Below are 52,571 nucleotides of genomic sequence, written 5' to 3'. Positions count from 1 at the left end.
TGGCTTTCCTAGCTATTGTTCCAGGCTTTTGTCAGAGCTAACCCTACACTGCTGCATTAATTCATCACTTTGGAGGAGGGGCCGTTTTACAAACAGAAGAGGGCTTTAAAGATTATTTTAATTTTTTTTTTTTCTTTAGACTGTGAAACCCCAGGTGGCAGTGTAGGAGAGGAGCCAAGCTGCAGCTGCCCTGAGTCAGAGGCAATCCCTACCGGAGCTCAACTTTTCCTGGGAGAATAGCTGTAAGAGCACCCACTGATCATTTTTTAGAGAGCTTATGGTTTTCAGAGTCTTTCATGAGGGTGTGTTTCAGCATCTTGACCATGAGACAATCTCAATTCTTTTCTCACTAGGAATATCCTGGGCTGAATTTACTGAATTTACTCACCTTTTATCCCTTAAGCAGTAAGCTAAAATGTTATTTCATGTTTTTACAATTAACATTGAAAAGGTGGAAAAATGAACCAAAGTAAAAATAAAGTGAACCCAAAACTGCAGCAAACATTTAAGCCTTTGCTTAAAAATCATCCAGTAAAAACAAAAGAGCAGGAAATTCTGATCTGCAAGAGGACTGATTTTTGCCACTTATTGAAATCCCAGAAAATTCAGTTACAAGCTCTTTCATTATTTCCTGTAAAAAAAACCCCACCACTGGGTATAAATTTAACTTTTCCCTCCTCTTGTTTTCAGAATTATTGGTTTAATGAAGTGCAGTAAGGTAATAACATTTCCAAATATTACTGGCGCTGCAGCCTTGCCAGCGGATGCTCAGCACAGCCCTTGCCAAGCAAGGAGCAGCGATGCAGAGGTGTTCCGCACGGAGGCAGCTCCAGCTAAGGAGAGAGGGATCCTCAGCAATCCCTGTGGTTCTGCAAGCGCCCAGATTAGTGCAAACTTTAGACCTGCGAATAGTTCCACATGGGCACTGGCGTGGGAAGCCAGACTGGCTCAGTCTGTCTCTCTGCTTTCTACCTTTTCATCTTTCTACCAAGATCTGAAAGCGGGAGGGAACCCAACAATTCTGCTGTCATCAGTTGTGCACCCCTCAAATTAAAGCAAATCTGAAAGCTGCACCCTTATCTCAGGTCGCAAAAGGCATCTGTCTTTTTTTTAACCACAGATTGTGCTGCCGCTGGCCCAGGAGAGTTGCAGTTTTGCCCCTGTAGCTGGCTGGCTGTGTGGCAGCTGCCTTTCAGTGGCTACGACTTCAGATAACGGAGGAGTCCCATAACCCCCACAGTGGGGAAGGAGCCAATCTGTTTCTCACTAATGAACTGCATAAACCATATATGAGTAAAATCACTCCTCAAGTGAGGCAGGAGACCATCACAGATAGTCTTCTCAGAGGAACACAGAATAGGAGCCAAAATAGCAGAGTCCTGCTGCTTACAACTATTTGCCCACTCAGGGTGAAAAGCTGTGGGCAGAGCAGCGGAAGGAGGGGTGGAGATGGCTTGAGGGAGGCTGGGAGAAGATGAAGGGGAACCTGAGTTTGCATAGAGAACAGGGGTATCCTAGCTTCCAAAGTTCTTCTTAGGGCTCTGCTTTTAGTTTGGCTGAAAAACAGCCATTTCCAGGCTAGAAGAAAACAACTGTTGTGCATGGTGCCCTTGGGACAATTTGACTTGGGACCAAAAAGTGCAATGAGAGTTTAAAAATCCCAGTAGTGGCAGCAAGGACTGGCCTCCCAAAGTCTCACTTAGAAGATGTCCAGGGAGTAAATCTTCACCAAGCTTTATGCAGCAACCTTGCAAGACTGCGGGAGTGGGACATTTGGTGGTGGAGCCTTTTGCAGCTGAATATTGTAGCATCTCCCAGACCACAATCACCTGGCTGTTTCCCTTGCTCATCTTAGGGAACAGCTTGAAGACTTCAGTGGCTGACCCAGCTGGGAAATGTTGGGGCAGTGCAAAATCCAACCCTGATACACAGGTGTGCAGCAGGAGAGTATCACAAAAAGCGTATCAACTGTGATAGCAAAGCTGGCTCCAGCTCTTTGAGGCAGCCATCTCACTGTGTGGGCACTGCCATCCCTGCTCCTCTGCCCAGCAGCTCTCACCTGAGGGATGCAGATACACTGTGATCAAATAGGTAACACACCAGGCTGGGCACCAAGAAACCTGGATGCTTGTCCTTGAGATGTGTACCAACCTGCTGCAGGACTGAAGGTGAATTGTGTCACCTCTTCGTGTCCACTTTCCATCTTCCAACAGGCTCACTCTGTCCTGGCTGCTTCAGACCAGAATTGTGTCTCACTCCTCACAGGCACAGCACCTACTGTGGGGAAGGACTCAAATCAATTCTAGATCACCAATATTACTGTTACACTGCAAAGTATTTTGAGATCGTCAGGGTAGGAGGTTCCCTTTGCCCATACACACAGCGTGCACATGGTCATGCCTGTGTGTGCATGTGCAAGCTGTGCATGGACCTTTCTTAAAACTCTGTTAAAAACTGCATCTTCCACTGGGAGAGGAAAACAAACAGGCTACAAGAATTCAAAGCCATCTCTACACTCAGGGCCTGCAAACAGAAGCCATAGCAAACCAAATGTAATTATAAGCTGGAACAACATGTGCTAATGTTAATATAAGCTCATTTGGGTATTAAATAATTAGAAGAGCTCCACAGATAGGGGATGATCAGCACAAAGACCTCCCTCAAGGGGGACTGTTCCTTGAGCAGCAGAAAGAGATGTGGCAATGGTGATGCTTCCTCCTCCATGACGGAGGGCTTGCAGCACTACCAGGGTGGTGACTGCTGGGGCAGCCAGCACAGCCAGGGCACCTCTCCTCCTGTGAGGAGGGAGCATTGTGCCACACGTGCTCTTTCAGGGAGGCTCCAGCTACCTGAGTCAGCTCTCCAGCCACCCACATGCTATAAGCATTTTGGCATTGTCCAGGCTGGCACGCCACGTCCCTCCACCCCAACACAGAGGTGGCACATCTGGTCCTTGGGGTTTCTCGCAATCACGTTACCAATTTTTCCATTGCTCCTCGCTGTGAGAACCCACGGCAGAAGCGGGATAATCTCTCTCTTTCATCATCTGTACTTTGAATGCTATTATTGAAAAGTATTTTTGCAATCCTCTTTACACAGAAAATTGGGCAAGCTGAGTACATCCTCCGTCCTTACCAGCTGCTTTCACAGAAAAGTGGTTCCAGCCAACAAGGGCGGAGGTCAAGTGTACAGAGAAAACATGGGAAAAATCACATGCAAACCTATTCCTTATCAAGTTTTATTAAAACAGTTTTTAAAAAAAAATTACTTTGCATAGCATTTCCCCACCAGAGATAGTAAAAATAAACAAATAAAATCAGGCTCATGGCAGCTTGCCACAGTTCTCACAGAATGGAGGGAAAATTGGTTTACTAATGTATAGAAACTTGCCTGACCTGTCACCAGAGCTGTACCTCTTCTCCTCACTTATTTACTCTGGAAAAAGGCACCAAGTACTTTGTGTGCAGCTGAAGTGAGAACAGAGCCCAAAGGTCTGGCAGGAGACAGAGACACATTTCAGACTCCAGTGCTGTAACTCTGCCGCTGGTTAGAACACGTACCTTGGTTAAAGGAGAAAAAAACCTGGGAAGTGGCTAACTAATATTAAGAGCCTACCCACAGTTTTGTAAACTTGTTCATAGTTTCCAGGGCTTATGTTGATCTTGAAGAGAAAGCAGTGGGTTCCTAAATGCACTGTGCACAGGAGCAGAGCCCAGCAATGCCAGTGTTGAGGGTCAGTTTTACTGCGTGTGATGTTTCACTGGCATAGCTCTACTGAAAGAGTATTTCCAATCTGTGCTGCAAGATGAGCCAGCATAAGCTGGCCTCACCTCAGACATCTCTATTTCTATCGCAAGTTGAAGACAAGCCCTCAGAGAGGAGCACAAGATCTGTTATATGGATCAAGCTAAAATTCAGACAGCTGGCTGTCTGAGGATTTCCTGAGTTAGCAATTGCACCCGGGCCATCGTGTTCTGCATCCTCCGATGGCCATGCCCTCTGTGATTTCATTTAATCTTTTCTTGTACCAGCTAAGACTTTTGGTCTCTGTAGCATCCTATGGCAGTGCCTCCTGCAGCTTATATATGTGAAAGGGCCCGTCCTTTCAATTGCATTTGCTGCCTGATAAGTTTACTAGGAATCCGTTGATTCTGGCGTTGTTACAAAACAGACTCAGAACTTTCTGTTCTCCTTCATAATTTTATGTTTATTCTCCCAGTACCAGTGGCTGGTCTTCCAAACTGAAGTGTCTTGGTCTCAGTAGGCACCTGGCTGCTCTACAAAGTTTTTCCTGGATGTCTCACAAACGACGGTCCTTCCACCATCACAACTGCCTGCCACACCTGGGGCAAGCACTCCACCAGCCAATGAAGCGATATTCCCTGTCTCCTTTTTGTGAGATCCTCCCACACAGACATTCTACTTTTCCTTTCCTTTCTATCCTTTTCCCAGTGCCTGTTTGCCCTCTCCATTTGGTGCCTTGTCCAGACCCCACACTGTCTTCCCTTACCAAAGCAGAAGAGAGAGGAAACATTATGAATGTCGATGGGGTGTAGAGGTTTATGATTACCAACGTCAACCCATAGGTTGTATAAACAGTTTGTGGCCTTCTTCTTACTCAAGGTACTTTTAGTCTTAAAAAAATAAACCCTCAAATTTAGTAATGAATGATATGACCATGTACATGCTATTGTGTCTGAGTTAGCCATACATGAATTCATAATCTGTGTAGGTCAGACATGCCAGCTCAACCTAGGAAGAGCCCATGTGAAGGTCTGTGATCTGAGGCTGTGAGCAGAGTAATATATTAGCCCTCCTCCATGACTCCCACCATAACCTTGCAGGAGACAAGAATATCATCACAGGGGTACCTCTGGCCCCTTTGAGTTCAAATCTCAGAGCAAAATTTGAGAAAGCTAGAAAACAAACTGAACAAAACAGAATAAAATATTTACTATTGTCTCTGCATAAAGTGCTGAATTTTGTACAGCTTTTCTCAGAATGATCTGGATCAATTAAACACTTTTCGACAGAGTGGAAACGTGATATTCTTCAGCAGAAGAATAGGCTCCTGGCTGATCAATTGAAATTCTAGCCAGAACAAAATCATTTTCCCATTCAGTACCTAATTGCACACTTCTGGCTGTAGGGTTAGTGTTCCTCTCCTAGGGCTAAAATTTCTGAATCCTATTTGACTGCTTTTAGATGAAGAAGTGCTAGAAGCACCATCACGAAGAAATTTTTGTGGGGCAGGGGAGTGCTTCCAAGAGCGAGGCTGACCAGGAGAGCTGATCCCTTTGAGCGTGGCTGTGAGGGAACCCATAACCGCAGCACCAGTGTTTTTCCACCCCTCTTTGCTCCCTCTCAGCAGCGACCATGAATAACAAGCAGGAAAAACATTTGAAGAGAAATGAGGGCAGTGGAGGGGGAGGAGGGAGGCAGGGCCCCGCTTATGCAAGAGTGCATATAAAAAGGGGAGACAAATGTCCCTCCAAAATCGGGAAGAGTGGGGCAAAAGGAGAGCGCGAACCTCTTCACTGAAGGACGGGTTTGAGAGGTCTGTGTTTCTTTGTACCTTTACTGCAGCTGTTGCAGGGACAGATTTGCTGGGAAACACGCGTGGGCCCTGGGCTTTTTTTGCACAGGGGATGCCTGTAGGAACAGCCTTGCTTTCATCTTCTTTGGTTCCTAGTTGCCAGAAAGCTTTTAGTTGAAGTCTGGCCCAATGCCGCTTTTCTGGCACAGCTCTCTTCAGGGAGCCAAATCCTTGGACACTGGAGCCGAAGGACAGGATAGAGACTCTCTTCTTTCCGAAGCTGAAGCTCTATCTTTAAGCACGTGCACGTTCCTAAAACCATGGCAACCCAACGCAAAAAAAAAGCCTGGCAACAGGGTCCAGATATAGTAATTGGAATAATGCTCGTGCATTCCTGCTTAAAAATGCTCAGAAGTAAAATGAAAAACTAACTGTAATTAAGTCCTACTAGGATCAAATATGTTCCAGGTGTAGCAGTCTATATTCTTCATAGTCTGAAAGCTTCTCCTTTAGTAGAAACTGTGAGAAGATGAAAGACAAAGATCTAAGAAGTGTGCTAAGCGTGTGATGCATCTTAATAGGGCAATATTAATTGAGTGAGCGTAAGTGAGCGGCAAATTAGCAGGAGAGTTGTGTCTGAGCTTTGTGTTGGGGCGTGAACGTAAGGTGAAATCAAAGGGTCCCCCTCATTACTGAGGCCCGCCAAACTCCCCATTGTCTGGAGCAGGAGGAGCACTGTGGTGAAAGTGGGTCATTGAACAATTTCTGGTGAAACTTTTTTGCTGGAGAAAGATGCGTATTTTAATTTCATGACTTTATTGATTAGGGTGGGAGGGGGGGAGAAGGAAGAAAGACTCCTGTGGTCCTTAAAGACATTGACAAATTTTTGTTGACAGAAAACAATAGAACTGAGTGCACAAACACCAGAAGAGCCCCAAGCATTGACTTGGCTGAAAACCCTGAGAACTTTTAACTAAAAACTGAACTTTCTTTATGTGATAGAGACACCAGAGCATCACGTTGGAGTTATCATTCCGGTTCCTCCTGCTCCCCCACTCCTGTGGGGCAGCATCCCCTGCAGCCAGGGATGCCTGACTTGGGGTTCTTACCCATAGCAAAAGCAGACCACCAGCTGCAGCACGACTTGGTCATGGCCCACAGGGGAGCTGAAGGCAGGAGATATCCAAACAACAATGCCCTCCAGGTGCTACAGCACAGAGGGGTAAATGAAAAAAAAACACAAAAAAAAACCGTGGCACAAGATACACTGTGCCCTTCCAGTGTATATTGTGCACAGCAAACACCTAAGACTGGCAGCTATAGTATAGGTTACTAGCATCACTTGTAGCTTGTTAGCCAAAGTCAGTAACCCTTGTTAATAAGGATACTTTTCAGAGTTTTGCAGAACACAAGGTGCCCTTCACTGAAACAGTCTTGTTTCTGTGTCCTCGCTACTGAGAGTATCAGGCTGGGTTTGCTTCTTCCTCCACATTCAAGCCTCACCTAGGAGGATGTAGCAGACCAGCTATAGCTCACAGGCTCGGCGTGGTCTGGCCACCCGTGGAGATTGCTGGTGCATAGTTCGTCATGCGGACCAGCATGGGTAGAGGTGCAAGAGACAGATTTGGGTTGTGCTGTCACACGTCCCACCTGCACCTCCACTGGCCTCTGAGGGACCAGCTTTCTCCCCCAGCCTGCCTGCAGGAAGGATTCTCCAGGGAGAGGGGAAACAAGGGGGACTGCAACCCAAAACCTAGCTCTTTCTCTTACCATTTAGCTGAACAAAATGCATTTTTAATGCAGGAACTACTTCTCCCATTGCCTGGATCTGTGGCTGGGCTGCATGCATTTTATAGCTGTCTGGAGATGGTACAAACGCTCAGGGACTGTTCTGTTGCCAGATGCTTCCTCAACTGAGATGCTCAGGCAGCAAGAGGACAAAACTCCTTAAATATTTCAAGCTGTTTGTTTAAGCCTTTTGTGCATGACAGCATGTCACATAGGCCTGTGCTTAGAACCGCTTTCAGACCTCATTAGTGCTAAGGTAATCAGATTGTTTAAATGCAAAGCAGGGCTGCAGAAACAGAAATTCACTGTTTATTTGCAAAACTGGAGGACCTTTTAAAAAGCAGCAGAAAGATCTCCAAATCCCGCCCCTTTTGCGAAACAGGAATTGGGAAGCTGAGACTGGGAGGAATGAAGTCTCTGTTATCTGGCTCTGGCAACCGAATGCATCTAGCTTTCATCCTCTCCTTTTCAACACATTTTGTTTTGAAGAGTAAAAAGAACAAACTTTTGATCTTCTGGATAGGTCAAGATGGAAAGAAAGGGTAAGAACTGATAGCTTAATCATTTTACTCTGCAGTAGTGTACATGTCCCACTCAGTTATGGGTACCGAGGCTGCAAGGTAGAGATTAAAGGTAATTTATCTGAGAAGAAAAAAAAAATCTGCTCCAAATATACAACAAATACAGGTACAAAGAAATCTGCACTCCTTCCAGTCTGGCACAAAATGAGCTGGGTTATTTTCAGCTCCTATAATCGTTCCGTCTGCATAGTAAAAGATTGTCTGTCTTAGTAAATGTGTAACTGCAGGCTATGCAGACATGCTGGGACCAGTTAAAGGTTGTGTATCCATCCCTGGAACTTTCTACGCAGCCAGCGTTAAGCCGTGTTCAGGTTTCATCCAGTCCTCTCTGGCCGGAGCTAACTTTTTTTGACCCCCCAGCCTATGATGTCAAGTAGCTTTGCGCAACGCCACTGCCGACACGTAGAAAGGGCCCCCCCTCCCACCCTGGGAAAGGGCATAAATCCAGTTGCAATCATGCTGCCCCGCTCCAGGGGAAAGAGGTGTCGTGAGGAGCCTGCCCGAGCTGGGACGGCGTTGGAGGGGTGGGACACACCAGGACGGCAGCGAGTAAGCACACTTACTGGATTTCCTTTGAATGCCAATTTTTCAACTCAAGTTTTCATGCTTTTCTGAAAATCTCAGGGCTGACTTCTGTAGGGAAATAAACCGTGCTTGCTTTCCATAGATCAGGCTTAGTTTAAGTGCCGGCAGTGAGAACTGCCCCTCTTGCTCCTGCTCATGAGAAAAGAGTTGACACAGTTGCTCTGGCAGCGGCAGAGAAGTAACCACCAGGCACCAGCGGTGCCTACTGGTGCAGTCTGACTGGGTGGCACAGAGTCATCCTCCCTGCTGCTACAGGAAGGATGAAGGAAAGCTTCAAAAGAACTGTATGATGGAGAGAACAGGGTGGGAAGGGCGGCACCTCCAATTGGTGGCTTTTGGGTTTGTTTTCCTGAGCTGTCCCAATCTGGAAAACACAGGGAGTAGACTGGAAATGTACTAGCACAGAGGCTGGGTTAACTGTGAAGATGAAATTGGGAAGATCTCTCCCAAGATAAGTTTTAACTGGTCCTAAGCAACAAAGAAGCCCTGCAGGGCTGCATGTCACTCGCTGAGGCTGGAGCTGAGGAGGTGAAGACAGGGCAGGGAGCAGAGGGGACAGCAGTGCCGACTGCGGCTGCCTACACGCTAATTTAGAGGATGAGGTGGGAGTTAATGGGGAAGAGTAATCCTTGGATGAAAGCACGGGGCTGGAGATCTACAGCAGATCCTCCCCTGCATGCCTCTGAGGTGCCAATAGTTTCAGGCTTGAGTGGTAGGCACCGACTAGGAAGACGCTTGAACATCCCAAGGGAGCATCGCAAGGGCAGAAACAATTTGCAAACCAAGCTGTTCAATAGGAGCCTCTAGCCTGGGAATGCAGATGTGCAGCTTAGCAGGCATATGTACTTAGCAAGGTATGTCTATTTACCAGGCACCTGCGCATCTCAGGTTTTGTATCAGCAAGAGAGTGGTGGTGATGCTGCAAACCAGAGTATGATTAGGCATCAAACACTCGGGGAATCCCTCAGTGACAAGAATACGGTTATACGTCGTAAATCAGGCTGGGAAGGTGCCAGGTCTTGCATGGCTGAATTTAAACCCTGACACTTCCACTCTGTGTAAATTAAAGCGTTGGTGAGACAGACATCGCACTGTGTCCTCTCAAAAGGCTCAGGCTAGTAGAATTACAATACCTGTCAGGCTAGTGTGGTTCGAAAAATCTTGGAGAAAGGAGGAGAGCAGAGCTTGGTTACTGACAAGGCTGTTAGCGTTTTGCCCATCCAATGAGCTGTGCGGAGCTTGGAAAGAGCAAGAGAGGGTGAACAAAGCTACAATAAACCAGTAATGACAAGTAGAACAAAAATACAGCTCTGAATAACAGCATTTGGCCAATGATAAGTGCTATAGATGCTTAATTTCCAATGCATTCAGATTTCAAATACACAAATTCAAAGTTGTATACTAGAAATCCAGGAAAGGTACAGTACAGCTATTAGTTATCAAAAGATCAGAGCTAGGAAAAGTGAAAATTATAAAAATGCAAAATTTGTCAGTGTGGCAATGTACATATGCGTGTGTGTGTATGTGTGCCCATGACTTTCTCATTCCAAATACGCATCAGATCCTTTGTGCCAGAACTCCAGTGACACCCATATTCAGAAAGATTCCCTACTTCTCATTAGGAAAAACAAGAGCAGCAGGTGGTCTTTTACCACAGGAGAAGATTGCCTGTACAGCAGAGTAAAGCTCAGCTTACCCCTTCTACCTCTGTATTCGGATAAAGAAGGTGCTATGAAAGTGGTTTCAGCGTTACCACATTTGTTTAAGGAAGCCTTGAGCATGTTTGCCTAGAAGCTAGAATGAATGTTTGCACTGGGCTATGAAAACACAAAATGCTCTGCTAGTGCCAAGCATTATGCTGACTAGACACATGCGGCGGGATCGTTCAGTGGTCGGACCTTAAGAGACCTGGTCTCCAAACCCAGTTCCTGCGTAACAGCAGGCGAATTGCTTAGCCCGTCCGTGTGTCAGCAGGATTCAGTGCAGCAGTTTGCAGAGATAGCTCTGAGCAGGTCCCAGAAGCAATATACTTGCGTTATTATAATGTTTTGCCAGAACCAGCACGCTCTGGTTTGCAAGGCTAACTAGTTGGCATGTACAACCATATTGCTTCCCATGCTAAACTGTTAGGGTACAGCAGTGAGTGATGGAGTCAAATCTGTGCTTGGGATTTCCACACCTGCTGCCATGGAAACTGGTGGCCATCTCACCCTAGGCTTTTCAGGGGGCAGAGTCAGACCAAGCAGCAGTAAATACTGAAATTCCTGCCTTTGTAACTCCAACACAGCTCTAGCACCTCACCCTGTGAGTAAGAGAAAATGTATTTACCACAGGCTGATCAGGCTTCTTTCCTCCCCACTCTTTCTCTCAGCAGACACCGTGGATGCGATTTTTTCGACATGAACTTGGCAGCAGATCTTCTCTGTTTGTTGGCATGCCTCACCACAGTGGCTTGTGACCGGGTCTACGTCCACCCTTTCAATTTATTTGCTTTCAACAAGAGTACCTGTGAGGAGCTAGAAAGCCTGGTCCAGGAGGGAATGAAAACTTTTGTCCCCATCTCAATTGAGTCTCAAGCCACACCTGCCTATGAAGATGACCTGAAGGAGAAGGACAAGCTGGAAGCCCCGAGCCTGAGCGTCTTGGCGAGGCAGAAACTGAGCAAACTGAAGGACTCTGTGTATGTCCTGGGCATGCGGTTTTACAGCAAGCTGCAGGAGGCACGATTGGGCCAAAATATGCTCCTGTTCCCAACCAGTCTTTTCGGCTCTCTGATGTCTTTCTACCTGGGTGCCTCAAACCAGACAGCAGCTGATCTGCAGCATTTGCTGGGATTTGTTCCCCCCTCTGGAGACCGTAAATGCACCTCCAGGGTGGACGGACGCAAAGTCCTTTCCAGCCTGAGGATGATTGAAACCCTCATCAAGAGCAGGGACGAGGAGCTGCTCTTCTCCAAGGTGCTCTACCTGTTCTCTGCCCCCGGCGTAGCTCTGTCCCAACAGTTTGTGCAGGACTTGCTCCCCTCCGTGGATGCTCTCTACGCCCGAGCTGTTGATTTTACAAACCCAAGCGAGGCAGCAAAGCAAATAAACGCCTTCATGGAGGCCAACAGCAAAGGCCAAAGCAAGTACTTAGTGACTGACATCGATCCATCCACCGACTTGCTGTTTGCGGTGGATGTCCGCTTGGCAGGTACGAGGCAGCACTGCTCATTTTGGGGGGCAGGCTGGGTGATGGATGGGTAGTGGCCCTGCTCCCAGGAAGGAAGTAAGGTCACGCCTGGCCAGAAGCCAGAGGGAAGGGCTCAGACAAAAGGCTGGGCTGCTGCTCAATGTACAGCGCCCTGCTCCCCACAGCTGTGCTGGGGGTCCTGCCTGCACTCTGCCACGAACCAGCATGGGCAACGGCGGAGGCAGTGGAGGGAGATGGCCCCCAAGAAATTTTCCTTACCCAGGAAGCTAAGGATTAGGAAAGGTGTTGAGTGAAAATGGTCGGGAAGTAAGTTTAAAGCAAGCCAAAGAAATACCTTTCTCCAGAATCTGTATTTCCACAGGGTTCTGGGGGTAACAGATCGGAGGTACAGATTTAAGAAAGGCTAAAAATTATAATGGATGCAACTCCTCTAGTGGCTACTAAACATAGAAGTCTGCAGGCAATTTCTGGCTCAGGAGGCAACTGAACAAGCTACCAGTTATGAAAGCGGGGAACATGTACAAAATTATAATTAAGGCAATCCTTTCATTACCTAGCTAGGATCATTCCATGCTGCTGTCCCAGGAATCCCCCTGCACCACAACAAAGCCTCCTCTTCTGAGTGCAGCTGCTTTTCAACATCCTTGCGACTGAACACAATACCAGAGTTCACACACTTTAGGACAGCTTGCCTACCAATAACTGTATTTCAGAAAGCTTTTGGTGAGCCATAAGTTTCTCAGTGGGCCTCTACTACTAAAGGTGGAGCTCTGGTGCCTGTGAAAGGCTTTTGTGCCTTCATCTTCCCACCTGTAAACTGGATATCAGGTTTTCTTTTCCTTTCACAGGTGCTGTCATTAACTAATCCCAAATGCTCAAGGAGCTGTGAACATCAGCTTTCTCTTCAGTGTAAGGTCAAGCATAGAGATGATACTGCAAAAATAATTCTCATGTTACAGACTTGGGCATGGTCACAAGAGCAGAATTTTCCTTTAGCAGAACAATTTTTTCCTCTTGTTCTGTATTGGAAACTTGTAATTTTATTAGCTTAGGAACTCATGCTTGAGGGTCTGAGTCACTGGGTCAGCTCTACTACTTCCTCTCTCAGAAGCGGGCACTTGAGATGTTGTAGTCTCCCCAGGTGGGATGGAGAAAATTGGCTGAAGAACAAATGAATTAGATAAGCAACTCTCTTCCAACAAACACAGGAGATTACTTCAGCATTTGCTTTGTCATTTGGTTGCGGACGGGCAACCATGACAGCCAATGCTCTCATGTTCTGTGTCTGTCCCTATGGCTGCAGAAAGGAAAAAGTACATTTTTTTGGGTCTGAAACATTATATATGCTCCTGAGATGCTATCAACAGCCATAGGGTTGATAAAATGACAGAAATGCATACAAAACAACAGCTAAATGTTCCAAATGTTCTAAATGGTCTCAACTGTTGTTTGCTTGCATGCAGTTGCTTTCACATTTGTAGACTTGCAGGGCCAAGCAGGGACGGCCGCTTAGAATCCAGTGCAGAACATCAGGTGCAAATTTTACTGATAGACTTTTTTTTTTTTAAGTTGCAAAATTATTACAAACTAGTAAATGAAAATAGCACCATGGGACTGCACAATCTTAAGTGCTCTTACCTTCTCCCATGTAAACTTTGTTTTGAACAGACAACCCTCAACAACTTCAGTTTTAATGAGAAATTTGGTAGAATACTTTTTGTTGGTCTTTTTTTTTGTTTGTTTGTTTTTGTGGGTGTGTTTTTTATTTTTTTAAAGTAAGAAGTTGTAGCTTTCCACAGAAAGTCATCCTCTCATTAAGCTTGTCAGGCTGGCATAAAGCCTGTATTACAACACATGGTGATCATAACCTGAAGCAGAGAGATCCAACTTTTCTTTCTTGTACTCCCAAGTCAGTAGTGCAGAGTACTCTTTTGCTCTCCCAGACTACATCTTTGCTCTGTGATTGACAGCCTTTTTCATTTCTGTTATCTTCTCTGTATTGTAGACATAAATTCCTTCCCTGCTCTGATGTGGTTGCCGAAAGGTTGCCCAATCTCACAGCTTCTCTGTCCTGATATGAGAGATCTCAGTGTAAGGAACCGTTTCTTCCAGTGTGTCAGCTGTCACCTTCTATAGAAGGGATGTGCATCTTCTTCAGTTTTCCTCATTGTACATTCCAGGTGTCTGAGGCAAAAAGCAGGGTTTCTTTAGTAAATACATCTCTTCCGTGTCCTAAAAAAAAAAAATGCTGTAAGACACAAGTAGTCATATTAAGACTACCAACATCAGTTAGAGTGCTTTCAGGAGAATGCACACCTAGTTACATGTTTGAGGGCAGTGGTGTCCAGACCCTCACGTAGCAGAAGGCCACAGGGAGCCTTTTCAAGCACTGGGGTGCTGATTTGCCATGGTTCACGACTGACACAATAGTAATGGACTCACTCCCAAAGCTTTAAAATTTTGCAATATCTTTCTCAAGACTATTTAAAGCCAATTGCTATCCCACCTTGACACATTTAGCTATCTGAATGCTTAATTATTTTTTTTCCTTTTATTTAACTTTGTCACAATCTTGACTTTTGCTATCCTGTGAGAATAACTTCTGCAGGTTTTAAAGACCCTGGGAAAGGGGCTCCTTTCTGCTTGCGTCTCTTGTTCTTACAAAATAAGAAAAAAAGCCGAACAACTCTACTTCCTTATTCCTTGTTTTGCTTACACCTTTCACATCTCTGCTGCTTCTTTTTGGTGAAGTTATAGCAAATGAAAGTGCCCGAATGCTCTTTTTATGCAAGGTCATTTAAGAGGCAAGTGTTCCTATGCAAAACCACTTACTACATATTAAATATGTTACAGTTCAGCGCTTATCTGGATTTATTTGGGAATAGACTAGTAAACAGACCAGCTCCTATTGTCTACCGATATTAATTACCTCAATGCAAGGAGGTCCTTTCTTAACCACAACATATATATCTGTTTTCCCAGTTCCACCCAAACAGCAATTTCAGGATTTCTGATCTTTGCCCTTCTCGCTGATGGCAGTAGTTTCTTTAATGCCAACAGGATTATCTGCCTAACTGGGCAGCAGCACTGGTCTATGGCAGTGAGCAGATAACATGTTGAAATGCAAAGCTGTACAGAAGCAGTGGGAGGCGAGAGCAAGGCTTCCCAGACTTGTGAACTGGGTAAGAAATTTATATTAAGGTTTAGCAAGCACTCAGGTATGTCCTTTTTAACCTCCTTGGCTCAATCACATGTCAGTGTTACGCTTACTACCTTCCCCATTGCTTTGATTCAGAAGATCACCAAGGGTGAGACCTCAGCCAGAGCTTGCACTGCCTTCCCTCTCCCGAGCCCGCTTGGCTGCCTGAGAGTGCTCCTGCAGCAAGGGATGTCCTGACGGATGTGCTCCCAAAATGTGCCATCACAGCCGCTCAGGGGATGGAAAGGAAATCCAAGCAGACCCTCCACACAGGCCTACGAGCCAACCGGGAGCCACGTGGCAGCCTATGAGGAAGCAGGCAACCAAACAAGCAGAAGTACTGTGCCCAGAATGGCCACAAAGCCGTCAGAATCAGAATAGTTTGAGCCGGAAGGGACCTTTAAACGTCATTTAGTCCAACCCCCCTGCAAGGAGCAGCTTTGTCTGCAGTCCTGATGGTTGCCGTCCCTGTGCTGTGAGCCTGCACCAGCCTCTGCCTGATGTTACCAGAAGGTGTGTTAAAGGCAGGATATAGATATTCAGAGCAGCTAAACATTATTTTATACACACAGCCCTTGTCTAATGCATAGTGTGTTTTTTTTTTTTTTTTTTTAACAAACATATACACCAGCTAAGGGGCAGAGGGGAGGAGAGAAGAAAGATAAGAATCAATTTCTTCTTTCTCAATCTTTTTTTCAGTGACTGTGAAGCAAGCCTCCCGGCTCAAAGAGCCTCAGGAGTTCTGGGTGGATTCAACCACGAAGGTCTTGGTCCCCATGTTGTCAGTCACGGGGACATTGAAGTACAAAACTGATCCCAGTGGGACTTATTCTGTGGTGGAAGTCCCCATCAGCAAGACTGCGCTGCTGGTGCTGCTGCAGCCCATCAACAGCAGCAAGCTGGAGCACATGGAGTCGGAGCTGCCGTTGCAGTTCTCAGCCTGGCTTCAGCAGCTGTCCCCAAGGTAGGGCTGGGGCACACGCGCCCTCCCTTAGGGATTAACGGCACAAGGGACACGGACAGGCCTGCCCGCTGCCTGGGGTCTGGTCCTGCCGGGGAGGGTTTAACTCCGAGCATGAAGAGAAACACCTGCAAATCCCAGGGGCTTCACCCCAAGGAAGCTTGACTTCAGTGAGATCAGCTTTTTATCTGGGAGTATTTCAAGGAAACGAGCAAGTGCCTTTCCATAGCTGACAACACAGGGCCCATGTGGGATAATCTGGGGTTTAACAGCATACCCAGGGCACATTTAGCGTGACTTCCCACTTGGAAACAGTAACATGATGCCCATCGGTCCTTGGTAGCTACCTGTCTCCACATACTGAGTGCTTCTTGTGTCTGTTTGCCTGCTCCCCAGGACTGCCCAAACACCATGCTTTCCTAGTGGAGAGCACTCACTCACTTGTCTGTCTCTCTCTTTTCTGCAGAGAAATTAAATTAACGCTGCCAGAGTTAACAATAGAAGGCAGCTCAGATCTACGGGAGCTTCTTGCAGACATGCAACTGCCCGCACTGCTGGGGAAGGGGGCAGATCTCAGTAAAATAAGCGACGCAAATGTAACAGTTGGAAAGGTACAGTATACATCACTGGCATTTAAAAAATAGGCCTCCTGCTCAGTTTCAGCCTCCTTAACTGTATGAATTCACCTAGAACAAACCAGTCAGAGCCATATGGGACACATGCTAGCAGGGGACTTCCCAGATGACTGAACGATAGCAAATACTTTTTAGATAAACACATCAGCAGGAACAGGTTTGCTTTAAACTATTCAAATTTCATCACCGCAGCAAACATAACATGCAGAGGGATGAAGCTGAAGGTCTGAGCGTGCTAGGTACCTCAAACACAAGTTACACTTGCATTCGTTACCACCTCCAGCTCAAACACCTCCAGGCACTGCAGCTGGAGCAAATAGTAGAGGCTGCAGCTGCTGGGCTGTTGAGGATAATCCTCCAGCACTTTGGGACTATTCCCAGAAACTGCAAACACAGAGCTGTGTGCAGCACACAACCTTACCTGAAGACAGGTTCCAGCGTTCCAGTCCCAAGGGGAAGAAGGGAGAGCGTGAAGGAGAAGGCTGACTTTCATAAAAAGAAGGCAAATTATGTTCCAGAAGTGTAATTTGAGTGCCTTTACTTTAATTGAATTTTACTTTTAGAAAGTGTCCTGCCTTGGAAATTCTGTCAGAGGCTTCAAGGGTACCAGGATTTCATACAGCCCAAGTGTACAAGCAGTTGTAGAGCTTTTCCTACATGTTATGGAACAAGCACTCCAAGGTCTTTTTTAAACATCCATGGAGTCTTTCCTGTGCTGCTTACAGCTGATCTAAGTTACCGATTACTTCATGTGCTAGAAAGCACCGAAACCCTCATTCATCTCTTCACTGCCAGGCTCTGATGACTCTGGATTTACTCGTATGTTTTGCCTTACAGGTAATAAATAATGCCTTTTTCAAACTGACCAGTGATGGGACAGATCACCCAGAAGACCCCGCAGCACAGAAGGAAGATTTGGTGTTCCAGGAAGTCACACTGAACAAGCCGTTCCTTTTAGCTGTTTTTGAAGAGAAGTCGAGGGCAATGCTTTTCCTTGGCAGAGTAACAAACCCACTGCACAGAGTTTAAATGCAGGCACGGGGGATAGGGAGGGAGGGGAATGATATGTACTTCCCATCACCTTTTTCTCATTCATCAGCTATTTTTATGATCTTGTCGAGTGCTCTACTTAGCTTTGAGATGAAGCAGGTAGTGTTTGAAATATAGCTTTTTGAAAGCTAAAAACATTTCACCCTTGTTTATCTATTTCACATAAGACTACTCAAACTTTTCCTCCAGCTTCTCTTCTTTCCTTAGTCACACTTTGTCTCCCTTCTGCCCCCAGATCCCTTTTTCAATGCAGTGGGGACAAAGTAGTAGCCAGCAGGACATTGACTTAAAAAAATAGTTTTATAAGCACAAGCAGCATTTACTATAGAAAGGTATAGAAGAGAGCCTCTTCATTCCTTAAGAGGTCACTTTTTGGTTTTCAGTTTGGTCAGTTTTCCAAGAGATATCTCCTTTTATGTTACAGTGAAAGTTCTACAGTTATTCACAGAGATTTTTCTAACTTCATCAGCAACATTTTCCTTTAAAAATGCTGCCAATAGCATGGGCAGGCTTCACTTGTCCCACTGAGACAAGATTTTTTGCCTTGGAAGCAAGGAAGTTTCTTCTTTCTGCAGCCCAGATGGATATGTCCACTTCTGAACATTATGGAAAAGCTAAAAATAGGGTTTGGTAGCATTAATGAAATGTGATGGATAAATTTTCGTAGCCTGACAGAATTATCTCCATTAGAAAAAATAAATAAGGTCTAGTATTCCAATACAATTCCATTCATTGGATTACTTTCTAATCTGAGGGGCATTTATTACAGCCAAAAAGAACATTGCTGGTTAGAGCCCAGATCTGTAAACTTTAACATATCTAAACCATATGTTCTTAAAAGATAGTTTTAATGGCAATAATCTATACTAGTATAATAAACAGTGGATGTGCTGGTACACATGAATAAAAATGTTGCAGTGGTGCAATGCAACTCTCAACAGTCATAAAGGTTTGAAACATTAAGCTGGAACAACAGATAATTAGATGATTCTTGAATGGGAAGTGAGGAATTGAGAGTGAAATCTTGGTACTAAGGAAAGCCTCTCAGTGGAACAAGGATTTCCACCTCACATCTCTAGATTTGTCTTTAGCGCTGACACCATTTAGAAAATAACCGCAAACCTCTTTGGTATATGACGCTAGATGTATCCTACAGAGCACGGCAGCTCATTGCCATCCACAGTGGCCCAAATGTGTCTAATCCAAACCCACTAATGCCAGCTGCTTGCTGCCAGTGATGTAGATACGTGACAGATCCTTCTAGCTTAATGGAAAGGACTACTGAGTAACACAACTCACTCTGGAGAATACTAGCATTTCAAGTGCTATGATACAGCATCTAAGTATTTATCTGATTATACTGTGTGTATTCCAGATGCTCTAACATCTAAATACTGTACTTGTTTTATATACAGAAGCAATTAACTGTAAATATGCAGAGATGGAAAGATGCAAATAAAACCACTTCCAACTTGCTTTGCCACAGTTCAGTTGGGTGTATGTCTGTAACTACATCCCTTGTTCTGGCTTCTGAAATTTGCTCCAAGTCAGATTTATGGCTTTTAAGACAGTACATTACAAACTGTTACGCAGTGCGGCCAGCGATACAGATGTAGGCATGAAAGAGGCAGTTTCCAAGTGTTCATACTAATTTAAAAGCTATCCTATTTACTCATTAAAGTCAGAAGGTAGCATCAGCACAAACAGAATTTCAGACCACAAAATGTTCCATTTCTATAGTGAAGATGGAGGATAACGAAAGGGAGCCCCTGGCTACACTGCCAGTAAGTTCTGGGACAAAATGTCATTATTCACAGGTGGGGGCTGCATGCTGTTGGAGGACTCCATACCCTGTTTGGAGGTTACACGCAGAAAAACAAACAAAACCCACCCCCCACAAAACCAAACACTTTTCAGAAAAGAAACTTTGTGGTGGAGAGCAGCTCTGCACTGACACCCTGGAGAAAAGGAAGAAAGGGCCAAGAGAGGGAACTAAAAGCATACTGGCCAGAGCAAGGTCCGGGAAGAGAGAGGTGTTACAGCAACCGCTACAGTACCAAAAAGATAAGCTATCTGTATGTGCCCCCATTCTCCTAGATATTCAAGTGATTAAAAAACACCCAAAACAAACAAACAAACAAACAAAAAAAACCAAAAACATGCCAGAACCCCCCAGCTAAATCTCTTTGCTTCTCCAGCAATATAAACTCTCCCGAGACTTGTTTCTTACATCAATTTTACATCTAAAATTTGTATGGCATTTTATACACGTCACTCTCCTCCAGTGGTCTCCTCCAGTTCCACCCAGCTCCTCTGCCAAGCACACAATGATGGACATCTCAAACTGCCTAAGCATCATTCACACACTGAGCTCTCAGCTGCAGTTTACAGCTCAAAGGTCTAGTGAATGAAGCACCTAAAATGATCCTCTAACAGACAGGAGATTTGGAGAAAGAAAACAAAGACAAGGACACGTGTTTTAAGTTTCATCAAAACAACATTGTTTATCCCTGAGCATAGCTGACAATTATGCTGATAAGCTTAAATCTAGGTAGTTTGCTTCCTCATCCCTCCAGTTCAAGCATGAAAATACAACTGCCAATGGAAAATGGAGGGTAAATATTCCTCAATATCGAGTGGTCCAGCCAAATACACATATTGCTAGTTACCTTGTAATGAGGTTAAAACAGTCTGGTCCACTTCTGGCAAAATCCACAAACGTGAGAATCCAATTACTGTTTTAGAGGAAAACATGCCACCACTCTTTCTCTCCTCAGTGCTATTATACAAAACCTCTTCCAGCTAAATTCCTTCCAGACTTAGACAGAGCAAGTTTTCTAGAAGTCCTAGAAGAGAAGAAGGTACAAAATCTGCATTTCATTATATGAAATAAAGTGCAATTAAAAAAAAAAAAAAAAAAGAGGAATAGAATAAAGGATTATTAGCACAAGACACCTCTTTCAGAACACACTTACTTACACTGGAGATGCTCTCCTCCTGACTGATCCACAATATTTGAAAATGCTAAAATTCATTTTACCAACGACAAAGCCAAAGCCAATTCACACCTCTTCTTTCTTTCAGCAGGGGTATCACAGAAATTTTTATCTAACTGAAAGAAAATTAAACGCTATTCAAGTGAACAAAAATAAGAGATGGGGAACTGACATAAAACCAGTGATGTAGACATTTACAGCAATCACAGGACCATTCAATAATTTTGATTTGCTATACAATGTTATTTCCTGCCCTGAAATTAAAGCTGGTCTTCAATGGAAAAGAACAGAATTCGGCCTGTATGCTCAGCAAGCTGATGATGACAAGCAGGAATGTTGTTATTGCAGGAAGATTTGGAAAAACATGTGCAACAAAAGGGCAAGTGACCTTTTCATGCCTTTTTGGTTCGATAGACGGATTGCATCCTTTTCCCTGATTTTGGAGGACACAAACAAAGCTGTTCTATCTTCAATCACTAGTATGCACAGATCTCAAAATCTGCTACTTTTGTGACAGTTGTTACAGAAATTTAAATTTATAAACACCTTCCAAAATAATAAGTTGCATAATGCATTTACACTACTACAATCTCAGTCTCAGACTACAACTTACACATTCATTTTATAGTAAGAAAACATGGCTGAAAAAACAGTAGCTAGTGGTAGTAAGACATCTCTACTCCTGACTCTTAATAAAAGCAAAGGAACAGGCGCAGATTCCTATTCCTGTGAGCACTTTCCTTATTCCAGAAGAGGTGGAATAAAGTCTCTCTGAAAGCTTCCGACATCCAACAATGAATACAGAAGCATATAGGACATCAAAAGTTAGGAAGACAATTTATTACATATTATTTTCATCATATAAGTTCATTCTACATTTTAAGATGTACAACAAAAATAAAAAACAACATTTTATTCCACTTTTATTCTACAGTAGAAATTTTAGAACTTTTGATTGCTTTCCATATAATGGAAAGCTACGGTAAATTCTCAGTCTTTCGGTAAAACAAGCCTATCCTGACAGAAGATGCACCGATTTGTTGCTGGATATACATTAGGAAGCACTTCATTGCTACTTATTTGGTAAAATAAAGAAGAGTTAAGTTCTCTCCCTCTTTTAGGGACGTTGTTTATCTTCAATCACACGCTTTCAAAAATGCCTAGGATTGTTCTGCTGTAGCCTGATCCTTGGCAGTTAGAACCAGCTCTGTAAGGGCTGAAAGACTTTTTATGCCGCTTGTTTCCAGTCCCATCTTTCGTATCTAAAAAGACAGAGAAGAAACATTAATTTTCTTTGAAGCATCAAAAGCTCCCTAACTATTCTACTTAAAATATTTAGCAAAGCATATGTTTTGTCCTGCACTGACACGCGTCAAAAAAACACAACTGCACATTGTGCACACCATAAAAAAACCACATGTATATTGTATCCAACTTTGCTCAGTTAAGTTTTTTCCAGTTAGTGTAGTGTCTTGCAGGGAAATATTTAACCATCTTCTAGGCAACTTATAACTAAAGCCAGTTGGAGGTTTTCCAGTGAAACAGTCAGAAAGACAAAAACTTGGCTGTAAGTTTGTTTTTAATGCATTGATTTCAACTGAAATTTCTTCAAACCCCAAATGAGGTTTCTGGGCAAAACTTTAAAGATAAACATGAATACATCCAAGAATAGTCAACAGCATGATGATGAAAGCATTTCAACATGCTGCAAAAGCCTATGGTTCTAGCCTCAGACTTCCTGGGGGATGAAAACAACTCTACAAATAGAGAGGTTGCTACAAGTAATTTCTTACCCAGGAAATCTATTGCTCTGACAATTAGAAAAATACGGCCACGAGAAAACTAAGAGTGCACTGAGGAAGAAAAATCTGGATCTAAATAAAACCATAATGAAATTATTCTGAAAAGGTGTTTGCTGCTGGAACTCTTAGCAATATTCACACATACCAAAACAGCTCCTAAATTACTATGAATAATCTGTCCCAGTTCAGCTTAAAATTCACATTGCAGTGATGTTAGTGCACATAATAGGAATAAAAGAGCAAAAGCCCAGCCCCAGTAAAAACGTGCCAAACAATAGTTCTTGTTAGTACGATTTCTGTACTTCCACCCAAATCATCTTCTCTTGTGATAAGTCTCAGATATGAGAACAGCATCTGCTCACACAGGCAGACTTTATCTACCTGTTATAATGCATCAACATCATCTGTTCCTAAACAAGACTGATGACAACTGCTTGGCAACTAATGATACGGACTTGAACTTGGAAGTTTGTTTATTTCTAGATATAATTTGCAGAAATAAATGAGTAGAAAACAGTATGCTTATACAATTTGATGTAGCTACCGCACACATTTCCTGGAATATTTTCTTCTTTTATTTGTTTTGTTATTTAAGGTTTCATATTTGGCACTGAAAGGAACTTACAGTTAGCAGCACAACAAATAAGGCTAATGTCTTCAAAGCTCTTGGGAACAGACCCTTGACTATGCAGTAAGTCAAGGCTGGAAATATCCAGAGAGAAGGCAAACAAAAGCAGGGCCATAAAAATGTTTCCATCAGAGCTAAGGAAGGTCCCTGCCCTCCAGTCTGTCTGTACACCCATACAGTGTTTCTTCTTTGTGCTTCTAAGCACCAAGTAGTGCTTGAATTTTGAATAGTAAGAAATACCAGTTTTGCATTTGTATTGGAAAGGAGAGGAAAGCAGGCATTGCTCAAGTGGCATCTGCAATCACGAAGGTCTCAAGTTACCTCTGTTATACAAATGGGAAAAAACAGAGCACAAACCCCCAAAATCAAAACCACACCAACAAAGCTTTCAAGACCAAAAAAAAAAGTCAAGCTTCCCTTTCCTCCTCCATCTCACTCTCTTCCAAACCCAGTAATAATGGTAAACAAACTTGTTTGTCACAACTTACTTGTTCTCCAAAATACTCAACGTCTAGGGCCAATTGCAGTCGGATTTTGTTATCATCACTCATACCCCCATTTGTACCAACAGGGTTTGAAGTTGCAGTTTTTCTGGCTTGCTTCAATCTTTTTAGGCTCTCTTCCATTTTCTTAACAGAACTCAGCACATCAGATACAGTTTCATAATACCTAAGTTAAGGAAGATTAATGAGAAAGAAAAAATTTATACTTTTATAGAAAAGTCTACTTCATACGTATCAGTACATCACTGGCCCTGAGAAAAATGCTGAACAATGCTGGGAGGAATGTTGTTTTTTTTTGTTTTTTTTTTTTAAGCTACTTATATTTCCATCATTATCAATTAATCAGTATTTCAATCATTAGCTCTAGAGGTCAATCTGAAGAAGCCTATGGTGCCATTCAGTGTTGAAGCCTCCTTCTCATCACAACATTCTTGACCTCTTCAAGATGTTTGAACTCAAGAGACCAAGGAATGCAATTGCTCAGTCTGAATCAGCCTCTATTTACAACCAATAGAACAGTAAGTAAAATTCCTTTTATGAACAGGACAAGAATAACAGCCTTAGGGATCAAAAAATACATAATTTTAGACAAGCTCTAGAAGTATATGTGTATATAGGAGCAGGCAAGTGCACACCAGTCAGAAATGCCTATTTCTAAAATGAAGAAACTGATCTGAACAAGACACTCAGACGTTGGCAGGAAAAGTCAGAATAACACTAATGCCAAGTTAGAAATGGTGCAGATGGAAAAAAGCATCGCTTCCCATATACTGGGATCCACATTAAAGAAAGCACGGAATCAACCAAGGTAAACAGATCAACTAATCAACAAAATTTCAAAAAGCCTTATGGACTGAAATCCCATGCCTAAATGGCAAGGGCATAATATAATATAAATTAACTAACAGATGCCCAGGACAGCGCGTTGCTAAGAATAGCTAAGAGGAGAAAATAGAGCAACAATGGGAAATCAGACGATCCATAAAAGAAGTGACCAGATTCAGCTATGTTCTAGTTTGCTAAAATCTGTACCTTTCAAAAAGCCTCTCTGTGACAGTGGTCCAACTATTACTGTAAGAATTAAGAAAGTTGAAAGATCTTCCCGATGCTTACTTTTAAACAGGGAGGCAATAGAAAACAGGCAAGCTTTTTAAAGAGATAATTAGATAGGAATGGCTAAATACAAAGTGCTCGCCAGTGCCATGGAAACTGGTTCAAGATACCATTCTATAAAAAGTAAAGTACACCAAAAGTCAATCATGCTCTCTTTTCATATCTTGTTACTTCCCAGTCCTACTCACTTGTGAAGAGTTCCTGCTTCTGCTGTACTTAGAAGTTCATCTGCCATTAAGCAAGTTTAGTCCTCAGTGATTTTTAACCAGAGTTTTTGCTCTTTTCTGTTTTTCTTATTGGCATGCAAGAAGATAATGTCACAGTAAGAAAGTAAATTAATTATTTGCCTCTGCATTCTCAGTGAAGAAATTACAAGATCACTCCATTTAAGAAATTCAGTTTGTGTGTCTCTTCTCTTGTTCAGTGAGTATAAGACATTTTAAAACAAACTGATAAAAACAGTAACAACAAATCATGAAAACAGAATTAAACAGAACTATCTAAGGAATTAACAAATGAACCTGCCAAACTTACTCCTGTGTCTAACCACTACCACTGTGTTTAACCTAGCATTTAAGTTGGTTTTGGTAATGCTGGCACAGAAAGCAAGAAACTGCTTTTTGGGGAAAAAAAGCTCTAGATGGATCCAAGGAACTACAGAACCGCTACTTACTTTGTGTGGTGTCACCAGATTTACTGAAGCTTTAAAAGCAAGGCTTAGTAGGCACAGAGGTGTAGACAGCCAGACAATAATTCAGTCTAAGATATTTTAGCTGTATAAAACATGAGACCTGACATTCCAGAAATATTTAGAGTCCTTCAGCAATGTTAAACATAACTGCTATGGGTTAAGAGTAAGCTTCTTTTTATGGAGTAATAACTGGTTAGAAGAAGAGACACCAAGCTCAAATAAGCAGTTCTTAGGTGAAATACAAGTGACCAGTGGAATCCACACCAATCTATGCTTCGCTCTGTCCAAAACAGTTAAGAATAATTTTAGTTAGTGAATATTTGAGTGTCAAAACTGTCTTAAAAATTTAAAGTTTATTCTGAATAACCGATAAAGTGACTGCAAAGTGCTGCATGTGCATTGGGCATTAATAAGGACCTGAAAGGTGCCAGAAGTGGAGCAGCAGGAAGCGATAAGGAGGCAGAGGGCAGTAAAGAACTCACATTCTGACTACAATGTAAAGCCTCAGTATTGTGTGGCTAATTCTCAGAAAATGTCAATCCAATGCTCAGCAGCAGTCAACAGACAAGACAATATGCTAAGGATTATTAGGAAAACCATGTAAGGACAGACAGAATCACCAGCATCACACTTTAACCTGTATGGACTCTTCTGATCATACCACCCACAACCAGAGAAGACAAAGAAAAACAGCAAACAACAGCTATAGATGTGGGAAAAGGAAACATCAAAACAGGCTAAGGGGACTCCTCAGTCTGAAGAAGATTACAGAGATACAGAAAATTACAGCTGACACAAGGAATAAGTTGTCCATAATGCAAGAAGTAGGGAGTATCCATTGAAATTATCTGTCAGAACTTCCAAACAAAAGCAAGCATTGCTTTCTCCTGTTACTGGTTAAACTCACAGAACACAACATCCCACAGCAGTATTAATTTAAAATGTAGCTAGACAAATAGACATGAACAAAGTCCACTACGGAACTTTATGCAGAGGGATATTCATGCTCAGAAGTCCTCAAGATGCTAACTAGGAAACGGAAGATCTATTAAAGAAAACATTGCTTTATTACTGCCTTATTAAACTGTGAATACTTAGCTCTTCAAGAGCTAAAAAAATCCAAAGGTGTTGTTTTTTTTTTTAAACCACTAAAAAGGTTTGGATTGGATAATCGTTACACACATTAAAAAAGCCAAGGGAAAACAGAACTCAAGTTTCTCGAAAATTCCACCATTGTTCACTGAAAATAACACGAGATTAAGATCTTACACCAATTCTGAGAGAAAATGCAAGTTTTTAGTTCACTGTTGCATTACTAGAGCTAAACAATTTTTCAGGTGTCCTATCCACAATGCCACGGTTTGCATAGATCTGAGCAGAAGTCAAGTCTCTGCATTCCCTTCCCTGCTTTTCATCTGCTGAATACACAACACCAGAGTAAATCTGAAGAAATCCACCTTGCCAAAAGAAGGGTATGTTCTTGTTTTCTTTACAGTTGTGTTAATAGACACTGGAATTTTTAATTAATGCAAAGAATGTTCTGTATGGTTTTCTTACTTCTGTGTGCTTTCAGAGATGGCACCTTCCAGCCACTGCTTAATCATGGGCTGCTTCAATCTATCTTTGTATTCGTTCTGCAGTCGGTAGAAGGGCTTAAGAGCACTGTCAACATACGGTGAAGCTTTAGTTGGCACCTCCTGGTAGGTAAACAGAGAAAAAGGAGGGGAAAAAGAACCAGTAATTTACCTACTGAAGGCATCAACGTCGAATTATAGCACATTTATAAAATGCTAAGCCTGTACCTAAGTTAAAAGATACATACTCTATGACATACCAATGAAGTGGTCATCATACACAGCAAAGACACCATCACAAAATCACTCAGTAGTGTTATACAATGTGATATACTATAGAAAAAGGTTCAAAATGACCAAAGCTTTTTGAGAGATGTCACTCCTGCTATCAGGGCATGATTCTGAATGCTCTTATTGCTCATGCTGATTTAACAGCAAGCTGCCTATAACAGTCTATTATACCTTTGTTAAAATACCTACTATTTCGTACTATACTTCACTAAACTGAAGACATCCTTCCTTCTGTTCTTATACCATCTGCTCTCCCACTGTATTTTCCAGAAGAATGCTTTTGGGATAACTAATATCCCCTCACTATCTTCTTCTCAGCTCGTTTTGGTTGCACAATGCTTCACCTCTCCAGGGACGATCCACACATAGCTTGGGTGAACTTCCTGCATTGCAAAGCAACAGAACATATCCCGGGTAGACAAAACCCCTGACTCCTGAAGTACCTCATTAACCTCTTAGAGATTTGTCAGTGTAATGTAAACGCTCCTGTTTATCATTTCAGGCTTCACAACCATGCAAAGCCAGTTATACTGATGGCCAAGAGAGCAACAGTCACACTCACGGTGTAGCACAGAGTTAGCTCAAGCTACCAACTGGACTGAACTGAAGGTGGATAGGTCCTATGTCTTTGTTTTGGCACAGTCAGCCCACCATCTGCTTAAATATCCCATGGACAACTGAGAGAGATGATGACAATCCACTAAATCACTATGCAGAGTTTACTTTCAGACAACTGAGCTAAGCAGTGTAGGGTTGTTGGGTTTTTCACCCTCCTTGGACTTACACATTTTGTTCTACTCTTTCCTTAAGCAAAAATATTCTGTGTTGACGACAGAACAATCTAGTCACTACATAGATTAATTTATTAGCCTTGAAGTCGTTTCTTCTTTCAAAATACAATTTCTGATTAAGTATATCCTTAAAATTAGGATAGTGAGAAACCCTAATAATAAACTGAAGTGATAAACTACTCCCTTAGGAACAATTTCTCTTCCGCTTACCTTAAATTTTCACCACCCAAAGAAAATCTAATATCCTTGAAAGAAGTAGACTCAATGGCTCTAAATTTTTCTATTTAGTAATTGAAAAAGTACAGCACTGCTGGTGGCAGCGCAGTTTCTTCATGACAGCCAGGGAAGTGGTTTTGATTTTGGTGAGCCAAGGCAACCCTCCCCTCACCGCTAACCAAAACCACCCCACAAACAACGGGCCTTGCCCATTTCTGCCTGCCTTCTGTGTTCAAACTAGGCATGGATGTAGTAGTCTGGTCTCCGTTACACAATTTTTTTTCTGTGGCTTTAATGATACCAAGCTAACTACCAACATGCAGACTGGCAAAGGCAAGTCACAGTAGTAGAACAAGCCAAGATCAGACAATCATTTTTGGTACCCTATTTCACCATTACTTTTTATTAGTTTCTCTACAAATTACTCTATTCAGCCATTCTCATCTCATTCCTTCTGTGCAAGATACTTCTTTGATCAAATCCAAGCAGCTAGCTCACTGAGAGGAAGTTTCTCGATAAAACAGGCAGAAGTATTACTTCTCAGCAGCACTACATCTTACAGTGTATACTATGACAGGAGGGAAACATATTTATTCTAATTAACTCTTTTTCTTTTGCACATGAACAGTTCTACTCCTTCCCCTTCCTTCAATCTGAGGCACACTAGCCTGTGCTCTCATCATTGTTACGTTGCCTAAAATTTTGAAAAAACATTTTTTTTTTTCCCTTTCAATTAGGTCAACATTAAATCACTAAATTATGTCAAGGTATTTAACAGGGCTCTCAACTGTCAAGCAGATATGGAGAAGCCTGAAGAACTCATAAATGTATTGCCTGGTTAACATTCTTAGTATAGACCTTTCTGAGATTTATTTTTTCATCTGTAACCAGCACTGACCTTATTGGTTCTCCTATACAGTCTTGGAACTTCCAGTGCACTCTTCAGGTAAGCGAAGGAGGACTCACTGAGATCCTGGATAATCCTGTTATTCAAGGTAGGCACACAGGCTGATAAAGAAGTCTTTGAGTCTTCCAAGGCTCCTATTGAAGTAAAAATGCTAAAGTTTAAACTGAGCTACCCTGCCCAATCACAACAGAAATGATGTGAACCTCCCCAGCATCCTAATCGCACTCACTATTCTAGATGGCTGCTGCTGTCAAATACATGATGCTTACTAAATAAATACACATCAGTGATCTAGAAAACATCTCCAGTAATGTCAACCATTCCTCAGCCAGAAAAACAGATGTAGGGAAGGAAAGAAAAAAGAGGTAAAGTAACATTCTCTGGGCTCACAGGTTTTCCAGTATTACCATCGTAGCAAGGGGCTTTAATCAAAAGGCTCTGACCTACCAAGGAAACTGTGATTGTGAAATTCTCTCTCACAGTACCTAAATTTCCTATGGAGTGACTGGAACATGCTCTACTCACAGCTGTGATTGACAACAGACTGTCTACTGAATGGGGGACGTAGAAGCTCCTACTGAGTGGTAGGAGCACAAGCTCCTACCTCTCTTATGGACTTCGACATCCACCAATAACCCTGATTTAGGGATTTAGGTGGAATTCATAGTGCAGAACTTCTGGCTCCACTTGAAGACAGGGACTAGTTCACTCACCCAGCTACTACATGCCTGGCTTTAATTACTGAATTAAAATCAGACTCCACGTTTCACATAAAGAATGATCATATTAAAAAAAAAAAAAAGAAAAAGAAAAAAGAAAGAAAAAAAAGAGACTCAGATACTTAACTGCTTCTGGCCTGTGAAGTTAACGTATTTAATGATGACACTTTAATAATTTTCCTCCTTACATGACTTATCAGGCCAGAGAAAGAAAAATCTTTTTAGAAAAATATTTTTGTTTCAATTGGATAATGTAAAGCCTCTCTTTACTTCTTCCCCATTTCCTCTTACGAATACACATTTAAAGATACGATATGAATCTCCAAGTCTAAGCTGCCCCACCTCCTGGAAAAGCATCCTAATTACTGGACAATGACAAATTACTCACTCAATTTTAATCAAACATTTTCCAGACTCAACATGCCTGTTCAAGATAGTTTCTATTTAACAATTTAAACCTAAGGCAGCTTAATTAAGTAATAAAAACATTAGCATTTTCAAATTTTTCATTGTAAATATTGAAACTGTGTGTAAAAGTTGATTTTCTTTGGTTGGCAGAGGGGATTTGGGAAAAAGGGGAACGGGACTGAATTCAGCCTCTCTGCTTTACCTGCAATACAGGATACATTCTTGAAGCCAATCATTTCAAGTTTTGGTTTAATCATTTCTAAGATGTCAGGAATCTGAACAACAACAACAAAAAAACCAACAAAAGAAATACAGTCATGTTATAAACATGTTTTAATTACTTTTCCTACATTCTGTAAGTGTCCAGTGCATCAAAAGACACCATCAATCTTTTCTGGGTTTTTTTTACTGCATTTATGGGAAACCAATACTAGAAGAATACTAGAAGAATACAATATTCACATTAATTAAATGCCTATGCACTAAGTCCTCTACATTACTGTTGTCCTCAGAGGAAATAGTTTAGAATTAACAAAATATTATCAACCCAGATGCAACTTATAACCTCACAAATTAAAAATTTCAGCCTTATTGACCAAAAATACACATAAGTCCTCCCCACTGAAAGAAAATTAATACCATACATCCCTTTCCAAGATTCTAGATTATCAGTAAAGTATAATCATTATGATAAAACCCTTTTTCAACCTTAAAGGCTAAAAGCAGTAAATATTTAAAAGAGAACATAATATTAAAGCTGAATGTTTCACCATATTCCAAGCTACAACAGAGATCTAACTAGCAAAGTTAAGACTCTGGGACAGCAACACTTTGCACCAAAAATGAGCAGAAGCATTATTATTTTATGGGTTAAGCCCAGTAGCTACTGATAAAAAGAGTTCAAATACCTGAAGTGATTTCTCTGAAATCTGCCATTCCAAATAAGCACAGAGTAGATCATTTATTTCAGGTGATATTTTCTATATCAGTTTACTCCAGTTTTAGCATTTAAGATTCATAAAATAGCTTTATGGTACATTATTTTTAAAAAAATTAATGTCCTTTACAAGATGCCAAACAATACTGACACACAGATCAAGGAAGACTCTTTTGTAAGTAAAGTCACAAGCACAAACCTGGTCCTGGAGTTTGTCCAGATCTGCAGCGACATATACCAACTGAGTACTAGATATAGAAGGCAACGGCTGACTTTCTGGATAAGAACCATTCCCTTGGTCGTCACCAGGGTTGAGGCTTACAGAAGATTCCTTTCTACCAGCTGGCACAGATTTTTTGCTTTCCTTCGTATTCTCACAAGAAATGGGCCTTACAGAAACCTGAAACATCAAATTGAGATGTGAACCCTAGCAACAGCGAAGGCAGTAAAAGTTGGACAAACAGAATAGTATACAAAGAATTTTTAAGTTTTCAGCATTAGAATCCCACACTTACAAGGCATATTAGCATTGTAAATTATGTTTAAAAAATATTTGTAAAACTTTTTTTTTTTCCAGAAAAAAAACCAAACAGTTAAAAAGAGGTCACATACTAGGTTTCAAAAGGTCTCTTATTGATGGACATACCAAATCACCAAAACCATAAGCATGCTGTTCTCTTACCTCACCAATGAACACAGAGTAGCGTGCCAAAATTTGCAGACTAAGCTTCCACAGCCGGTGTGCTAATAACGGTAAAAACATTTGATCTGACCAGCACTTCAGAAGACTCATCCAGACCATGTGAGTGGCCAAAAGACAGTATGAGCTGCCAGCTAGAAACAACCAGACAAAGGTCCTAAGCACGTTTTTAAAAGATGTTACATCAGGGTAACTGCACTACCTGAGATTAAAAAAAAAAAATCTTCCAAAGAACACAATCACAAAGATAGCAAAGAGGACCTATTAAGCATTATTTGAAACAAACTCTTAAAACATTAGCTCCTCCTTGCTTTAGACTTCAAATTCCACTAAGTCCTGCAGTAGCTGTGCAGGCAAAAGCAACTAATGAGAATTTGCCTGCAACAAAGGCAGGAACAGCTTGGCTAAATAATCCACTTCAGGAGATAACATTGCCAGGATGACTTCTGGCTGTCTTATGAAGGTGTTATATTAGACATGCTTGCCAGCCTTAACTGTAATACTCCCTTAGCACTAAACTACTGCTCCTGTCACAGTTAAATCTGAGATATCTACTAGAAATATATATTTAAAACACAGTAGGAATATCTATATTTAAACCAAATACTTTTAAAGCTGTTCATACACTAATATTATACAGCATACAATCTGAGAGCCAAGGAATGTGTCTGGAAGTTCCAGACAAACACCTTGAAGTAGTAGAATTTATGCCTTTTGTCTCCATTAGGATTTTTTTCTCCTTGCTCTCTTCAGAGAGTATGTGTGTATATACACACACACAGACACACATATTCATGTTGCTCTTAGCTGTCATCTTCTTAAGTATTTACTCTTGAGTGAAATAAGTTTTTCAGATTACAGTACACTTCTAATGAATATACCAGGTTTCCCCTTTCACTCTAATTTTTTGCAATAAAAGTTTACCTGGTGCTTCCTCTAGTGTATCTGAAAGTGCGTCTTCCAAGGCCCCTGCTATTTCTCTGAATCTAAGAAACAGAAAAGTTTTCAATATTAAAATCCAGCAATTGCTTAAATTGATGCATTGATGCCTAAACATTTTTTCCAATGTTTAAGTCAATATTATTTCCATGTGCTATCAAAGCATATACACAGATTTTAAATGTGGGTTTATTTTTGCCAAGCATAAATTGAGATATAAACCAGACCAACATTCAAGCACTTGAAAGAGAACCTTTGACATTTTACAGGCAGATATGAAGCTCATACTTCAGGAAATTATATTAAAGTCATGGTTGCAAACATTATCAAAATAGCTCACAGAGTGTCAGCTCCTCAGCTCTTCTGAGGAGTGAAATCTTTTTGTTTGTTACTGTTTTTAAACTACAAGTGAACGCATTGTCTCATACTGGCTTTAGTTGACCTTCAGATATGTCACGTGACACCGGAGGCTTCAGCTTTCTACGTGTTTGTTAATGCAGTGGCATAAGGTTCTGCAAACAATTCTGTACCTGATAAAAATCAATAGTTCCTCACAGGATGCCTTGACCCCCTTTTTAAAAAATTCACCCTTCAAAAACGTAAAAAAAAAAAGAAAAATCCCATGCTCTCAATTTCTTAGCTATAACAGAAAAGTTAATATTAAAACCTCTGATAATTTTTAGATGAGAGAAATGCTGTGTTGTTCATCCAATATGCTTTGAAGATGAAAAAGTATCAAGCAACAACTGCAGAAAATTTTTCTTTAACCAGCTTTGCCCTCTAAATGCTGAAACAAAGCTATTATTTTAAGTTCACCTATAGAGAGTTCTATTGACATTGGTTTCCCCTTTCTTGCTTTTATGTGCATCACAGTAACTCTGCAAGCCTATCAAACTTACTAATTATGAACCTGTAGGGCTCCTCTTAAAGCCTCTTAACTGTCATTTCCAGATCAGAACAGGAGCCCACCTGGCTTTTCTTTTTCAAATTCCTAATGGACTAGATGCTTGTTTAGCCACTGAACATATTTTTTTAAATAACTGTGAAATGGCTTCAAATCCTTACTCTTGCCTATGCATCACTTCCAACGACAGAGCAGTGTCTTTAAATATTATGGTGAAAGGGATTAGAGAATGGAATCAAGTTTTAACAGTGACATAATTTTTGCTGAATGTCTCTTACACAGGAAAAAAAATTTCCCCGATGTGGGGTTCACTGTAGTTTCAATAGCAAGGGAAAGAGTTACTGGGGCTGTTTGCATCAGCAATGCTACAGAAGCAATGCCTGTACACCCATTTGTTCCTCAAAGGATTGTTTGTAAAGGCTTTAGTGAGGGTTGATGGTTCTGGGCAATTTCTGTAACTGAAAAAAGAACAAAGTCAGAAATCTTAACTACAAATGCCATAGTGTGAGATAATACTTCAATAAAAATCTTGTATGACTTAAAGATATTAACATACATCAAAGAAAAAGCTCCCCTGATACATACAATGAATATGTTGCATTTTTTCATAGTTGTGAACGGAAGAATTCATGATAATTTCCAAAAGTTATCAGATTATTCCAATGTATAGGAATAACATGGTGAAAGATGAACCAGCTGCTCTTATCCAACCATTTATTGAAAGAGTGCACTATTTAGATTTACAGTAATTTTGAATTAAAGGAAAATTATTTTTTGTAAAAGTTTTTTTAACGAGTCAGAGCTCAAAATACCTAAAGGGAAAGAAAATTTTTTGAGCAGAAAGAATATGCTGAAGCTCCACTTCAATTTTATGAGCAAGAGTATCAAAGCTTAATGAAGCGGTCACTTATTAGAAAAGTTGCACTTGCAAAGAAAAGGTGCAGACTCACAGACCTATTAACGATATACATCTGTTAAAAGGTTTAGAATGGCTGCAGCTCCACAGACACTTTTAGTCCAGGCACTCAGCACTGCTACTGTAGTGAGTGCTCCTGCCCTTTCCCTTGGGCCAGCACAAACATTTGTACAGTTAAGTGGTGTGGAGAAAGTGACTGGAGTTGAGAGTCAATCTTTTTTTGCCCAAGGTAACAGATCCTCGTATTGGTTCGCTACACAGCTGCAAGAACAGTTGTGCAAGCAACAAAACCAAACCAGGATGTCAGAGGCTGGGGCTATGATTTCACAAAATGCAATGAACCACCACAACACTAAGACCCTGCCCCCACTCCCATGCTCCTGTCACTTATATCAGCTCCAAGACTCCTAAGATTCCTGGACGGAATTTTTTTAAGAGCGTCTCAGAAGGTTGTGGACCAAGACAGATGACACACAGAACACTCAGGTCATAGGAGACTTCATCAATGGTTCTCTTTCTTGCCTGGAGGCTTGCTAGACAGTCCTAAAATCACATGTGTAGACTACACTTTCTAAAAATACGGTTTCACATTCTATTATCTTTCATTAAAATTTTAGCATTACTAGAATTAAAATTGGGTTTTCTTGGGTCCCTCTGCTCTCTTCTAGCTGCAAGCTCTGTAAAAGGTAATACTATAAGTACATCAGACCTGCTGGAAAAGTAAGCTAAAACTTATTACTTAGCTTCTTAGGAAAAGGGACTAGTAGGGCAATCTTTGGGAAGGCAATGCAACAAGACCCAGCACTCTACAGGGTACATCTTGTGAGATAAAAAGGATGTCAGAAACATGGCTAGATCTGGACAAGGTGTAGCTTTTCAAGTCCTTTAATTCTATATTTCTAAGAAGAAAAACTTCTTCCCTCATAGTAAGTACTCCTGGATTGGCACAAGTAGCATCAGCTTAGTTCCAGGGACAATGGAGAAAAAGAATTTGAAACAAGACTTCAAGAGTTATCTAGATCTGTTCCTGAAAGTCTTAGGAGAAGCATATCAAATTCAGTGTAACAACAACACAGTACATACTGAAGAACAGCTGGCTGTGATTTTGCTAAATTGCTGAAAGATACATAAAAGTTACTTGACTTAGTAATTAAATTCTTAGTTTGACTTCTACAATGATTTGTTGACAAGTCAAACCTTGAACAATGAGGAGATCTGACCCCAAGCCAGATAATCTTGCTGTGATTTAACTTTATTTCTGAAAGAGCGAACAAAAAAATGAATACTAACCTTATTTGAAAATATACAGGTAAATTCCATTTGTTGTTAAAGCTGTGGTAAGAGGGATGAGATCTTAACCGTTTCACACTGGCCTGGGAGCCACACTGTCGTTCAAATTTCCGTACAAAATCCATACTAGTAGTGTACTTCTGCAGAAAGAGAATGAGCATTCTGATCAGCCACAGGCTCTCAGCAAGCAAGGAAAGCCACCACCCACTCAGCAGAACTCTTGTATCACACTACAGTTAAGGTCGAGGTTCAGAATGGGCTGACACTGCCTCCATCCTCTAATCATACAAGGCTAAAATTCTGGACTGCAGTGAAACGAAACACAATTAACTAGTAGGTGTTATTCTATGATAATAAAAGCTAATGCAGGACACTTCTAAAAAGCATAAAACTGTCCAAGTACCCTGAGCAGAGCTGATCAGAGAGATGTGTCAGTATTTCTGAGTTGAATCACTGGGGTGGAACAACAGTGCTGCACAGTACTAAGAACAGAGTAAGTCACAGGAGATAAAGGGATACAACAAATAGAAATAATCAGGAACAAATCCCAGAAGTACACATAACCAAACACACGAGAATGAAAACATTGTATTTTTTCTGTTATATAGGACTTGTACATTATATGAATTCCTAAAACTATTTCCCTAAAAATATGTTTTGCAAATAACAAATATTTGCAGAACTTTAAACAGTTTCAGATAAATTAACTGTATCCAGTGTATACTTCTAATGTTTACAAATAGTATGCTTAATACTGCCAGTCCGATCTTTTACAGGATTTAAAAAAAAAAAAATTTATAAAAAAATACTCAATTTCCCTCCTTTACATCTAAAAACCTTGTAACAGATAATATTGCATATTCAAACGTTTCAGCATTAAATCTATACATATATATGCAAACAAACCAGGAGTAAAAGACTCCTCTGCATTTCTATCAACCTAGAACACAGAGACAGAAGATTACTGTCTAAAATCTGTGTTGGACTACTTGGATTATCAGCAGTGCAGAAAAAAATTTAAAGGGGATTTTTCCCTTCTTAATTCAGAACTACTCCTATTAGTCTTTAGACAGATATAACATTTTTATGTTTGGGATTTCAACTTCACATTGATTTCTAGATAAAATATTTTAATGGTTTAGACTCCGAGTCATTAAGTAGCAAAAGCAGTCTGGAAAGTACTTCAGACTTACTACATGATTTACTTGAAAGTCACAGGTGATGTTGGGTTTTCATGGTTTTGTTTTGCTTTTTAAATAAATACAATGCCACTGTTGGTCAATATCAGCTTAATATAAGATGACAGCATTTTAATAATAATTCATTTAAAACAGCAAACGCAGCTCTTCTGAATATAAAATACATTCTGCTGCAAACCTAGCAGCACAGACGACAGAAGCCCAGCATTGCCCACAATTTACAGTGTACAGGGCATTAAGTGAAAGCTTGAAAGGTGACTGAAACTTTATGGGAAACGAAATATTCTCACAGTGAAAAGGGAACACGCCTATACCATTATGTGCATGGGGTTACCACAACTTTTTTCAATATCCATTTCATTTGCTTCTTATTCAAAGCCAGCCCTGCAAACATTCGCTGTCATGCCTGCAGACTTTCAATTATTCAATGTACCTCTATGAGACCTTAAATTCCAAGAAAAATAAGTATTTAGTAAAAGCAGTTTTGCATGCACACAAGAAGAATCATTTGCCTTATAAACCTCCACTAGCAATTCAACATTTCCCCAAGTCATTTGCCCTGATCTGCCTGCTTTGCCTTCCTTCAGACAATTTATCACTGCCTGCCATCTCCATCTTGAAAATAAGAAGTTTTACACCAATCATAAGTCAAGCGGCAAGGAAAAAAAAAAATAAAGTATTTCAGCAATCATGGTTAAATACAGACAGACAGGACAAAGAAAAGCAGAAAGTATTTCCTACTTGTGATATACTAACAAAGCACTGCTAGAGCCAATCTTCATAATAGACCAAGTAATTAGTTTCAACATTACTAAAAGATGATCTTTTAGATGCAGAGCAGCACTGCCACTGATGAAAATACAAGAGTGACAAATACTTTAAATTCATTTTATAGCACAAGCTTGCTTCATAATTGGTTGTGATACTAGAGAAAATACTTTTATGTTCTAAACCTTATCACATTGCCTCCAAGTATTTTTTTTTTTAGTTAACTTGTGTTTCTAATCAGAACATAATCTGCAGTACTGAAAGAAAGCAAAAGCTAAAACAAGCAAGTGAAACAAAGAATTTTCTTAACCTTCCCATAGTATAAGACAAGTTCTATTTCATTAACATGATAACCCTTCCTATACAGAAGTCCCAGTCTTGGGTGAACATAGGAGTCGTCTGCTCCTGCCTTCCTGTATGCTGCAGTTCTACAACTAAGAGAGAACATCTACTCCTAAAACAAATACAAAGCCCAAATTCACATGAGTAAATAGCTTCCAGTAACTTCTGTATGAGCTTTCCTGACAAACTTGAGGGGAGAATTAATTATTATGAAAATTAAATCAAGTTATTTGAGATAATTTCCTCTTCTGAGCCATGCAACAACATGAATTTACACAAAAGCAGCAGGAAAAAAAAAAAAAAAAGAAAGAACAGGACTCGTTCAATTCTTGTGTTTGTCAAAGGAATCACAAATGGAAAAAAATAAAATTAATTACCTCATGAAACACATCAGGGTTTCCAGGATTAAACAATGATGGCAATTTCTCTTCTAAACCGTGTACTATTTCTGGCCACACTGAATTCACTAAGAAATCATATCCAGGAACAATATCTGCTTTTTCACTGAAATAAAATTGCAATTATTCCACGGTTAGATTTTACCACCAGGTCTCTATTTGGAGGTAGAGATAACTAAAAAGACACACACTGCATTAGACAAAATGCAATTAAGGTTTTTTTACACAGGTATCCTGATTCTCTTAAATTATTGTTCCTTCCAGGTTTCACATCTGATCCCACAGTCTCACCAAACACAAGGTATTTTTTATAACTTTCAAAGTGTTTCAAAATTTTATCAATTACATATTTTGCAAGTGTGCTCTGGAAAATGAGTAGATTTCAGCTGAGAACCCCTACTCTTTCTTGTACTTTTCAAGTTTTAACAGCTCCATACTTCAAAGAGGTACCAAGTACGAGTAACGTGACTAATGCAATGGAAAGAAGCAGAACTTTTGCATAATTGTCCCAAGCTGTATTCACACATGATATTGTGCTTTGAAGCAAAAGATTAAAAGATATCTTGATTATGAAAATTTATAAATTGAGAGCAGAAGAGATACAAGCATTTAATTCCAGTTCAGTACACCAGAGTACAAAGTAGCAACATGACATTATTAAGAAGAAAGATTAAAACTTACTGAGGGATTAAAAGAATTGAAATGTTAGTAAAACTTAGTAGTTATACAAAGCTCAGCAATGGATGACTAATTAGAAAAGCAATTCTGCAGTCCCTAGGGGTTACATCCATAGTTCTGCTAATTACAGCAGTCTACTATATTAACCAGCCTGCAAACAGATGAATAAATGGATACAACTCAGTAACCTGAATTATTTAAACTTCAACACAGGCAATTTAATTGCATAAGGAATTAAACACTTTTGGAGAAGACAGTGGAAGCACCACATAGATCAATTAAACCTGTAGTTCCAGTACATGCAATAAATCAGTCAAACTTCTGGGGATCATCCCCACTTTTCTGATGTACACTAACAACCCAGTAACTTCTGAACTTGTATTTTTTAATAGCTTTATTATTCCCTTCTCCTTGGATGAAGAGTACACTCATGTTTCATGAATTTAAAAAAAAAAAAAAAAATTATCTGACACATTGTATCATGAACAGCACTCAATTCTCCTACAGAAATACAGGATTCTCTTTCCCTCCTCTGAAAGTCTGGGCCACGGCATCAAGAAAGTTTGTTCATTGTTTTGTTTTGAAAAACACAGATATAAGAGAAAAATCAAACTTTATTATGAATCTTCAGGAGAGGCCAGATAATTAGCTTGCACGTGCAAACAACTTATGTAAAGTATTTCAAAAGTATATGATACTTACTGTAACTTCAGTGCAACCAAAAGAAACCCCAAGATACTTACCTCGAAATAGCTCCCCCTGTCACTTCACGCAAGAGACGGCAATGATGAGGAACAAACTCCAACAGTTTATTGTACATAGCCTGAAGGCCATTAGGATGAGCTTGAACGTACTGTTCCACAATCACCTGCCAGGAAGAGTTCAATGTCTGAAAACTGAATATGAAATAACGGAATGCAAGACTCACAGTCTACTCACTCAAAACTCCTAACATTATAACCTCAAATATTGAGATAGTCACTATATTGCTTTTTTTATGCTATAGTTTCCACGTATAACTTGCCAGCTTGAATTAGTACTTCCCTTAATGCAGCACTCTAACTGGCAAGACTGGCCACAAGAATGGGAAGGAGCTCCTGGCTTTTAAATGTTAGCCACCATGTCTGGCTCCCCACTCACTACACACATCACCGTCCCCTGAAGCAGTTTGTGAAGTTCAATGGGTGACTGGCAAAAGCTAACCAAACCTCAGAATAAAATAATAAATTTCTTCTAAATTTAGAGCTTGTTGGTACAATCTCAAACGCAGGTAAGCCAATAGCCAAGAATCTTCTGTGACAATGCTGAGCCTTTAACACAGCTAGCAAAGCAGTTTGTCAGGACAGTACCTCATATCCCGTGAAAAGGCCTAATCTCTGCCATAAAGAGAAGGCAGACAGTAGTCAGACACTACAGAAAAAGAACAATAGCTTATATTTCTTGTTATTCTTCCATCTGTCTGAACACTTTTGCCTCTTGATACATGAGGAACGGTGCAGAAGTGGGGAAAGGACAGACACTGAGAAAATTGAAAGGGGAAGATGACCTGTCTCCCATCGTAGCAGTTTGCTACAGCATTAGCAAGCACCCAAAGGAAGTCTGTCCTTAAGGGGAGAGGCCACCACTGTTAAAGTCCCTCTCCCATCCAAAAGCCAGGAGCTGGCCTTGCTTTGTAAATGTGTATGCACACAAAGTAAAACCAGAATAATTTCAAATTCCCTTTTCAACAGCACAAAAGAAACATCCTACAGACAATGACATACAGTTCAGCTGTTATCAGACATCATATTCTTTCATAGGGAAGGGAAAGGTAACAATTCCAACTCTTAGCTGCTGAAGAGATTACTGAGTAAAAAAAAAAAAAAAAAAAATCTAATTTCCTTTCCCTAGCTTGATTTAGAAGAACAACTCCTTCAGCAAGAGTTATATAGATTAACTCTTCACTTGCCTTGGTTGGGAACACCATGGCAAACAGCCACTAAATGGAAAAAGGGAACAAATATCTTAAGGTCACTTCTGCATTTATGTTCAAAAAGGCACATCCATGTAAGAAAAAGCAACTGTATTATCGCCTACAGAAACATATTCGATACTTTTAGAAACAACGTTCACATTGCTTTTATAGGTCTTAATAAACATGTTAACTCTATATTATAAGTGAACTTTTTTTTTTTTGTAAAACACCAGTAGAGAACAAACTATTTTTTAAATATTCTGAAAGCAGAACAGAGTACCTCACACCAAAACATGCCTCTCATGGTTTACAGAGCAAAGAGAATGTTATTAAATATCTCAATTTAAAGAGGAATAGCAGTAACAGAAAACCTTGACAGCAAAGGGAAAGATACATCAATAGCATAACTTGGGACTCAAAGCCACTGAAAAGTGCTATGTATTACAGAGGCAAGGATGACGGGAAGATCTATGCTGCCTTCTGCTAACACGTACAAATTCAAGCAAGTGCATATTTGCAATTGCCAAGGAAGCTCTTGTACTTTACAGTTTTTCCTCCCCACACAAGCAGAAAAATTAATACTGCTGAAACATTCATAGTGCTAGTTTTAGAACACAACTTTATAGCCCTGTGGTTGGCCTAGTTTAACAATTTCTTTAAGGACAGTGAATGTAATGCATTTATGAAATTCTCTGACAATTTAGGGAAAGCCAGGGAAACTTGCTGCAAAAGGGCAGTCAGTTAGCACTAGTAATCATTTTGAAAAATGGCACTTATTCAGATCTCAGTAGGGAACAAATATCCCCTGACATGACACGGAATTGTTACCTAACCTAGACATAATCCCAACACACTGATGAAAAGGGTCAAAAGAAGTCTTGGTATTATTGCAACATCACTTCAGCACATTCATTAAAAACATAATAGATCTGTTTTATCAAGTAATTTCAAACACAGCAGACTATCAAATATCTTAAAATGAATTTTTAGATTTTTACTTATAGCTTGAAAGTAGAATTACCATAATATAATTGTAGGCCCTTAAAAATGTTTCTAGTGGCAACTGCAAGTGTGCTGCCATACAAGAAAAACTGAGCACAACTGACTGACTGTCTGACTTACAGTATTGTGGCAGGGAACTGTCTGAGCTTTTTTTTTTTTTTGAGGAATTACATTATCATCAACCACACATACAAAAAAAAAAAAAAAAAAAAAGAAGTAGTGTATACTAGTCACCAACTGTTCAGGGTCAGAAGTAGTGGTAAGAACAAACAGTGCTACAGAAAGGCGAAGAATCGTTTTACAGGTAGCAGCAAAAGTTGCACAGCCAAGAGAATGAGCAGAAAATCCCCTTCAGTCAGTACTTTGTGATTGGTCCAACGTGTTCCTGTAAACTGATGGCCTACTAAAATCCCTTTCTCATGAATTGAGAAACTGTCCACCTGACATATTTTTCCCACCAGACAACAGCAAATGCTTCCCAAACAAACATTTGTTCCTGCTAATGTCCCGGTATGGCTAGGAACTGCAGAAACTGCTTCTTCATGCAATAGGAAGAAGACGTTGCCCTAAGAACTATTTTTGCTGCACTTGCCTGCTACTGAGCCAGCCATGAAAAAATGCAAACCCAGATCTGATCCAATTCCCACAGATGCACCCTGGTTCAGAAAAAAACGAATTTTACTCCAGTTATATGCTTGGTTTAAGATCTGGTTTTTTGGATTCCTCACCCCAAGAAAAATGTAGGTGAGAAAAATAATCCCAACCGAATATAACCTGAAATTGGTGACAGGCAGATAAAGAATTCCTCCACCCTTTTTTCTTAAATAGCAACAACAAACAAACTGACACTGTGCTGGGGCTCAGTTCTCTTGCTCTTTCCACAAAGGCATTTTGAAGCTGCTAAGGAAAGCTGAAGGTTATCAGGAAAAATAAGCATGTTTGCAAAACAATTAATTTTCTTTGCATTCTTGATTTTATCTTACCTCATCTATATAAGGTTTTACAAGCACTTGACCAACTAACGCCTCTGCATCTCGTGTTTTGTCAATTGTTGCATAAGTGCGAAGACAGTGACGTATTATATCAACATTTGAAGTCTGAAGGCCTTCCAAGAGCAGCCCTTCCAGAGACTGCTGCAACATAGCTGTTATTCCAGCTATACGCTATGAAGAGAAACAAAATACAGTAATAAAAAAAACAAAAGCAAAGCCTTGCCAGCGTTCCCTTCTCATTTGAAGGGCTCACAAGTTTCGATAACTGTCAGCATTAAGTAAACATTAACACAAGCTTAATGCATTACGGATGCATAAAACACAGTGTTTATTATAATAAGGTTAAAAGGCAATTATTTTCCTCTGTATGTTTTATGCAGGAACCTATCTATGGTCCTCCTTATCCTGAAGAAATAGGTCAATGATTGTTCCTTGTTCAACTGAACCACTACATGTGGTAATACACAAAAGCTTCACAGTTAAGTCACCAGGGATAGCAACTGTAGCACCTGCCCCTCACGGCCAAAAACTGAAATGATAGTGTGTTCCCAGCACTACTTATTGAATTACTGCAAAACAAAGACATTGAGTGACACTGGCAAAAAAACAAAACAAAACAAAAAAAAAACATATACCATTAGATTCTTTCTGACAGCTGCTTCAGGCAACATACATTCTCCTGTATGCTAACCGTTTTTCCTCATCTCCTGCCACGTCTCTTCCACTAGATCCAACTCACTGCTACACCACCTGCAGATACACTCCTGGCCCAAGATGGTCCTTTAAAACTCTATCTGAAGCAAGTTCAGCAACATACATTAATTTAATCACAGCTGACCTACCAATTTAACCAGTTAAATTTTTTCTCTGGCCTTTTGTACGCTATATTGAGTCCATTCATCCCAAAATGATTCTTCGAATACCCACTGAATTTGTTCTGAACACGCAAAGCCTGTAACCCAATTAGAGAGTCATGAAAATTATGATCTGATGACCCTTCGCAACAACAGGTACAGGACAGAAGCCCTGGCACACATCATTAAGGAAGCCACATGACAAAGTAACAAAGGTCCTCCCACCGTAGACACTACTTTTCTGCTTACGCTTCTGTTCCTAACCATGTTTGATAACTCAGTGGCCAGAAGAGTCTTGTAAACTGCCCTCAAATCAACGCGGTACCATGGAAGCCTTGAGCTGAAACATGTTTACATTGCCAACAGACATACATAGTGAAAAACTGGAACTATGAACTACCTTGCTACCTTGAAAGCAATCAAGAATGTCAGCTCCATGCTAATCAGCTTAAAGCATTACCCTGTTTCCATATTTACATTATTCATACTATCTACCTTTAACCGCCAGTCTTCATTTGTTCCCTCTGTCCAATGAGTAGACAGAAGAAAAAAGTAATTTTATCTTTTACTGTAGACACTTATTACAAACAGGATATTAGGGAGATTAGCCTACCAGCCTGAATAGTCACAGTTAAACAACAAATTTCACCAGAAGACAAAGTTGAATACACTCAAGCCAGCAACTCCATAGGCGCATTCCATTTATATTCTGGTCTGTACACTGCAGCTAACAAAACCAACGTAAATCTTTAGAACCAGGTTTTAATATCAGCAAGCAGACAAACTGCAAGATACATTAAGCTGACAAAAATGTCTTTTGTATTTCCTACTCTTATTCCAAGTAACTTATCCTAAAGAATGTGGCAAAAAAAAGCATAAAACCTCAGAGGAAGGAATACTTCTAGTCAACTGATAAAAATGACCTTTTGAAACTCATTTGCCCCCCATAAATCAATTCAATAAAACTCTGTGGAAACAGGAATTTGTGTTGCAATTATATTGGGTTTGCTTGATGTGACAAGTGTTATGTCAGCTATCATACAACACTTACTGGTCTCACTTTGTCCAAAAGGGGCATTCCTTTGCTTTGTACAGCATGAAATTGTAGTTGATTAAATTCTGTGGCAATTCTCTCTAAAATCTGTCCAGTTAAAAGTGGGCTAGAAGAGAGATGATATAAAATGAGAATACACAAGTTAGATCCTTTCAAATCAATTAATTTTCATCTGTAGCAGATCAATAACACTCTCCCCCAATTTTTGTTACTTAATCTAAATATTTGGAATTCTGATAGGTACTACGACAATTATTGCAATCATGCAATAGTAATCTGGAACAGACTACAGGATTAAAGTTGTTTTGGAGCTACTAAGATCTAAAGCAGGTGAGGCAGAAGCCAAGAAGAACGTAAGAAGCTGCCTCAGTAGTATGAAGCACTGTTTTCTACATGGTACCACTGCTTATTGTCACACTAAAAGGCAGCCTTACAGCTCATACTGCAGTAAGTGCTCTTCACCATCTAGATTTGTTTCTTATTTCCCTGTTCTGTCATGTGATAAAACTAATGACAGCTGTCTCTATAAAAACAGTCCTACCCTTTTCAGGTCTGTATAATTAGCCAAATTTTCAGCCACTCGAGTACAATCTTGCTTTGAAACATGATTCTGCAAACTCCCTCACCTGACTGAAAACATCTGCATATGCTTTGTCCCTCTAAGTATCAACCTACTCTTCTGTCTACCTCCCCTAACTCATTACCATGTGATCCAGCACACTAAACTGAAGAGACAGTCTCATGTTCAAATAGGTTCACAAAATGGTCTTTTTCCTCCAGCATAATTTGCACTTGCATCCCAGTCAATTATGTCAAGCGCACAGCTAGGACATTAGTTCCAAAACCGGCTAAAAGACGTCTTCCATCCCTCAAAAAAGGCAGAGGGAGAAGACAGTTTCCATCAAGTTGTTAAAAAACAAGCTTGTGAGTACGACTGGAATTGGTCACAAACTTTCCTTCTACCAGAAGTATTACATGTCTAGCTTGCCTGCCTCAGATTATTCTTGCAGCAGTCCTTTCAGTTATATGTAAGCAGGGAAAACAATAAAAGCTACTTTTCATTTTAATTCCAAATAATATTGAAATAAACTGTATTGCAGAGAGTAATTTAGACATGACAGGATTAGTGACTTCCAAGAAAGAAAAAAAAAAAAAAAAAAAAAAAAAAAAAAAAAGATTTGCATGCAAACTTCAAAAAGCACACGTTTACTGAAAACACTACAAGTAATTCAGAACCTCTGGAGGCCAAGTTATATATTCTGTGAATGATCAGTTTGCAGAAGACTAAACCTGAGAAAATACCAACATAACAGTCATTTATTCCATCAGAGTTACATTTCTAAGGATATATCCTAATGTTTGTAAATCCATCTACACCAATACCATGAAATTAAGTTAGTCCCATCAATTACAAACAAAATCGAACATTTACATATTATTTACCTGTTTCCCTCTAACGAGGACAATTCTTTAGTGCCTTGGGAATGTAGAATCTTCTCAATTTTCTCAACAGACTGAATAACATGAATAAGCCTCAGGACACACATCTGGAATTAAAGAAAGATTTTTCACGTCTGACCCCAATCCCAATTTGTATTACCTAACAAATCCGAAGATATTTTGGACATTTTTTTCAGTTGTGGTGTGTGTGTTTCCCCCCCAGCCCCTGGTGTTAAGCTCTCTCCCTCCATCTTAATACTTGAGTCATGTCTCAGTTGAAGTATTGCTCACATAAGTCCATAAAGCTCCACAAACAATGTTTGTGACAGATGCAGAACAGCTGTTCTTATCTGATTTTACCAAGTCAAGCACAAAGACAAATGTTAGTTCCTCCCCCTCATACAGAAATTAAACTGCTGCATTTCAATTACATTCATACCAAGTAAGCCGATACACTACTACAAGCAGAAACACAAGTAACTGTAATTTTAAAAAGCCAAGTAGGCACTGTAAAAATGAAGTCTGACAACTAAAACATCAATCATTATTTTTACAAGTGCAAAATGCTGCACAGAGTGCCTCTAGACAGCCTAAAACTTTGAAAACTTAATTTTCTCTGGCTTAACGTCAAAAACAAAAGTTGCCCTAATGAAGATCTTTCCAAGGTAATCATTTGTCTGTTGTACCTTTTTTCTTCTAATATCTTCCTGTTTAGTCATTCGGTCATCTACTGCTTGAATTCCTTCACTGACACATGACTTAAGACTCTGTGAGAGAGAAAGTCAGTATGAAAAGCTGGCTTCCCACTTAAGGTTTAAAAAACCCTAAACTTAAAAACAGGAGATAGATCGATAAGAATATAGGACAAAAGGTACAGTACATCAACTGCCCTGTAAGTAAAAAAAAAAACAGAAATAAGACTAAGTAACTGGAAGTATAACCTGCTCCTTAAGTACTGCCACCACAAGTATGATTTCAACCTGAAGTGTTCTTTTAGTACCTTAGAGAGAACCAACCACCTTTCACCCAGAAATAGGCAATAAACCCAATATGAGTTTATGTCTTGAAACTTAAGATATAAATCCAATTTAAGTAGCATTTTAATGCTACTTAATCATTATAATAGCACATAATAAATATTTCTCTATGCTGTGAACCAATTTTCTGTTTCAGACATCAAGGCCAAGATATTTTGAAGGCACATTTATGCAGCAAACATCCCTTTGAACTAGCTGCCAAGATGAACAAAAATTGCCCTCCACTAAATATCAAGTCACCGTGGAAGAGTCAGAATAAGACAGACCTTCAAGAAGGTGATCTTCTACAGTTAAACCACAGCGCTCAGTAAAGTCCTTAGCGGAACTGCGTTGCATCTGATTTATTTACTACCATCTTTAAGTTACTCAAATATTAAAACAGTTCAATATTTCACCTTACACTTGTCTGACAAGAGTCTATTAATTTATCACATTTAAGAAATCCTTTCTCTTTCTTAAAAGTCACTACAGAAAATGTAAATTTACTGCTACTACATCTGCTTGAAAACACACCTCTCCTACTACTGCTCTAAGAAGTCAATTTTCAAAGAGAAGCTTATTATAATTATTAACATGAATAAAAGATATTCTGTATCACAAGAAAGTGAGCTGAATTTTACCGAGCTGCGTATAATGATCATTTTGAGCGTACCATAACTTCTTCCCTTAACTGTCCCAAGGGTACTGAAAGCTGATTGAGGGCCTTGTCCATGCCAACCTAAAGAAATTACCATAAAAACATTTATGACTTTTTTTATAAGTTCATATATGAATTACTGACAAAGCCTATAATTTTACAGATACTAAAGAGAACTGGGAAATGATACCTCACTTTATAGTCTCCAGTTTTAAGTGCAATGCAAAAATTTATTATTTCAAATACAGGGATAAAGATATCAGAATGCTTGTCAGAAAAAGCCAAAAATGAAAGAAAACGTCAACCGATGGTAGTTTTTCTTCCAATAAAAATATGAAATATCTCTCTTTGAACCTATATAATAGGAACCTGGATGAACTACAGTACAAGAACAGGATACACAGTGAACAAGACATTTTAATAAGAAAATTATTAAAACTCTGAGTCAAGTGGGTTGGGTTTTTTTAAGATATATTGGCTGTAGTAAATTTAAAGATTCCTAAAAGAATCCCTCAGAATGGTCTTATTTGTATCTTTACTATTCAATCTTAATGACTTATTTCCTTCAATTTTACAACCATTTGCAGGTTGTTTTTTTTTTTTAAAAAAAAGTTTGCCTTGAGTCTTACTTCCTAATGAATTGATTTTTTTTTTTAAGACAAAAAGTATATACGCAAAACATTTACTATGGGTCAACAAAAATTCTGTACCATAGCTATATTCTACAATATTGGTCTTTCAGCTTCTCTCAGTGCAAGGAGTCACAGTTTAAGATATCTTAAATCTAATAACACCAAAATACAAACCACATACTTTTCATGTGAAAAATAGGAATTGCACTAAAATACATAAAGTCTGAACTACATAGTACTGTTTAATAAGACTTACTAGATTTGTTGAGAGATTAACAAAATCTGCATAGTCCTTATTTATGAGTTCTACCATGGCAGTTTTAAGGAGTTTGTAATAGAGCTCCAGATCCTCTCTGAGCTCTTCCAACTGCACACGTTTCCTGCAGTCTGATACAAAGTGATCAACATCAAAATCCGGCTGTGAAAGAAACAGGAAAGAGAGAAGGACGTAAGTAAAAAGTTCAAACCAGGAACACACCCTACCCCACCCCCAAAATAAAGTATTCCATATGCCAGTGAGCTGACCAAACTGAAGTACAGGGGGGCAAGAAGGCCACTTAATGGAGTAGCTTCCAATGTTGCAAAGTCTTGGTCTAAAGGCACACTCAAGAGAACTCAAAAGCACACGATGTTGTGTGTCAGAGTACCGAAACAGCAGCTCTCCAAAATACAAGGTTGAATATTGTTTGCACACACTTGCATACAAGTAAACAGACAAAAAAAAAAAAAAACAACCCATAAACCCAAACAAAAGTCGAAATACAGTATTAGGAACTACTGTAAGCTCTCTAGGCAATGAGGCCTGAATGCTGGTTACCAGTCTATCAGCAACTTGGCTCCAGAGCACGGAGTGTGACTTGGAGGGAGCCTGACTCGGGTCTGCCCCAGGAGCCGAGCTGCAGCACCCGGCCCGGGCCCCGGCCCCGGCCCACCACCGAGACGCTCGGATCACCCGGTTGCAATCCCGCCGGTGGAGCCGAACGACCCCCACCAAGGCTCCCGGCCCCTCTCACCCCACCGGGAACCCGCCACCCCCGCCTCAACAGGCCCACAGCGCCCTTCCGCAGCCCGCCTGCCTCGGCAACCCCCACTCACCTTCATAAACTCGTCCTTGTCAAAGCAGAGGTTCTCGGGGCCCCGCGGCAGGTTCATCTTCTTCCCGTCCATGACCGGTCCCTGCCCGCCCCGGCCCAAGGCGGCGGCAGGCCCCCGGCGCGGCCGCAGCCCCGCCTCCCCCGCCAGCACGGCACCGGCAGGGCCGGACAGAGCGGGCGCCAAGAGCGGCCCCGCGGCCGCCCGCAGCCGCTGCAGCGCCCCCTGGAGGGCTCCGAGCAGCGCTGCAGGCGACAACGGGCGGGGGGAGCGGCAGGGATCGCAAAATGGCGAGGCAGGGCGGAGGGGAACGCCTGTGTTTGCTGACGTGCGGGGCATGGGCCTTTAAAGCTGGCCTACCCAGCCTCTTCGGAGAACGTCCCGTGGTTCCTGCCAGCCTGTGAAGTCAGGGGAGCTGGGCTGTGCTGCCCCGTGGTCTGATGCCCCATGGTGGGCATCCAGTATGTAAAACTGATCCAGTCACATAGAGCTGCAGGGCCTGGCTGCCAGGGCCCATGGCGCAAGTCATGGTGATCCAGGGCTGCAGAGGTGGGAAGGGGCTCCAGGGGATGGTACAGTGCAAGCCCCTGGCCCAGAGCGCGGTCATCCAGAGCCCGTGGCCCAGGGCTGTGTCCCCTCGGGGTTTGGATATGGCCACAGGGGGAGGCTCCACAGCTTCTCTGGGCAAGCTGTGCCAGGGTCTGCCTGCTCTTAACAGCCAAAAAAAAGCTTTTCTTTATGTTTAAATTTATTGCAGCTTGTGCCTGTGTGATTCTGAGTAATAGGAATTGAGTACAAGCATAATTTACCTCGTCCACCACCTGCTTTTCAGCAGACTCTTCTGTTAGGGTCTTGTTTCCTTCAAAGTGTGTTGTTCAAGGTCACTTAGGACTTAGTGAAGACAAATTTAGCTCTAAAAAGCCCCCCCGCTGTCACTTGCATTTCTGTTTGCTGCCTCAGGATGGAAGACAGCAAATGATCTTGTTCCTCGCATGTACATTTTATGGATTTAATTTTGTCTCAGTGAGCTCAAACGAGAAGCAAGCCCAGAGCCTTACCAAACAGTTGTAAGGGCACATCCACCGTAGCTTTGACAAGGGTGGAGAAGACTCCTCGGGCCTGATGGATGTGGGTTCAGTGGAGCTGTGGCAGTACGCTGGGCTAGAGCCCCCCAAGACCTGGGCAGCTGGGGTTTCAGCAGGGCCAAGGCGTTCATCCCCACCGAACTCCGACAGTGCCTCTGCAAAGCCTGGCTGGCCTCTAACCAGCAGCGATTCATGCCAGTGATGCATGGTGGGCGTGTGAGTTTGTTAGGAAGTATAAAGAGCCAAGCAGTTCAGTGATGACCATGGTGGGTACGTGCAGCCGCTGGCTGGGTCCTTGTGTGCTAATTGCTCCTTCTTGCTTTCACCCTGTCCCTTTGGAAAGCTCTTCAAGACTGACATATTTCATGGTGTCCAGCCTTCTCAGAGATCTCAAATGTTGACATGTGTGATTTATAGCTGTCATGTGTTATCAGCTAAAGAAAAGACAAACCCACCACATAAATGCATACTGGCTCTTTTTTTTTTTTTTTGTGATAGCTATGACTATAATATGTATCAGATAAAAAAGGTTTTCTTATGTTGTGATATTTAAATGTCTATATTCTGGTACAGGAACAAAGCCACATTACTGCTCAGCTGTCTTTTTAATTTAATGAGCTGGATGCTTGAAATAAAATTCTAACGAGCTTTCAATGTAAATTCCTTAACAAAGGAGTTGAGTTGCATCTACCAAATAAGATCTTATATATTAACTAAGACAAATCTTGCTCTAAAAAGACCTGCCATTGCCATTTATGGTTTTGTTTACAGAACTCTTATTATGAAGTTCCTTGAGGAAATAAAAAATATGCTTCCACTTGAATTTTTTTATTGATGAGCTCTTTACACTCCTCATATTTATTGAATTTACTGTAAATTAAATATGAAGTTTGTGGAATTTAATAATTTGCCAATGGAAACTGCAGTATAATAATTTCAGTAAGTTAATAGTAAAACCAGAATTAGGACTCATGGATTATTTCCACACGCTATCGCTGAATAGCCGTCTTCACCTGGGGTCGTGGTGCACAAAAGTTTCTCCAAGATGGAAGAGGCTAGCAAAGCAGTGAAGAAACTAGCCATTCCAAAGGGTCATACAAAGCTCTCTTTACCACCGTTAGTTTTGTGCTAGGATTGCTTAGTTAATTTCTACTACAAGCCTCTTCATCCCTTTCCTTTCCTGGCTCTTGTCAGTGTCATTCCAAGATTCCCAGGCTTAGAAAATACAGTTTTAAACTCATTTTCCCATCATCCTTTCCCAACCACAAAGACATGACACTTAGTAATTTCTTGTGAAAACTGTAATCACCGTTTAATTGGCAGGTTTTGGATAACGTATCATTAATGGACCCATTACATGAATGAAGAGAGAGCATCTGAAAGTATGGCTCAGTATTATTGCTATTATCTGAATAGGGATGATGTAGGTGCCAGAGAGTGGAAGAGCTACTTTTAGCTCTTGTGTGGGTGCAGAATTTTAAAGATCCCAACACCTCTTCTCATTCTCAAATAAAGAACATTTCAAGGGATGCATAATGATGTGATAAACGCTGTT

General features: G+C 40.7%; 2 protein-coding genes across 6 annotated transcripts; one reads left to right on the top strand and one right to left on the bottom strand.

Annotated features, from left to right (window-relative positions):
• Positions 1–5,448: 5,448 nt before the first annotated feature.
• Positions 5,449–18,250, top strand: AGT (angiotensinogen). 3 transcript variants are annotated; one of them, XM_086743633.1, is made up of 5 exons: positions 5,449–5,557; positions 10,862–11,682; positions 15,581–15,845; positions 16,309–16,453; positions 17,315–18,250. In XM_086743633.1, the coding sequence occupies exons 1-5, from the start codon at positions 5,484–5,486 to the stop codon at positions 17,504–17,506; spliced, it is 1,497 nt and encodes a 498-aa protein (XP_086599759.1). In that variant the 5' UTR covers positions 5,449–5,483; the 3' UTR covers positions 17,507–18,250. The 3 variants fall into 3 exon arrangements, with proteins under 3 accessions (XP_086599759.1, XP_010114381.2, XP_086599761.1); XM_010116079.2 differs by having other exon boundaries at positions 5,461–5,557; positions 10,865–11,682; XM_086743635.1 differs by lacking the exon at positions 5,449–5,557 and adding an exon at positions 8,349–8,454.
• Positions 18,251–20,004: 1,754 nt separating this feature from the next.
• Positions 20,005–50,054, bottom strand: COG2 (component of oligomeric golgi complex 2). Of its 3 annotated transcripts, XM_086743630.1 has the most exons (18): positions 49,935–50,054; positions 49,096–49,257; positions 48,223–48,288; positions 47,220–47,300; positions 46,537–46,640; positions 45,091–45,199; positions 43,177–43,356; positions 39,981–40,105; positions 38,539–38,665; positions 35,853–35,992; positions 32,728–32,789; positions 31,786–31,937; positions 31,303–31,503; positions 30,369–30,441; positions 29,031–29,173; positions 26,818–26,957; positions 23,442–23,622; positions 20,005–21,785 (listed from the first exon to the last, which is right to left on the bottom strand). In XM_086743630.1, exons 1-18 carry the CDS (start codon positions 50,004–50,006, stop codon positions 21,684–21,686), a joined length of 2,220 nt encoding a protein of 739 aa, XP_086599756.1. In that variant the 5' UTR covers positions 50,007–50,054; the 3' UTR covers positions 20,005–21,683. The 3 variants fall into 3 exon arrangements, with proteins under 3 accessions (XP_086599756.1, XP_086599757.1, XP_086599758.1); XM_086743631.1 differs by lacking the exon at positions 48,223–48,288; XM_086743632.1 differs by lacking the exons at positions 49,096–49,257; positions 49,935–50,054 and having other exon boundaries at positions 48,191–48,288.
• Positions 50,055–52,571: the final 2,517 nt, after the last annotated feature.

The sequence above is a fragment of the Chlamydotis macqueenii genome, chromosome 3, assembly GCF_036417535.1.
Source record: "Chlamydotis macqueenii isolate bChlMac1 chromosome 3, bChlMac1.mat, whole genome shotgun sequence".
NCBI lineage: Eukaryota > Metazoa > Chordata > Aves > Otidiformes > Otididae > Chlamydotis > Chlamydotis macqueenii.
The sequence above is the reverse complement of the archived record's forward strand: the minus strand, read 5'-3'. Positions and strand labels throughout refer to the sequence as shown.

Coding starts and splice junctions, on each gene's coding strand:
- AGT (XM_086743633.1), top strand. CDS start 5,484: ATGTCCCTCCAAAATCGGGAAGAGTGGGGCAAAAGGAGAGCGCGAACC. Junction 11,683..15,580: donor GGTGGATGTCCGCTTGGCAG/GTACGAGGCAGC, acceptor TCTTTTTTTCAG/TGACTGTGAAGCAAGCCTCC. Junction 16,454..17,314: donor CAAATGTAACAGTTGGAAAG/GTACAGTATACA, acceptor TTTGCCTTACAG/GTAATAAATAATGCCTTTTT.
- COG2 (XM_086743630.1), bottom strand. CDS start 50,006: ATGGACGGGAAGAAGATGAACCTGCCGCGGGGCCCCGAGAACCTCTGC. Junction 47,301..48,222: donor AGTTAAGGGAAGAAGTTATG/GTACGCTCAAAA, acceptor TCTCTCTCACAG/AGTCTTAAGTCATGTGTCAG. Junction 35,993..38,538: donor ACCCTGATGTGTTTCATGAG/GTAATTAATTTT, acceptor CTCTTTCTGCAG/AAGTACACTACTAGTATGGA.